At 44.0% G+C, this 72,089-nt stretch overlaps 1 protein-coding gene across 2 annotated transcripts; it reads left to right on the plus strand.

Moving 5' to 3' along the window:
* Positions 1-738: 738 nt before the first annotated feature.
* GABRG2 (gamma-aminobutyric acid type A receptor subunit gamma2) lies at positions 739-57,558 on the plus strand. Of its 2 annotated transcripts, XM_075900191.2 has the most exons (10): positions 739-1,483; positions 22,204-22,352; positions 24,300-24,367; positions 25,691-25,911; positions 29,003-29,085; positions 29,680-29,817; positions 52,219-52,371; positions 53,055-53,260; positions 54,611-54,634; positions 55,839-57,558. In XM_075900191.2, the coding sequence occupies exons 1-10, from the start codon at positions 1,251-1,253 to the stop codon at positions 56,112-56,114; spliced, it is 1,551 nt and encodes a 516-aa protein (XP_075756306.2). In that variant the 5' UTR covers positions 739-1,250; the 3' UTR covers positions 56,115-57,558. The 2 variants fall into 2 exon arrangements, with proteins under 2 accessions (XP_075756306.2, XP_006111255.4); XM_006111193.5 differs by lacking the exon at positions 54,611-54,634 and having other exon boundaries at positions 740-1,483.
* The last annotated feature ends 14,531 nt before the right edge of the window (positions 57,559-72,089 follow it).

A 72,089-nucleotide genomic window follows, 5' to 3' on the forward strand; every position in this document is an offset into this window, starting at 1 on the left:
GGGCTTGGCATAGTTAACTGTTGACTTGCCTCTACCATAGTCCTGAGTCCCTGGACTTAGTGACTCTGGCATGGAGTGACCAGAGGCTTGAGCCCCAAACTCATGGTACAGCTGGTTCCCCAGGACAGATTGAACAGAGGTGTAGTGAACTGGAGTGACCCAGATGGGAAGGAGCCCCTCCCAGAGCCCCCAGTGGGCTACATTGTATATCCAATAAGAACATCTATACTTGTGCTCTATTTAGACAGTGGAATTTGGGGCCAAAACTTGGTAGGATCTGGCAGGATCCAAGTGCTACATATAGATTTTTGTGGAATCCTTGCACTTATATGTGTTGTGGTCTCAATTTGTTTTTCATGGCAAAAAGCATCTAGATTTATTATCTCTTAGGGCAGTAAAATTTGGGTTGTGAGGGACTCAAATTATCAGGATCTAGCAAATCCAGCTTTTATGCATAAACATTGTTCTCCACCGTATCTATTGAGCTTTGTTTTTAGGACATTTCCTGAATCGATCTAATCTGATTTTATTGGAGGAAGGAAGATCAAATTGCTATGAATTCTCCCTAATCCTATCACACACTAAACCACCTCATTCATAGCAACTCTACGAATGCATCCTTCCCCATTTTCTGAGTTACTTAGCAACAACCAACCCTCCCCCTTTCACTTCCCTCCCTCCATCCTATCTATTTTTTACCCTCTGGAATCACGATTTTCAGGCTGTTAAAAGCAATGAGGATGCTCAGCATTGGAGGGGAAGCTTTTTCTTGCCAGATCCTTCTTGCTTCCAGAATGAAAACCCGGGTTGCCTGCATGTTTGTAATCAAAGGTTAAAAAGCACTTCGGCTAACACCACGCATGTGTTAATCTGTGCTGCAGCAGTGTGCATCATTTCCACTTTGACCTCAGAGTTAATCTGCATTCAGGCAGAAGCTCCATTGCTTGCTTTCTCCCCACCCCCACCCCCTTTCATCTCTTCCTTTCCCTTTCTCCTATGCTGATGGATTGTGTTGCCTGTGTACCGGTGTCTGTGTGAGTATGTGCTTGTGTATGAGTGTGTTTCTCCCTACTTTGTCTGCTTTTGTTTTGTGTGTTTTCCCTCCCTCCGCCCCTTTTTTTCTTCCAATTATATTATTTCTCTAGATTTGGAAGCTGCTGCCTAAGCTGACTTTTTTATTGTAGCTGCAAAGGGCTTGTGCAGACCTAATTTATGTTCCCTCTGAATATTAATTTCTGCAGCAGGGTGTAATGTGCCATCCCATTGATGGGACCTGGTGGAGGGAAACCACCAGCAAAGTAAACATAAAAAAAGAAAGGGATATATCCATCTGCAACCAGGAGAAAAAGGGACAGGGGGAGGGAAGAAAAAGAGAGATGAGTTTTCCATATCCAACAAGCCTGGGAAGCACTGCACTCTCGAATCCTGCATTTTCTCTGAAAATGATGGTGTGGGCACTTGTGCTTTTCTCCCTCATCCAGTGGTAAGATGTTTTTCTGCTTGTTTGCTGTGGTGGGGGAAAGGGAGGAATTGGAGGGGATGAAGATACTGTTTGCAAATGCACAGAGCTGTTGTGAGAATGCTGATGGTTTAGATGGTAGCACTGACTCCATCTATCTCCTTTGCGGCCGGGATCTTGTTATGTTTTATTGGCTTCCAACAAGAAGATTGGGCAGGCTAAGTGAAGGGTCAAGACTGATTTTTTTTTGTGTCAAATTTGATGCCATGTTGACAAAGCCTTTCCTCTTTGGTTTAAGGTTTGTTACAGTGAATGAAGTTAAAATAGCCGTGTATTCTGTGAGGAATGTCATTGTATTCACCCTTTCTTCCTCCCAAGCAGCCACATCATGGCTGTGCATGGGCTTGTATTTACAAAACCCTGTATTTACATTTTTTCTGTACCAAGGTAACAAAACCAGTGCAAAGAATCAGGACCAAGGACAGAGATCCACATTATTATGTAAACCTCTCTGGCTTGAGGAAGCCAGGGCAGATCTGATTTTCAGTTATTGATGATATTTGGAGCCGAGGCAGTCAGCTTTGGGATGTAATATCAGGGTATATGTTATCCATATAGTCACACATCTCAGGGAAATGTTTACACTAGCATAATAACTGGTGTATTCTTCACACATAGATACTGACATGGATGGTACAGAAGATCTATGCTTGCTGTGGGTGTGTGTTAGTAATAGATAGAAAGAAAAGGAAACAAATCTGATAGTAATAGAGGAAAAATAGGGAGTGTATGTGTGGGGGTGATATAAATATCGCTGCACTGCAAAGCATTATGCTGAACCTGGCATTCCTGTAAAAATTGTGGTTAGGTGACAAAAATATCATAACATTTGCAGACTACATGGCCATTCATGGCCTGATAGAATATTCCCCACAGTTGCACAAGGACTCTTTTCTTTCATGTATTAATGTATCATATAATATTGAAAAAAACAGATGGGCTCCTGTTTCACGTGTACTTTCTCTTTTCACTCCCCTGTGTACTGCCAAATTGAAAGAAGACTATTGTGATTTAAATAGAAAAAGATTAAGCAGTTGTGGGGTTTTTTTTCTTTCCTAGGCACAAAAGCCATTGGTTTGCTCTGTGTAGGAAAAAAAAATATGTTTGCTGTAAGACTAAGTAAGCTTCATACAACCCCAGCTGTGGGCAAGGGATAGCTTAGTGGTTTGAGCATTGGCCTGCTAAACCTGGAGTTGTGAGTTCAATCCTTAATGGGGTCATTTAGGAATCTGGGGCAAATCTATCAGGGATGGTACTTGGTCCTTCCATGAGGGTAGGCAGCTGGACTAGATGACCTCTTAACATCCCTTCCAGTTCTATAAGAGAGGTATTTTTTATTATTATAGGTGTAAAGTAAAATAATTAGAAATAGAGTAGAGGTGATGTAAAAAGTATGATGAGCCAATGAGAGAAAGCACTTTTATTTCTTTTTAAGAAGGATGTGTAATGTCTCTGTGATTTCTTTAGGATTTTTTACTATTACCATAAACAAAGTAATGGAAAATGAACCTTTACAGAATTTAAAATTTAAAAGAAATAACCTGAATAAATATTGAGGCCTTCCTTCTAGGTGACCATGTCTCTGTCTCCCTTATGTGTCTTTCTTCTTCCTTACTGGAAAATGTGCACAGTTTACATACATACAGAGCTCTAGATTATCTAGTTATCTTTTTTAAAGTAAAATAAAACCAGATAGTTAGCTTTAACTCCCTTTTCCCATTTCATTGCTCTTGTTAAGGGATTTTCTGCACACATGTTATGGAAGGAGACTTTCCTAATGAACTTTCAAAAATCTAAATAAAACTCCCTGAGACATGAATCTGGGATTTAAAATTACATCTGAAGACCCACCAAAAAGTGATGTGCTTTGCTAATAACAAATTGATTTTCAAGATAGTCCCTCTTTCACCTCATTGACTTCACATTTTAGAGAGGTAATAACAGACTTCTTAACTTTGATATTTTTCAAATATTAGTATTTGAAAAATAAAGCTAATAATCACTTCATTATAATCTATCAGCATAAAGAGTAACTTTTATTCTAAATATAATTTGTCGCTGTTCACTTCAGTTTTTAAGACAAAATTGATATTAATGCATTAGCCTTCATAGCATGTGAAAACATAGTCCAGAGTACCAGTTATTCTTAAGATGTGTGTAGGAGTCTAAGTATTTTTGAGAGTCTAGTGACACTAATACTTATTGGATGTAATTTTTCTCTGTCATTGTTTTATGCTCAGTTCAACAAAAACATTTAATTGAAATTCTGAATGTAAAGCACATGACAGGCTTATTTACTTAAATGGGACTTAAAAGTTAAATAAGTGGAAATATTAGCAGTATCTGGCCCAAAATACTTAAGTATACACAAAATATAGCTAAAAACATTATCTCACTGGCTGTGAATGCAAATAGCTGCATAAAACAGCTTGTGTTAAATTTCACTTGTTGCACTTTGTTTAAAAACTTTAAGACAGACTTCTAGAATAATAAAGTAAGTTAAAGTTATGCAGTGACATTCCAGCTCCATTAACTTTAATGGCACCAGGAATACATTCATTGTCTCAAAACAAACTTGTTATAACAGGGGCTACTCTACCACCACAGTTTCACAACATGTATTAGTTTTGGAGGTTTCTGCACTGCCCCAAAGCAAATTTTTATGTCTGTGCACTCTAAAATACCACGAGGAGTAACGGTAGTTCGAACTAGGAAGCCTAGTTCAAACTACCTAGTTCGTGCCGCGTGTAGCCGCGCGGCACAGGGTTCGAACGAGTGGGGATTTAAAAATGGCGGCTCCCCGCTTATGCAAATGAAGCCCGGGAAATTCAAATCCCGGGCTTCATTTGCAAGTGCGGTATGCCTACATTACCCTCCTAGTTCGAACTAGCGGGGTAGTGTAGACATACCCTAAGAGTGGTTACAGTGCCATGCTGCCATATACAATGGCCAAATCAGACTGTCTCTACACCAAAGAATAAATAGACACAAATCAGACATCAAGAAGGACAACGTACAGAAACCAGTAGGAGAGTACATCCATTTCCTTAGACATTCAATGAGACTTGAAAGTTTCCATATTTTGGCAAAAACAGACGTCAACATGAAACTGCAGAGCTGGAATTCATATGCCACGTGAACACTATCATAGTGGATCTGAATAGAGACTGGGAGTGGCTAGCACACTACAAAAAGTAATGTCCCCCCTTTTGCACCTTCTCATCAACAATTGGGAGTGGGCCACATTTACCCTGATTGAATTGACCACATTAGCACTGATTCTCCACATATTACTGTAACTCACCCATCTTAGCATGTGTCAGGGTTGTTCCCCACTCTGGCACTTCAAGTGCAGAAGGTGAGGGCTCATTAGAGAGCTTCAAAACCTTGCCTCTACAGGCACTAGTTATAAAAACTTTCCCCCACAATCATTAGCCACAGATTTTTGGGGAATCACTGCCACCATCAAGTGCTTTTTATCCCAAAAAAACAGGGGTGAACACTTGAAATCGACCCCAGGGGTATCCCAAGCTCTTTGGCTCCACGAGAGCGTGAAAAAAGAAAAGAGAAAAACAAGCTGCTGTCTCTGGCAGCTGACCCTTTAGTCAGAGGCAGGCAGATACACACAGACAGATCTTCCAGGACACAAGAATCACCTTAAAAAGTGATTTTTCATTAAAAAACAAAAGATAAACTTGATAAAACATACTTGCTAGATATTACAGAGTAACTAAGAAGAACAAATTAAAACACAGAAAAATCTCTAAGACCAATATTTATATGGTAAAGGAGGAAGGGAGGCACAGAACCCACAGAGCAGTTCAAACCAAACTACAAAATAAAGAAAAATACCCTGAACACAACTAGATTCACTTTTCCCTTTGCTTACTTCTAATTTTCTCTTTGTTCAGTCCACTCCCATGCTCCCATATGCCTTGGAAAAATGCTAAACTTGCCTGGATTTAAATCTTTCTGTGTCTCTCAACTCCTGGTCTTTCTCTCCCACAAGAAAAAAGCAGGCAAGGAACATATATTCAGTTCAAATTTCAGCCCTCTATCTGATTGGTTCTCCCGGCCTCTTGGTCAACACCTTGCTAGCTACCTGAACTTAACCTCCTAGTCACCAGGTGCTGGCCAGCACTCCTCCCGTCCATTACACGCTTCCCCCCCCCCCCCCAAAATCATAGACGTTGCTGGCCCACACTGACTGTGATTTCTTCCTGGAGATCTAGGATAAAACATAGTTAATAAAGTACATGAGCACTCTACATTTACTACCAAATACAAGAGAATCCGTGGAGTACAATGACTGATATACAGGGAGAGGCCTAAGTAGCTGAGTCTGGAAATGCCTCTCTGGAAAGTGCATCAGCCACTTTGTTAAAAGTTTCTTGTTAGTCTCCTTGACGGTGGGAAGCCATCTTAGTGGTCAGTCTGCAGAAGAAAGCCTCATCCCCACACATATGGTTGTAGCTTCTCTAGAGTGTACACAATAGTACAGAACACCTTCTCTGTAATGGACCAGTGGCTTTCTCTCTTTAAAAGTTTTTGCTGAGAGAGACAACAGGGTGAAGTTGTTGATCTGGCTTGTCTGCATCAAAACTGCATCCACAGCATCTGTGGTGATAATGAAAGGTTTGTCATAATCTGGGGCCCTTAGTACAGTCAGACATCAGGACAGCCTTAAGATGGTTAAAAGCTTCTTGGCACTTGTCAGTCCACTTGACTGAGTTGGGTTGTTTTTTTCTGGTCAGATCAGTTAGTTAGTGGAGCAGCGACTTGACTGTAGTGTGGTAAAAATTGACCGTAATTCACGACCAAGCTTAAGATGGATTGGACCTGTTACTTTGACTTAAGGATAAGCCAGCTTTCGATAGCCTCTACTTTAGCTTGACCCACACAGTGTCCAAGGTAAGTCTCCCTCTTTAGCCCAGTTTCACATTTTTTCGGCTTTAACTTGAGCCTTGCCTCCCTTATGCTTTGGAAGACAGCTTGGAGGTGGTCCAGGTGTTCTGCCCATGAATCAGGGAATACACATCGTCCATATAGGCCACTGTAAAATTCCCCAAATCCGGCCAGTAAATTGTCCACAAGGCTTTGGAAGGTTTCATGTACGTTGCACACCTCAAAAGGAAGACTATTAAACTCATAGGCTACGTCTACACTGGCATGAATTTCCGAAAATGCTTTTAACGGAAAAGTTTTCCGTTAAAAGCATTTTCGGAAAAGCATGTCTAGATTGGCAGGATGCTTTTCCGCAAAAGCATTTTTTGCGGAAAAGCGTCCGTGGCCAATCTAGACACGGTTTTCCGCAAAAAAGCCCCTGTCGCCATTTTCGCGATTGGGGCTTTTTTGCAGAAAACACTACTGTACTGTTTACACTGGCCCTTTTGGGCAAAAGTCTTTCGGAAAAAGATTTTTGCCCAAATGGGAGCAGTATAGTTTTTCCGGAAAAGCACTGACGATTTTACATGAGATCGTCAGTGCTTTTCCGGAAATTCAAGCAGACAGTGTAGACAGCTGGCAAGTTTTTCCGCAAAATCATCTGATTTTGCGGAAAAACTTGCCAGTCTAGACATAGGATATGTCTACACTAGCCCCCTTCTTCGAACTAGGGTGGCTAATGTAGGCATTCAAACTTGCAAATGAAGCCTGGGATTTAAATATCCCAACCTTCATTTGCATGTTCCCGGGTGGGCGCCATTTTTAAATCCCCTTAGTTTGAACTGACTGCCCACTGCTACACGCAGCAGTCAGAAGTTAATCCAAACTAAGTCTGCCATCACTGTTCATGGCTGAGGCTCATGGACAGGCTTACTTCTTCTACTCCACCCTTGCCTTTCTCGTCATCGTAGGTTCCCACAGGCCACTCCACAGTTTCCTTCTCCTGGGTAGTAAAATGCAGAACCTTGAATTCTCAGGAATAAAAGAGCTTCAGAGAATTAATGAGATATACCTTGGGCTTAAGGTCAGGGTCAGGAAATGCTATGAGGCAATTAACCACTCCGAGGCATTCTTGAACTGTGAAAGATCCATCCTAGGATGCTTCCATCTTATGGGCCCAGAGCACCTTCAATACCATGACTTGTCTCTGGAATGCTTATCATACCAGGCCTTCTGCTCTCACTGAGTATCTCACTGAGTATCTCAACAGTTCTTTTATGCAAGAGTTAGAGAGTCTCTAATGGTATTTTGTAGGTTGTGTACAAAATCCAAAATGCTGGTTCCTGGAGGGGGTGGGCTCTCCCACTGCTGCTTTATTAACTGCAGGGGACCCTTGACTTCACAGTCATACATTAGTTCAAAGGGTGAGAATCCCATACTAGAATGTGAGACTTTCTATAGGCATACACTAATGGGACCTCTATAATGGGGAGGGGCTGGAGAGGTGCCTTGACCTGATCTTCGGGCTTCCTCACCTGCTGGCACACCTTACAAGTCTGAACGTAGCCAGCCACCTCCTTGCCCATTCCCTCCCATTAGAATGCCCTTCTCAACAGGTCTTTGGTATCGTTCACCCCAGCATATTAACTAGGGTGATTATGGGCAAAGATCAAGACCTTTTTCTACTATTTAGTTGAAAGTACCAACTGTCTCGGAGGATGCCAGTGCTCCTTGTACCCACCAGAAAGAGACTCTCCTTATAAAAGTACCCTTTCTAAACTGGACGCTGTGTCTACACTGTACCCCTTTTCCGGAAAAGGGATGCAGATTAGACAAGTCAGAATTGCAAATGCAGCGGGGATTTAAATTTTCCCTGCTGCATTTGCATGAACATGGCTGCTGCTTTTTTCCGGCTTGGGGCTTTGCTGGAAAAAAGCGCCAGTCTAGACAGGGATCTTTCGGAAAATAAAGCCTTTTCTGAAAGGTCCCTTATTCCTCTTAAAATCAGGTATATCTGCTGCCTCTCTTATATCCTTAGGGTTCCCATCTTGGATGTATCTCTGGAACACTTATGGGAAGGTCTTCTAGGAGCTGTTCCATTTGCATCAAGCTCTTCCATAGTCTTAACCTTTGCTCCTGATACCCATACATCTGGGTACCTTCTAATCTATGTCTACACTGCATTCCTCTTTTGAAAGAGGAATGCAACTGCAGCCCAGTGAACTTGCAAATGGCACTCAGATTTGAATGTCCTGTGCTTCATTTGCATAATTGCAGCCAGCCACTTTTTCGGAATATCCTATTTTGAGATAAAAAATGCTGTTTAGATGAAGTTATTTCGAGACAAAAAAATCCTTCTTTTGAAATAATCCTTAAACCTCACTTTATAAGGGGACAGCCACCCCCTGCTTGGTGATGGATGGCCCTGGGACCCTGGGGACAAAGGCAGGATAAGGGAGGCCCAGAGTGTAGGGAGGTTGGGGGGCAGTCGCTCAGTGGATAAGGTACCTGCTTCTGGAGTCAGAGGTGGAGGGTTTGAGACCCACCCTCTGGGGACTGCAATCCCTGGCAGCCTTCAGACAAAGGAAGGATAAAGGAGGCATAGAATGTAGGGAGGTGGGGGAGCTCCTACAGTGGCTAAGGTACCTGCACACAGAACCAGAGGTTGAGGGTTCAAGACCAGCTACCCCCAGCATGGTGATGGACAGACCTGGTACTTTTGGTGACAAAGGAAGAAGAGGGGGCACAGAATGCAGGCAGGACTCTTCCAGTGGCAGAGTGGATAAGGTACTCAGAGATCAAGGATTCAAGCTACAATTATTATGCAAGATGAAGCAAGGGAAATACGGGAAGCTTACCTCGGACTACTGTTGATATTGCCCTGTAATGTAGACATGCTAAAGTAAGCTATTTCAGAGCATTTCTTCTGGACTAGTTTATGTCTAAATAAACCTGCAGTATAGACGTGCCCTACAGATTAAACTAAACGTCCGAGCTTCCCAAGATTGAGCTACAACAAACTCAGAGCCACTAATGTGATACATGCTGCCCTCTGTCAAGTATATTCGCCAAACTAGACAATAGCTACACCCAAGGCTAAAGGGACATGATCTCACACATAAACCTGTAGGGGAACATTTTAACCTCCAAGACCATTCAATAATAGATTTTTAAAGTAGCCAGTCTTCTACAAAAGAATGTTTTCACCAAATTACAGAGGGAGACCGATTAACTGGAATTCATTTACAAGTGCAACACTCAATTTAGGGTTAAATAAAGCAATATTAGCTGTTTAATGAACTACAAAGGCTCCCATCTCTGACATTATTTTTTCCACATTAAATGCTATGAATAAGACACATGTAGCCTAATATAATTAGCTGAATTATCACTGGTCTTGCAATTGACAGGTAACATCTTTTGCTGTTGTATATTTACCCTGGATGCCTTAATTTCCACTTCAACTCATCTGATGAAGTGGGTTTTACCTATGTAAGTTCATGAATGTATAATTTTATTTATTTATTTATTTATTTATTTATTTATTTTGCTGTAAGGTACCACAGCACTGCTCATTGTTTTCAGCTCCTCTGCAGTTTGGGCACAGAGGAAGCTATGTAAAATACACCATCTAGTGTGTTAGAGATGCACTCCTTCAGTAGTAGTTGTGTTTTGGTTCATATTCCTACCATTTTATGTGACAAGTACGAAGGTGATGATAGTTCTGAGTTCTTAGTGTACTGTGCTCTGTATTAAAGCAAGAAGAGTTTGTCTTTAACAGTTCAATTAATCCATGCGTAAACTGTATTTAACACACTGTCTATAGTCTTCTGCATTCTGAGTTTCTCTGCCTTCCTGCATTACAAGCCACTGTCTCACAAATTAGAGCATGATCATAGTTGCGGTGGAGTTGGTACATTGGAAGTCATTGGTCCCTTGAGTTTTACCATCACGTACAAGTATGGTAAAACCAGATCATGGATAGATCATTTGTGCTTGTTTTTTAAGAAAGCATAAGAAAAGAGCATCTGGGCACCCAAGACTATCTTTTCTTAAAAAATGTACCAAATAAACAAACTTTTATATTTCCTAAGAGTAACTCAAGTTGATATCAATGGGGCAAGCATATTAATGTGAGACATTAATGTGCCTCGCAAAACCCAAACTTAGCTTATGTTTTACAGGGGAAGGGGGAGGGTCTCTGTTGAGTGCATCTTTAATGTATATTTTCAAAGACATGGCAAAGACGAGCAGCACTTTCATCTTTGTATATCAAAATTAAAAGTAAGTTATGTAGTTGCGTAAATAATAAATAGTAAGCAGTAACTAGTATATGCTTTTATAATGTTGATATATCTATGCAAACATAGCCATTTAGGTGTTTTGTTGCCCTCCCCCGTAGATAGATAGATAGATAGATAGATAGATAGATAGATAGATAGATAGATAGATAGATAGATAGATAGATAGATAGATAGATAGATAGATAGATAGATAGATAGATAGATAGATAGATAGACATGGACCTAGTTAGGTATGGCCAAATGAAAGTACATGCCTAACTGTGAAAATTTTGCCTTTATCCAAAAAAAGTAAATATTACTTTTAAATAAGGCATTATAATCTATTTTATAGAGGTACAATATAAAATGAAGTCTATTCCTGCCCATGGAAGAGACAAGGAAAACCGACAAGAAAAATTAAGACCTTGTCAAACAAATGCTGGAGGGGGCGATGTAATTTTTATGCTTGCCTTAGTGAAATTGCTAATCATAGGTGAAGTGATTTTTTTTAATTGGCCATTATCTTGGCCTTTAGAGCAAATCCTTTAATTGAAATCCTAGCAAATCACTGAGCCATTTATTGTCATAACCTTCTATGAACTCTATAGTCCTGTAAACGTATGTACAGAAACACATTTTAAATGGCATCATATAACCTCTCTGAAAAATGTGCAATTTTTTTTAGTAGGCAATCAGAACATTAATATTATTCCTAAATAATGAGTCAATTTTTCCTATTTTAATTGTAAATCGCATATTCTGGTCATATATGGGTTTGTCACTGCATCAGGCTAGTGTCAGAAATAAATGGATGTCTGTGCCGCTCAGCAGACTACTAAATTGCATTCCAAATTCCAGTTCCTCTAATATAATTTGCCTTCTAAACTCTTGCAAACAATCATACAGCACATAATCTAAAGGAAACCTTATCAAGAAGTAAGTATTTTATAATAAACACTGTTGTATTTGTAGCGGCCCAAAGCACTATGCTGCACACAGATCTGACAAAGATGCATAAAAGTGTATTAATTAAAAATAAGTATAACCTCTTTTGTCGCAGAGGGGTAGTTGTGTTAATCTGTAACTCAAAAACCAGTGAGGAATCCAGTAGTGCCTTGGCGACTAACAAACATATATAATGTCATGAGTTTCGCTGCGGAAAACCCACTTCATCAGATGATAAGCTGGAGTAGAAATAACAGAAACCAAGTTATTTATAACATTAAAAAAAGGACCAGTCAATTGTGCTACTAAAGCTAATTACGTGGGCTGGAAGTGTCCCATACTTAGCTTTTGCTAAGTAAAACGTCAGTTTTAAAAGCAGGGGAGACTGGTTATAATGCAACAGCTAGTTACTGTCTTTTTGCAAACCAAGGGAAACAGTGTCAAAGTTGCAGATTAATGCAATCCTCTGTAATTGGCTCGTAAAACTCCTTTGAAGAAGAATGACTACTTTTAAATCCATGATTGCATTTCCAGGCAGGTTAAATGGTCCCCCTACAGGTTACAACGTCTGTGTGTCCATTTATATTTTCATTGTCGTTGTTGTTATTTAGCATAGTCTCCATGATGTGCTTGGTGCTTTCCAAATCAGTATAGCCTTCTCTAGGGCGCTCACAGCCTAACCTTAGTGTGGTATGTCCTGTGGTTGTTGGTAAGAATCATATTGAGGTTAGGTGCTTGTCTATAGGAGACTATAACCTCAAGATGATTCTTACCAACAACCACAGGACATACCACACTAATACCAACCCTGGTACCTTCCCTTGCAACAAATCCCGTTGCCAGCTTTGTCCACATATTCATTCTGCTGATACCATTATTGGACCTAACCAAGTGAGTTATAAGATCAAGAACACATATTCCTGCGCATCCAGAAATATAATTTATGCTATCATGTGCCGAAAGTGTCCGTCTGCTATGTACATAGGACAAACGTCTCAGACACTTTGCCAAAGGATCAATGCCCACAAAACAGATATTAGACAGGATCACAAAGAAAAAAACAGTTTCTTGCCATTTCAACCAGAAAGGACATTGTCTCAACGACTTAATTACCTGCATCCTGCTTCAAAAGCCTTTTAAGACTGCACTTGAAAGAGAATCCTCTGAACTGTTATTCATGCTAAAATTCAACACTTTACACCTGAATCTGAACAAAGGATCTAGTTATCTTACCCATTACAAAGATAGCTTCCCCAATTATCACCTCTAATATCATTATCTCACAGACATTTACCCCCCTCCCCGCATCCTCCTGCTGTTCTGCAATGTGATTTGTCCTTTTCATATGTGTTCATTTTTTTAATTGTATCCTTTGGTATATATGGTTGTGACAATTTTCTTCCACTATTTGATCTGAGGAAGTGGGTCTGGCCCACGAAAGCTCATCATCTAATAAACCATCTTGTTAGTCTTTAAAGTGCTACATAGTCCTGTATTTTGTTTCAGCCTAACAACTAACAGACAAAAATCAGAGGAAGCGAGAATAACAAGAGACACAGCAACTTGAAAGCAGGAATAATGAGTTTTCAAGAGGGACTTAAATAAGAAGAAAGGGAGGTGAGTTTTAGGACAGAGTTCTGTAAAGCTTTGTAGGTGATGACAATAAGCCTACATTTGATATAATAGCAAACAGGAGCATGAATATAGTCAAATGGGAAGGTAACAGATCTATAGGCAAGGAATATGGGATTAGCAACAGCATTTTGTATGTACTGATGTGAGGTAATGTTTGTGAGCCTGGAGAGCAGAGCATTACAGCAATCAATGAGGATTATAATGACGCTCTGAAGGAGAGAGCTGGCTTTTTTTTTGGGGGGGGGGGGTCTAGGCAAAAGGACTGGGTGACATTGAGGAAGAAGCAGTGTAACCCACTCACCTTGTAGTGGCACTTAGCTCACCTACAGGAAGGGAGATAAGTGGAAGCGATCTGGACAGTCTCTGAGTCTGCTTGCTTTCAGCTCAAGTGGTAAAGGTGCCTATGCTAAGCACCAGATATCCCAGGTTCAAATCTACTCTGTGACAGTTACAGTAGCAAGAGTTGGAACTAACCTGGAAGCGTCAGGTCTTAACCTGAGCGAGGGGACTCAAAAATAAAATAGACCCTTGTGTTTCTGGGTGATGGAGAGACTAGTGAAGTTTAACAGTGATGGAAACAGAGACTGCTTTGTTTAAAAAATATTCCAGACACGAACAGGCCAGGAATACATGGCTAGCATAGTCATTCTCTATAAGTAGCAGGTTTGTTTTTTATTCCCACTAACATTGTGTTCACATTGTGAACCAGAATCAGGTTTGAGCACCCTTTTTTAAAAAAACTTTACTGAGAGAGAAGGAACAGCAAGCACTATTTTTTTTTTTTTTTGGAGGGGCCTTGGTTGCAAGAAGGGTGTCAGAAGCAAAATGTTTTGCAGTTCTTTAAGGAAAAACTAGTCTAAGGCTGACCAGGTATGTGACAATACTCAACATTTTACTTTGTGCTGAACAAAGCTATGGTTACTGCCCCAAAAAGCTTACAAGTAACATTTTATTAATCTCAGGATGACGCTCCACCGTCAAAAAATGGTGACTCTCTGAAATTGCCTTCACTCATTTCAGCCATTCTCACTCTCATTTGGGTAAGTTGCTATCAACACATCACAGCCGTTCAGCTGCCCAGTTACAGGCTGACACTTAGTCATGCGAAGCAAGGGTACTGGGTGGGAAACCTGGCTCTGTCCTTCCACAGCCTTTCAAACTGCATTCAGAATAAGGTGCTATGTTGCAACAACGCCAGTAGGAGACTTGGGCCTTGATGTTAGGGCTACACTGCAGGCTTCTTGTGGAATAAGTTTTTTAAAGAACAGCTGGCGCATCCACAGTGCAAAAATGCATCAGAAAATTGATGCACTTTTGCACAAGAGCGCATCCAGTTTCGAGTCTTTCAATAAGCTGTTTTTGTGACAAAAAAAAAAAGCCTTGCGTCTCCTCCATCACGCGCTTGTGCAAAATGGATTCATTCCTTGTAGAACTAGGTCTAGATACACTAAAAAACACATTTGTTCTGTTGATTGCCTATAAATTTTCTTGCGCAAAAGCTCGCTTGAGGTGTGGCCGCTCAAAACGGCTATTTTTGAGCGAAACACTGCATTTATATGAGTAACCATAGCTGCAGTTATGTAAACTTTTCTGATGGTGCCCAGTATGTCTAAAGGCCTTTATATGTTTATAGGAACACAAAAGTTACTACCTACTATGTATTCAAAATGTAGTGAAATCTTCTGTCTTTGTTCATTTGAACTTTTGTGAATGCGTTAGCATCATGATGAGTTAGTTGTGCACCAAACTTTCCAGTCTGAGCCCACCTCAAGGGCTCCTTTCCTGAAAAGTATTTCACTAAAGATAGTCCCATGAGCTGAAACGAGAAAGAAATGAGACAAATAAACAAATAACGCCCCTTTGAACATCTTTTCTTAAAGTGATCTCTGAATCATTCCTCATTTGGAGCTTTCTTGAACTTTTAGTTCAGTCCTCAGTATGATCTCTATCCCAAGAGGCTCTGTAATAGAATTGTTATTCTTATTTACAATTACTCTTGTGCGCTGAAGAGATAGTTGAAGCAAAATGCAGGACAATGTAGCACTTTAAAGACTAACAAGATGGTTTATTAGATGATGAGCTTTCGTGGGCCAGACCCACTTCCTCAGATCAAATAGTGGAAGAAAGTAGTCACAACCATATATACCAAAGGATACAATTAAAAAAAATGAACAAATATGAAAAGGACAAATCACATTGTAGAACAGGAGGGGGATGCGGGGAGGGGGGGGAAGGAAGGAAGGTAAGTGTCTGTGAATTGATGATATTAGAGGTAGGGAGAGTGGGATGTTTGTGAGTTAATGGTATTAGAGGTGATAATTGGGGAAACTGTCTTGGTAATGGGTGAGATAGTTCAAATGTTTGTTAAGTCCTTGTTGGAAAGTGTCGAATTTTAACATGAATGACAGTTCAGAGGATTCCCTTTCAAGTGCAGATGTAAAAGGTCTTTGTAGCAGAATGCAGGTGGTTAAGTTATTGAGAGAGTGTCCTTTCTGGTTAAAATGGCAAGAAACTGTTTTCTCTTTGTGATCTTGTCTGATATCTGTTTTGTGGGCATTAATCCTTTGGCGAAGTGTCTGAGATGTTTGTCCAATGTACATAGCAGACGGACACTTTCGGCACATGATAGCATAAATTATATTTCTGGATGCGCAGGAATATGTGTTCTTGATCTTATAACTCACTTGGTTAGGTCCAATAATGGTATCAGCAGAATGAATATGTGGACAAAGCTGGCAACGGGGTTTGTTGCAAGGGAAGGTACCAGGATTGGTATTAGTGTGGTATGTCCTGTGGTGGTTGGTAAGAATCATCTTGAGGTTAGGTGGTTGTCTATAGGAGACTATGGGTCTGTCTCCCAGAGCCTCTTTGAGTATGGTATCCTGTTCCAATATAGGCTGTAGTTTATTGATAATGTGTTGTACAGGTTTAAGTTGGGGGTTGTAGGTGATGACAAGTGGTGTTCTATTGTTGGTTTTCTTGGGTCTGTCTTGAAGTAGATGGTTTCTAGGTATTTGTCTGGCTCTTTCAATTTGCTTTTTTATTTCTCTGGGTGGGTAGTTGAGATTTATAAACGCTTGGTAGAGATCCTGAAGCTTCTGGTCTCTGTCAGTGGGAGTAGAGAAGATGCGGTTGTATCGAAGGGCTTGGCTATAGACAATGGATCGTGTGGTGTGTTCTGGATGGGAGCTGGATGCATGTAGGTAACTGTATGAGTCGGTGGGTTTTCTGTAGAGAGTGGTGTCTAATTTTCCATTGTTGATTTGTACGGTGGTGTCCAGGAAGTGGATCTCTCGTGTAGAATGGTCCAGGCTGAGGTTGATGGTGGGGTGTAGGTTGTTGAAATCTCTGTGGAATATCTCCAGTGTTTCTTGGCCATGCGTCCAGATCATAAAGATGTCATCGATGTACCGTAGGTAGAGGAGGGTGAAAGGGGACGGGAGTTGAGGAAACGTTGTTCTAGGTCAGCCATAAAGATGTTAGCATACTGTGGGGCCATGCGTGTACCCATGGCTGTGCCACTGATCTGGAGGTATAAGTTGTTCTCAAACTGGAAATAATTGTGGGTGAGAACAAAGTTACATAGGTCTGCTCTCAGGTTGGCAGTAGTGTCCTCTGGGATAGTGTTTCTAATTGCTTGTAACCCATCTTCATGTGGGATGTTGGTATATAGAGCTTCTACATCCATGGTGACAAGGATGGTATTATTGGGGAGGTTATCGATGTTTTGTAGTTTCCTTAGGAAGTCAGTAGTGTCTCGGAGATAGCTGGGGGTATTGGTTACGAAGGGTTTGAGAAGAGTGTCTACATAGCTGGATAGACCAGTAGTGAGCGTGCCAATACCAGAGATGATGGGACGTCCGGGGTGCCCAGGTTTATGGATCTTGGGAAGTAGATAGAACAATCCTGGTCGGGGGTCAGAAGGTGATTCTGTGAGGATTTGTTCCCGAGTAGCTGTGGGGAGGCTTTTAAGGAGACAGTGTAGTTTCTTTTGGTAGTCCAAGGTGGAAGAGATAGTTGTCACCTTTAAAAGTGGTTCCCTCTTAGTACCTGGACAGCTTCACTGTCTGGTGTAAAAATAGTAGTGTAGGCTCCTCCTTCCCCAGTTCACTTTCCCACGGAGGCGTGTTGGGCCTGTAGCACCTGTCCTCCTTTCCCTGCACCCAACCCACCCCAGGAACACCTAAATGAAGCAATGAAAGAAGATGATGTGAACCTGCCGCCCTTGACTCTTATGTGGTCTTTTTGCAGGGCTGCAGAAAGTTTTGTGTCTGGCTTATATTCATCATGTTACCTGGTGAACTCAACTATCATGAGAGAATCCAAGAAATATAAATCCACAGTTCATATTTTCTAAAGTAGTGCTTTTCAGAGTAGCTGGACACTCTTTTTCACCCTATGGCAAACTGCTTTTGTTAACCTGCCAATTATTCGATCTTCAAAGACTTTTCATTAAGGTGTGAAAGGCAGACTGGGTTTGTATAGTTGGCCATAGGCATCCCCGCAAACGTATGCTTTGCCGAACCTTGCAAAACAGCTGATTGGAGGGGTCATTAGGTAGCTGGGAGGGTGTTTGTGGGGGAGGAGGAGCAGGGAGGAGTCTCTGGGAGGAGCAGAGTGGGAAGAGGTGGCGTATGGGCAGTGGAGCACCCAGGAATAAGAAAAAAACTCAGTACTTACTTATTTGGTTACATAACTAAGCTATAGTGAAATCAGCAGGATATCGCTTTCCTTTTAACTGTTCTTCCAGTAAACTATCTTTTACAACTGTGTGTGTCTCATCCTCTGTGAGAGCATGTGGTCAAACGGTAAGAGCTAGACCAAATTTGGCATGTGGCTTCCTCCTACCCAGGACGCTTGTATCCTAACACCCTGCTCTGAGCCTCTCACACCTCTGGTGTGTAATACATCATGATTAACCCTTTCCTGCTCACGTTGTAGCCCTAGGACAAGAGGTGGCTGGGTTGCTATTGTTGGCCAGCAGGAACGTGGAAATGTTACCTGCCTTTTGGCACTGTTCGCATTGACAAACTGCTTCCACCTGCATTGGAGTGGTGGTAGGGGTGCTCTCTGAATGAGCACGCTATCACTATGCTAATGTATGACCGAATAGGATCACTTTTTTAATAGAGACTGAATTTGATGTGTACACATAGACACGCTAAATAGTATTATTAAGAAAAACAGTAAGCCTTCATAATGAGGGGGAAAAAGCAGGGAAGCTTTTAATAATACCCAGCCTAGATCTCCACCTCTGAAGCTTGCTAGCATGGCACCTTGTTCTGTCATCTGCCACCAGTGAGCCTATTCTAGCTCCAGCCGCTTTGGTTGCCCAGTTCAGGAAGTTCAAAGCTGCTATCCAATATCCCGTCATTCTTCTCTTGTGCAGACTAAATATCCCCACTTGGCGTAGCCTCGCCTTATAAGTGATGTGCTCCAGGCCCCCAGTCACTTTTCTTGCCATCTTGCTAGACTCTGTTCAAATTGGCCTCATCTTTTCTGTAGTAGAGGGCTCAAAACTGGACAGTATTTACATGTCTTTTGATGTCATTAGCCCCAGGTACTCCGCACCTACAGCAATTCATGAGAGTCTTCGCCCATAAGTGTAACACTCTGAACTTATCATTGATGACCCTCATCAGATTTGTTGTGGACCTATCCTCCAATGTGTCTAGGTCACTCTTGGACCTAATTCCCACCCGCCAGACTAGCTATCTACCCGCCTCTTCCCGCCCCCCTCCCAGCTCTGTGAACATTCAAGCCATCCCACCATCCAGCGGAGTCATGAAGATGTTAAACAAAACTGGCCCTAGAACTGACCCATTAGATATCAGTTGCCACTACACAGCGTCAGTGCACATTGAGCCTGACAGTCTAGCTAGATTTCTTTCCACATTATAGTGCAGTCATCCAAGCTATAGTTCTTAAACTTGCTGGCAAGAATATCGTGGCTGACAATAGCAAAAACTGTCTAAAGTCCAGTTATAGCATGCCCATCCGTTTTCCCCTTATGCGCCAATAAATCTGTTAGGTTATACTGTGCCACGCAGGCTTGTCTCTTTTGCAGCTATTCTAAATAATCTGTTGTTTCATTATTGAGTATTGATCACCTTCGCCCCACACAGTAAACTGTGCTACCCCGTGTAGTAAACTGATACTCGTGTCGGTGACGATGGAGGCATACAAGGATTGAGTACTTCAGCATTTTCCACGTTAGCTTTGGTTGTCTTCTACAATTTTCCCTGATCTTATTACCAACATACTTTAGAAATCATTTTTATTGTCCTTTGCTAGCTGCAAGGCCAGCTGTGCTCTGAACTTCTGCATTTTATCCCTGCATGCTCAAGCAATGATTTCATAATGCTCCCTAGTGATCTGTCCAAGTTGCCACTTGTCTTAAGCTTCCATTTTGTGTGAAAGATCATTGGAGTTTTTCTCTGTTAAACCAAGCAGCTCTCCTGCCATATTTGCTAGTCTGGCTGGACAGTAAGATGATTTGTTCCTGTATCCTGTAAGGTTTCGTTAAAATACTATCAGCTGGCCTTGATTCCTCTGTAAATTCTACTTAATGTTGAATAACCAAGAGCCAGTTGCTAAAATAGTTTTTTTCCTAAAATGATCTGTAGAGATAGAAGTTGGAATCATGCATTATTAAAACAATATAGAAACATAATAAATCAAGTGCAGTTTACCGTGCTAGGATAGAATTTCTGTGAGGCATGCAGTTTAGCGCTCAGAAATCAATATTGATAAGATAGTGGAAATATTGTTATATGCGAATATATTCACGTTAAGGCCAGGTTTTATTTTCAGAAATCATGCAAAAAAGCATCATGGGCGTCCCAGGCTTATTGTTCGTTACCAAATTCACTTAGTTTATAACTAAAAAGACAAAAACACTTTTCCAGTGCTTTGTCTGTAAAAATGTTGCTTGAGACCTCAAACACAAATTTTTGGCTTGTCCAGCTTCATGAGTAGCAACTGTTACTGTAAGCATTAGTTGGTATCAGTTTGATTAATGGTTCTGTGTAGTGTCATGAGCAGACTGCATGCATACATAATTCTGGAGTCTGGAGAGTTTTTTAGTGATCAGCTCTGTGATTTTGGGGGGAGGGGTGGCAAGCACAGCCAATTTTTTTTTGTTGTTATAACACAAGCAAAGCCATTGGAGGTCATTTTTGGCCCTGATTTGCATCAATTCGTGTACCACTCATATGGCTAGCGCATGATTTGCAATTTAATAGAGTTTTTTTTTTAAAGGGTATGCCCAGTATTAAATTTCATCAGTGCATTTTTTTTAGACAAACATTATTATTAACTAATAGGCAAAGTTTACCGACCACCGCAACTTTTTTTAATGTGGATCGTTTCAACTCTGTTTATAGTCATTTAATCAAAAATTTACATTCGAAAACTGTTGGCGTGGCTTAAACAGAGTTTTCCTCATTGGGCTAATCGTCTGCAGCGCTTTGCTCACAACTATCAGTCAGTTTGTTCTGTTTGGTCAGACAGGAACACAGTTACTCTCATTATCACTCTTTCCCAGCTGCCAGATTCACCACCTTGCTTGTGATCTGTTGCACTACTCCAATTATGCAAAATCACTATAACATGGATCAGTTAAATTGTGTTTATGGCAAATTTGTATCACCAGAGACACATGAATCAGACACTTGTAACCCTGTGACTCCACACTGTATTGTCTTTCCTGACCTATATTTTCAGAAGAATTCTTTTAGACCCAATAAGAAAGTTATCCCCTCTAAGGTGGGGGATCCAGACATTTAGCACCAAAGAGGTGGCCTTTCACAGACGGAAGTTTTCGAAGACACTGCTGGCCGTTCCATGACCAGCCAGATGCAGCAGTATGAATGTTGGCCAGCCTCCAAAAACACCATTTCACTATGGGGTGTGATTTCTGGGGGGGGGGGGATGCAGCCAACGGAGCTGCCCCCAAGAATAAGCTCGGTCCGGGTCACGAAGACGCAACACACAACTGTAGCCCGCCATGCCCCTGGAGAAGCAGATCGCAGTTACCCACTGGAAGCATGCTACCAAGGACAGTGGGCAACCAATTCAGCAATGGGAAGTCCACTGGAGGGGAAGGGTCCTCCTTTTTGTGAACCCCCCCAACAAAAGCATCTCAAAATCAAGAGGGAGCTGACTGCTAGAGGAGGACGAATTTAGCAGCAGATCAGCACACAGATGCGTTTAAAGAGCTGTGTGCGAAGAATCACTTGCCCTGGTATTACAACCAGCCATTCAGAAGAAAACGAAGTTTAATTACCAGGTGTCAGCATTGCTTTTTCTACAGGCTCAGCGATAACTTACGTGATTTACTGTGCGGACTAGTTTAGGGATAGATGAAAAACCAGCTAGGTTATTTTATGTTTGCCTTTGGAGACTAAAAAGAACGTGACAAGCAAAGTCTAAAACTATTTATGTTGACCTTTCCAGGTGCACAACAAACTAAGACTCTTCACAGTGCAATGAGGTTACATGGCAATTTGTCTGAATTAATTTACTTACTAATCTTAATTATTAATCGACTACTTCAACGTATTATGTCAAACAAAAAGTGTACATACAACGTGATGCATAAACTAATGGACCGCTAGAGCTTTTTTTTACAATAGGTTGCAGCTGAGATGAAGAAACAGATGTCTCAAGGGCAGAAGAAGCATCGCGGAACAATAAAATACACAGAAAATTATTTCTGTTATACGAAATGAACTTTAGCGTTAGGTAATACCGGACATCCGAGCTTCAGTCTTTCAGTTGTAAAAATGCAGACCATTTTGAAATGTATTGTGAAATGTTGCAGCAGTATTAGAACAGGATTTTTTCCATTTAGCCCGTTTTCAAATGCGATGATGTATGAATGGGATTGCAACACTCAGGCTTTTCAAAACATTCTTGTTTTTCCCCCCCTCACAGTTCGAGCCAAAAGGGGGATGATGACTATGAAGATTATACATCCAACAAAACATGGGTTTTGACGCCCAAAGTCCATGAGAGTGATGTTACCCTTATTTTAAATGGTTTGCTGGAGGGATATGACAACAAATTGAGACCTGACATAGGAGGTGCGTTTCCTAACCTATTTTTAATTGACCTGGGGGTTGGAGGGAGGCTGAAGAAAGAGAATTCTCACATTGAAATATATATCCTGAAAGCATAATCCACAGAAAATGGCGGGGGGGGGGGGAGGAGCTGACTGACTGTCAAGTGTTAGTGCCAACAGCGTTAGAACAGCATATGGAGAATATGTGCAAGCTTGCCCACACAACAAGGCCAGAATAGACCATGTCTGACTTCAAGTTATGGTCAGCTCTTCATCTCCATTCTTCTTTAGCCCTTCTGCTGCTATTCATATGGTGACAGTGTCTGCTGTGGTTCTCAGACTAATAGGACCTGGTTCGGGGAACTGCAGTTTAGCAAACATAGTTCAGCTAACAGCCTCCCATGAGCTAGATTTGAGTCCTTAATAAGGAGGTGAAATCATAAATACATGTAAATTGTGCATAAGCAGGTATAACAATGGTCACCAACCAATACAGTAGCATCGACTGGTAGATCGTGGAGACTCTGAACGATGATTCTAAATAGTTTGGCCCCAAGCTCCAATGGCTACCAAGTGAAGCACTTCAGCTGCTCCTCCTCCCATTGCTGTGACTATTTTGTTCTTTGCCTCGGAGCAGTTTTCCCAGGAGCCTCCTGCTTGCTGTTCAAGGCAGGAGACGGATTGGAAAGTGCTGATATCACACTGACCGCCCCCTCTCCCTGTCCCCAACTTTCTTTTCCATCCCTATTGCCTAGCACCACAGAGCAGAGAAGGGACACAATAAGGTTAGGGCTAGAGAAAGCTTACTGGATGCTTTTGGGGTGGTGCAGGGCTAGGGCAGGGGTGAGCCTCTCTTAACCCCACTGTACCATTACCGAGGCACTATCAACAGTACCGGCTGGAGTCCACATTTTGAACCCCCTCCGCATGTTATGACCTGCCTCTAATATCCGTAGTCCGTGCCCCCACCCAGGCATATCCAAGCACCTTCCCAGAGCCTGCAGCTACAGGTGCCGCTTACAACCCAACTGCCTCCCCCAAGCTCACGTCCAGAGCTCCTCAAGCTCTAAAGCCTACCCCAACCCCAGCTGGTGAAACTGAGTAAGTCTAGGGGAGTGATAATGGAGTGATCGGGGCGGGGCCTCAGAAAGAGTTGGAGGAAGGAGCACAAAGATGGTGCGGGCAAGGATGTTTGGGTTGCATTACACCTAAATTCAAAAAGTGATTTCCTGTTTAAAATGGTTTGCAATGGCCTGTGAACCATATACGGTCCAAGTAGTTCCACAATCTACTCCGCAAATATTTTTCAAAAGTTATTTAATCAGACTCACGAGGCTACCGAGAGGACGTGTGAGTTCATTCCGACTGCTTCTGGGAGTAACACCTATGTGACTGTGGGTGACACTAGCCGTGTTTTTCTGCCAGGGTTGGGAGGAAGGGCCACTCAATGTGTTTTAAATAAATTGGGGGGTGGGGCAGCAGCAGGAACTGAATTTTATGGAAAAGGAAAGCATTCCTGTGCAGTTTGTAAATCTTGCTAGAACTGCTGTCTACAGTTAGTTTAATACAGTCACAGCGGTACAAATAATCCATAGCAGCAAGTGAAGAGGATAAAATGGAGGATAAAAAAAGGGTGCATCTATGGATGTTAGCCTCAGATGAAGTAAAGAGCATCTCACCATTTAAGGTTTAATAGCCATTTTCACAAGCCGAGGCCTTTATCCAAATAGTCAATGAGCTTAGACAAGCAGAGGAATAGTTATTGCAGTGTAGCCGCACCCAAGTTATCACAATTAGAGTGAAAGGGCTCATTTTTCGTAGAATAGTAATGACATTCATTGTGGAAAGGCACAAGGACAAGTAATGGACTAAAAGAAAGAAAGGTAAGCAAGGGGGCAGAGGGCTTAGTGGCTACATGGGTAACACCCAATGATAGCACAGTGATAAACATTAAACTTTTTCTTTCCAGTTAAACCAACAGTGATTCACACTGATATGTACGTAAATAGCATTGGGCCAGTGAATGCTATCAATATGGTAGGTAACCATTTTTAACAGTTTGTTACTCTTTTGCTGATCAGTATGTTGTTTGATGGATGCAATAATTCCGTTAGACAATTATGGTCCATTAGTTTTGATACGCTGTCTAAAACAAATTTTATTACACAAAGCTCATAGGTAACCCATGTGTTATGCACTAAAAGTGTTGGCCCTCATTTAATCATGCAACGACAGTGCAGAATATTTTGCTAATTTGGGTGAGGCGGTGTATTTTTTTTTTTGGTAATATATTTGTAATCTTCCAGCCGGAAACAGCCTGTGTACGCGACACTTGTGTTAGTATGAAGAGTCATTGTTCTCTATAGAAATACAGAAATTTAGTTATGCGACACACTAGACCGAAACACACGTAGCGGGATAGCTCTGAAATTTTATTAACTTTTTAAGCTTTGGAGGGTGGCTACGTCTTCTACCAAAAAGACCCCTATCACTGTGGCATTGAATCATTTGATGTCAAGTATCCAGTAGTTAAGGGTGGCAATAGAATGTAGCACTCCCTGAAAACTGTTCCTCTTTTCCATGAGAGGAAGGAAGCAGTACATGTACAGTTAGTGGAGACTTACAAGCTGCAGGCTGATGGGCTGCTCTAGTTTTCTATTGGGTCTCCAGGGCCGACTCTGTTAGTGCTGACCCTTTGATTTTCGCACGGAGTAAAAAAAATTAAACATAAGTACAACTTTCAATTAGTAACCTAATGCTTTTCAATTCCGCGACCCAGTCCTAATTTATAATTTGACTTCCAGGATGCTGAAGAGGTGGGGGGGGGGGCGCCCTTATTCAGACACCTGGTCATTCTTGCTATATAAAGCAAATGGTCTCCTTATTCCACAAACTCATGAGGACCAGACTCACAGCAACTTGCAAACACAAATCAAATATACTCTACTCACTGAAGAATGGCTGTTGTGCACCCTGAAAGACCTAGATGGAGCAATTCTCCAATGGCTGAAGGAAGGGGCAGAAAAAACCCTCTTCTTTCTACTGACAATACGTCTTGATCTGAAATGACCTGAATCTCCTGACTGAGACTGGCTGGAAGCTAGGAGGGACGCACAGACTTTAGAATACAGCCAGCCGCTATCAGTCAGAACCTGGTTAAATATGGGGGAAAAAAATCACATGCATTCTTATTTTTAAAATAGACTTATCAAAAGTTATTTAACCAGTGCTAGCATCAATCCCTCTTGTATTGACTACAAATATTTTTCCAAGGTTTTTTTTTTTAAATGAATAATTGCTAAACGCCGCTCTAATTCTACCACACACAAGGTTTCATTACTTTTTCTGATTAATGAACAGGAATATACGATCGATATATTTTTCGCCCAAACATGGTATGACAGACGTCTGAAATTCAACAGCACAATAAAAGTGCTCCGGTTGAACAGTAACATGGTTGGTAAGATCTGGATACCAGATACATTTTTCCGAAACTCCAAGAAAGCAGATGCTCATTGGATAACAACGCCAAATAGGATGCTCAGGATCTGGAATGATGGCAGAGTGCTGTACACACTAAGGTATTTACACTGGTGTTTAACTTTGGTTCCTCAAGGGAAAAAGGAAAAGTAGATTTTTTTTTCATACAATTGTAAGGCTAAAAGGAATCACCGCAGAAATTAACTTAAAAAAAAATCAACGGTGTAAACATAATAGGAATGCATAATTAAGACCAAAGCCTGTTTTCTATGAAGGGTTGTTTTAAAATGGTCTGAAAAAAAATTAGACACATTTAGACCATTTTTCACTTTGCCCTTTTCATCAGCAGTGCAGTGTCACAAGTTATGTACCTCATTAGCATCCAGCTATAGTCAGCTATTTATCAAGAACTGGCATTTGAGTAACTAAAAGTACATGCGGCTTAAGTAACTATTCAAAAAAATTATTATAGTATTCCCCTTAGTTGCATTTTCAATGACTCGCTTATCATGTGTTTTGTCACTGTTATAATGTTCTCCTCTGATTATTAAGTTAGAATTAAACAGTATTTACCGCTAATTTACCTCAACAGGTCCTTTCTATATGATGTCTTTGACGTCAATGGAGCTAGATTAAAAAGCCAAGATTGAAAAAAGTTTACTTTCAGAAAAAAAATGTGAAAATAAAATTTAGGCTTTTAAACATGGCAGGAGTAAAAGCAGTGATTTAAGAATTTTAACCAAAGGCTGTTGAATATGTATTGTCACGCTTTTTATTAGGCCATCGCTCTAATTACATGTAGCTCTCTTTGAGGCAACCATAGTTTTTCTTCAATCCTCACTGGTTATGGCTTTAGATATGTTGAAAGCAACATTTGCACTTCAAACGTTTTATTTTGACATTCATGTATCACAGTTTGACGAAAAGAAAATGATTGGGTTTTAAATTAGTTTGAATCAAAATCAGTCTGATAACGCACATCCTAAGTTGCTTTGGTAATGTTAAGTAGCCCTTAATATCGCAGACCATACGCTCCTAAAACTTCAACACTTTTCTCCTCAAATCACGTCCTTTTTCGCTTTAGTGAGCTGACAATAATATGTAGACAGTAGTTCTATTAAATATGCTCATTGCTCAACAGTCAACGTATTCCAAAGGTGCATCAGAAATCTAGCACACAATTTGAGTCATCATGTAGCATGCAAGCATATTGGACGGAGCTGGAATATGGTACAATATGGCAAGGCTACGTTTGCCAGCTGTATGCTGGAATTATGCCTGGTGGCAGGCACGTGCTGCTGATCCCTTGCTTTTCATGCCTACTAAATTCCCTAGCAACTCATCAGTGATTTTTTTTCTAATCACACTAGAGAGATATCTGCATTTGTATGACTGGTCTAAGCCATCCCGGGCCGTCAAGGCAGAATTACTAACTGAAGCATATTAAAACATGTCCAGAACAAGAAACAACTTCAAACAGGCGCTGAATTTACGGGCTAGGAACTGTTATAGTCAAACAGGTTTAAACATGGCCATTTAAAAAAATGGCCATCAGTGCAGCATTAGCTGATCATAAGCAGATTACATTGCCTCCTTGGTGTCTTGAAGGCAGCTCAACAAAGGAATGAAAGCCGAAAGTTAAGGCAGGAATCTGATCAAAAAACTACTACCCTGTTCCCATTTCAATCACAGGCAACTGTCTCGTAGACTACACAGACACCAGTATGTGAGCCTCGTTGCCTGCTGTGAGGAAAAGGTGTTTTTCTCTTACAGTTGGTCTCACAGGCGCCTTTCTCCTCTCCAGCAAAGCATGCAAGAGAAGAATGTTGGACTCAGGTTGAAATATAGCTCTTGGACAAATAGCCGTCTCTCCTCTAGTGATGAATACTTGCCGCCAATGCATGCCGCACTTGCCCTAGACTGGAAACATATGTACAGAGTAGCACTGCTAAAGTGGTTAAATGTGAAAAACCTAGAGCTTTTTAACTGACCAACTCAACTCTAATAGGGTATGTCTACACTACCCCGCTAGTTCGAACTAGCGGGGTAATGTATGCATACCGCACTTGCTAATGAAGCCCGGGATTTGAATTTCCCGGGCTTCATTAGCATAAGCGGGGAGCCGCCATTTTTAAATCCCCGCTGCTTCGAACCCCGTGTAGCGCGGCTACACGGGGCTCGAACTAGGTAGTTCGGACTAGGGTCCTATTCCGAACTACCGTTACTCCTCGTGAAACGAGGAGTACCGGTAGTTCGGAATAGGCACCCTAGTCCGAACTACCTAGTTCGAGCCCCGTGTAGCCGCGCTACACGGGGTTCGAAGCAGCGGGGATTTAAAAATGGCGGCTCCCCGCTTATGCTAATGAAGCCCGGGAAATTCAAATCCCGGGCTTCATTAGCAAGTGCGGTATGCATACATTACCCTCCTAGTTCGAACTAGGAGGGTAGTGTAGACATACCCATAGAGAATTTTTCTTGTAAAATTGTAAAAGACAAATGAGGGCTTTTTTTGGCTAGTACCCATTTGAAATTGCGTCCATAAATCATTCAGGGATTGCAACTCAGGTAACGCTGCCATTTCACAATCACTTAAAATATTATTGAAAACACACTTTCACGTTTTCTGTGTTGTCAATGACTCTGAATAGTGGATGTTATTGGGAAGAAAAAGACACTGACTTCATGGTGACAGATGATTCAGGGTGAGCTGACACCTGAAATTTTACTTTTGGAACATAAAATATGAACTGTGTTGAAAGCTAAATAGTATTGTCGCCGCTCTCTACAAACACCCACAGAGTGCTGCGCTATAGTTTTTGCTTAAATAGAAAAATGTGGCTATTTCTTATGAAGTATATTTTAAAATAAAAAAAATGTGAAGTTGTATTTGGAATTGTCTTGAAGATGGCTATCCCAAACAAAAAAATTATTTACCAGTGGAAACCCAGTTCGGTGGACGTAGGAGGCACCAGATCTTAGCGGCAGAGCTTAGCACCCACTCTTGGCACCAGAGCTCATCAGTTTTCCTTTCTTGGACAGTTCAAAACATGGAGTAACAGTACTAGGAATACTTGGAATAAGCAACTTAAGATAGCATGTTATCGGGGTTACTTTTGGTAATCTACTTGCTTTGCGTGCCAGGAGGTGTGCTCTATATTCTGATGCTAAATTGCTGTCACTATTTATTTTAAGGTTGACAATAGATGCTGAATGTCAGTTGCAGTTACACAACTTTCCAATGGATGAACATTCCTGTCCACTGGAATTTTCAAGCTGTAAGTAAGGTGCTAAATTACTTATCCCCACCTTTATATATATTGACATACTAACGGAAAGATTATTAGTTCTAGCTAGCCAGCAGACTCTGTCATCTGCCGTTTAATTTGCACTACAAAGGCCCTGACACTTATTTCATAAATGTGCATACATTACATATGTTCACAGCTAAAACAGAAGAAATAATGTTACTTGCGACTGCATAAGCTATTTGCACAAATTAATTAGGCTTTCCAGGAATGTTAGCTTTCTTTAATAAAGTGGTGCAGTGTCACTCTTGGTCACACGTCCTAGTGTGTCACTCCATCCACTACTTTTGAAGCATGGTTTGCTTGATGCGTTTGAAATCAGGTGTGAAGTAGGCGATTTCACAGTGACAGATGTTTCAGGGTTGATTGGCACCTGAAATTTCAGTTTTGGAACATAAAAGTATGAAATATGTTGAACGATAAGTAGCATTGTCGCCGCGCTCTACGAACGCACACAGAGTGCTGTTCTATAGCTTTTGGTTAAATAGAAATGTGGCTATGTCTTAAAAAGTACATTTTAAAGCTTAAAAAAATTGTGACGTTGTATTTGGAATTGTTTTGAAGATGGCTATCCCAGGGAAGAAATCATTTACCAGTGGAAACGCAGTTCAGTGGAGGTAGGAGACACCAGATCTTGGCGGCTCTATCAATTTTCTTTTATTGGACTGCGAAATACTACAGAAGTAGTGAAGACAACCTCAGGTAAAACTTGTTTTTAATTTTAAATGTTTTTTTATGTTAAAAAATGGTATAGGATTATCTGGAGCTCACCTCTGGCAGTTAGCACACCATAGTGATTTTAATTTCTTATGGCACTAATTCGTCATGTATCCTGCAGAATGGAAAAATAAAATTCTTTCTCTTGCTGAAGCTTATCTTGCACACTTCAGCAGGTTCTTGGCACAGGAAGGCAGCAAGAGCATCTGTAGGGTGGATCGGGAAATGATAGGATGTAAATAATGACTTGACCCTCTAAAGACACTTAGCAGAATGGAAGAGCTGATGTGCAGAGGATAATGATCCTGACTAAATAACCACAATGGCCAGGCATAGAATAGTCACGTAAAGTTACAATTCCCTTCTGCAGCAATAGAGCTGCACGCTACTGCTTACTCGGTGCTAGCTCTAAATTGTCAAAAGCCACCGTGAACTAGACGCTCTACAACTCAGCTAGGTCTACGCCATATTTCCATCTGTGTTACCCGCCCTTACTACATTAACTAGATTATAAAATGATCACGTAAGACGATCACATAGTACTTAAATTAGGAAATAAGCATGCTAGCATTGGTGGAAACTGGTGACAGTTATTAAGGTCCAGAAAGTGTTAGCTGGTCTTTCTGCAATTAGCTGTTTTTACCTTGTGCGCTAATGGCGATATAGTTGGTATTTGGCCAGAACAGGGAAAACAGGGCAAACGTAACATGGCGCTCAGATCCATTGGTCCACTGTTTCCTGCATTTGTGTCTCAAGGGCATGTGATATTTTTGCTTGTACTGTGTGCTTATAAAAAGAAATGTGTGACTATAGAAAGAAATTATGCATCCACATAAAATAAAAAACTTCATTCCCTTCATAACTGTTTTCATTTTACTTAAATAAAGCTCAGTAAAAGCCTAGTTTAGGCAACACTTGTTTCAGGACAGCGAAGGCTTTCTAAAGCAACTTAGTCCTGGTGAGTGTCTTTTAAATATCTGCTGGGCCTATACCAAAAAAATTGGAGCGAGATGTCAGAGAACTCGTCTCCTGTGGTGTTTATTATATGTTCTCGACGTTTTCTCCGCTTTTTTTATTTTCCTGAAAACTGAGTTCAGCCGGGATCCTACTCAGTGAAGTTGCAGATCAGCAAGCATATAAACAAAATTACCACAGGGAAACCTACATTGCTATGGCTCCTACTCCATGACCATGAAAAGCCAACGGCAGTATTGGATAGTAAGTGCCTTATCAGGAAATTACAGTTACTACTAAAGATTAAATGCTACCCAATCTGAATAATTAAATCAAGTCTTTCCTCTTAAAGTCATACTTTCAGGTCTGCAATGCAAGCATCGTCCATGACTCCAACCGTGGTCCAAAATGCAATGTCTTTAGTTCTTTACGTTTTTATTGCTTTACATATATATTTCATTTCATTCCTCTACAAAATCTGAAAGTCTGCTTGCACCGAAGGGTGGTTAGCTAGTTTGCTTAGCTCGAATTGCGTAGCCTAAGTTCAGGCTATGTGGCGCTGTAACGATGTGCACTGGCTATATTGGAGGCGCCAATAGAGAGGGCCAGAGGACAGTGGATATTGTGGAGGGGAGAGAGCCTAGCCAATGGTTGAGTGACAGTAGGAATCGACATGCCCTAAGGTCTAGAATGGAAGACCCCCCCAAAAAAACAATGGACATTTGAAACCTCCCCAATCTGGTTTTTTTATTTCATTTTAGTACGTTACCTACTCTGTGCCTGTCCGCCAGACCGACCTCAGCCTCCTGATTACCAGCACTGCATGCTGGCCTGACTCCCTCAGTAGGAGCAGCCAAAACAAGCAGAAAGGCTATCTAAAATTAGGTGCAATATCAGCTTACTGCCAAATTTAGCTGAACGTGTGAGCTCTATGCGGAAGGACAAACAGCCAGATGTATATGGAGATGATGCGCTAGTTTTACCCCAGCACAGTAACTGGTTTAGTTCAGCGCTGGGCTCCTTAACTGGTAGGATGTTGTGGTTAAGAGCTCTGACGCAGAGAGCACATATATTGGCGTTCACTGCCCAGTTATGCTTTGCAGGGAGCGCTTGAAGTGGCCTTCCAGTCTTGATTGCTCTCATAGAAACTGCTTTCGCTGTATTTCCCAGACACTTTTAACCATAGCGCCTAAAAAAAATGTTTTTAAATTTGCTGAGCCTTTGAGACAGGACACAGCAGTTAATTAAGTGTTGGGGACTACGTCTCCACTTCAATACAATCCCAATGTTAGTTTAATTAACATGGGCTTCAATGCTGCCAAGTGCTAAGGAATAAGGATGGACATGATTTAAAAAAAGAACAACCTAAAAATGTGCTTCTCAGACTAAAACTCAACAAAGAAGGCTCTTTTTTGTTGAAGAAGTGTCTCTTATTACGGGCTTTCAACATTGCTGGTTAGACTTTAGCAAGGACAAAGGTGCATACAGTGCAAAATATTTGGTTTTATTTGCTCTTGAGATGAAGGATTTGGTTTTTGCCCTTTTTTTAATAATTGAAATAAATTGTTTCAGGAGGCCAAGAAAGTTTCTCTCACCTACTGGGATACAGAGCACCATACGACCGTCGCCACTGCTTGATAGCTTTAGTTCACATATAAGTGTATTTGCACTATTAAGAGTACATTCTATACGTGCCCAAGGACAAGGTTGATCAAATATGCAAAGGCACATTCTGTTATCTATGACAGCCTGGGTTTGTGTAGTGTTGCTCAAGACAATTTAAGAACATAATGCTTTGTAGCTATGCCCTATATACACCATACAATTTTCTGTAGTTATATGTTATGAGTTTTGACATGGAGTATATGACAGCTTTTCGATAGAGATTATAGCAAAAATTGTGTTAGCCTATGGTGTGCATTTCACTCCTCAAAGAGCTGCTGACACAGAGTAATGAACAACCCATGTGTCACATAAGATGTTTAAGACCTAATCGGCCTGCCTAAATGGCAGCATGCACATACAGCTACCAACAGTGCAATGCACACAACCCATATGTTAGCCACACACAAACTAACTATGAAATACACAATTGGCAAAGATCACATTTTGCAATCTGAGCCCATAATATTGCATTTTACAAAAGAAAAAAGAATTGCCTAGCTAGCATCTCCCTTAAATGCAGTGTCATCGTGGAGTTGTGCACTGGGAAACAAAACAAAACAAAAATCAAGCTATGACCAAGCAAATGGGCTCTATCCTCTTATGACAGCCAAGCGTTGTTTCGTGGAAATAAGTATTATTAACGCGCAAGGTGCTACTTTGCTGTTGCTGTGGTCTATGAATCTTCCAATGAGATTAATGGCTCATTAGACACTTAGTAGCCCGGTTACAGTAAGAAACAGAGCTGATGCAGTTGCTGTACCTATACCTGTAACATTTGGAACCTTTCTGGAAGATAACTCATTTGTCAAATGATGTCCCTCTACAGCAGGCTCTTTAGCATCAGCGTCTTAAGTGAAAATAATTATATTCTGCGTGCAGCTATTCCCCTGTGGCTTGTTTGCAGCCCCTTTGAAGACTGTTGCGATACATGACCAGAATACCTGCCACCTGTAGCTCTATTCCAGAGGTAACTGTTTTGGGGGCAGGCGGATCAAGTAAGTTATCTGTGCTGTGGATTAGCTCAAAGGAGCAGAATGCTTGTGAGATGCCACCTTTTGTTTTCTAAAAAAAAATAAATAATGGAGATCACCTATCTCCTAGAACTGGAAGGTCATTGAGTCCAGTCCCCTGCTGTCACAGTAGGACCAAGTACCACCCCTGATGAATTTTTGCCCCAAATCGCCTCCACAAGGATTAAACTCACAACCCTGGGTTTAGCAGGCCAATGCTCAAACCACTGAGCTATCCCTCCCCCCTGTGATATAGTCTTTTGCAAAAGTGATTTCACTCCAATTATTTAGCATAAAATACTTTACATGTCAAGAGGCCATTACCACAAAGCTGCATGACATAGTCATTTTGACGATTTGGATGTGAGGTTTCATGCAGCGCCTAAATCTCAGTTTATGCTCAAAGGAAAAAAAAGTCAACCTGAATTGATGTTTTTCACTTAGGTAGTCAATGGACCTCACTCGCTCTCTGCCAAGCAGAAGACTTTCCTTGTATGTAGTGGCACTTTTATGGGACAGAGGCATGCCTGATAGTTTGCTATGTGCAACTGCCAAAAAATTGCAATTAGCAGGTAGTGAACACAAGGCCCTTAAGTCTATTATAGCTTATAATGGAAGATGACATTGGCACACATAGCCACTCCACAATCAGAAAAGTACAAAGGGGACTTACACAGCTTGATCCTAACCTGCATTAGGATAGCTTGCTACTTGTGCTCCGTGCTTCAGAGCTAACCTTTTCAGGTTTCTTTGCCTGCAGGTGCCTCTCCTCTATATATATTATGTGGTGGTCTTCCCCCTTGATGGCCTGCGAAAGTACAGCTTTATGATGCGTCCAGCTGGCCCATGCATGGTTGAGCAAAATCCAAACTGAATAAGACTGGTCGTGGCACAAGAACTCCTTACGGTTCTTAAATGCGGCCTCGCAGTCGGTGTTCCACTTCAACCTTGGGGGGGGGGGCTATCTTTGGTGAGGGGGTGCTGTGAACTGAGGCACGGAGCAGGGATAGTAACCTGCCAATCCCAAGAACTGCCTAATTTTCCACTTGGAGGAGGGAACTGGATCATTTTGTATGGCGTCGACCTTTCTAACTAGTGGGCGAATAAGGTCCCCATCCCAGATGATACCCCAAGTATGTCTTCTGCCAACTGATTTTTAACCTTCCTTTGGAGTTGACTGGAAGGCCAGCATCCTGAAGAGTTTGCAAGAGGGGCAGCCACCTGTAATAGCTGTTCTTCCTGACTGTAAATGACCACCGTTTCGGGCTCTACCTTGGCATATTCCATATGAGGGGAGAGCAGGCAGTCCATTTTCTGCTGGAAAGTTGGGTGCTCCATGGTGGCCAAAAGGCATGCTAACAAAGTGAAAGAGTCTCGATGAGGTCGTAAAAGCAGTTTTCTCTCGGGACTCCTGGTTCAGGCAGGGCAGAATACATGCTGTTCAGTTCAGGCAATGGTTTGTGTCCTTAGTTTAGGAGGGGTGAAGACACGTCACCCCTACCTCTCCTCCCGACAGGCACAGCACATTGAGCCAGCACATGAGTGGCAGAGGGGGGGTGCAGGCTTGCCTACTGCACTGGGGCCAAGGTTCTTCTAGTAGCAGCTCGGGCAGCTGCTGAGTCAGTGGGAACTCCAATCAGTAACACGCTGACATGAGGCCTGTAAGGCTATGTCTAGACTGCAAGCCTCTTTCGAAAGAGAGCATCTAGACTGCACGCGGAATTTCGAAAAAGCAAGCCGCTTTTTCGAAAGAAAGCACCCCGTGAGTCTGGATGCTCTCTTTCTAAAAAGCCTGTTTGCTTTCAAGAACACCTTCTTTCGAAAGAGCACTTTCAAAAGAAGGCGTTCTTCCTCGTGGAATTAGGTTTACCACCGTCGAAAGAAAAGCCACATTCTTTTGATTTAATTTCGAAAGAACGCGGCTGCAGTTTAGACGCAGGTGAAGTTTTTTCGGAAAAAGGCTACTTTTCCCGAAAAAACCCCTGAGTCTGGACACAGCCTAACAGTCCTCACAATTCCCTGGGCCGTTTGCCTTCACCCGCTCAGCACCTACCTGGGTATCTAGCATGTCACTCAAGGAGTCACAGCTGGTCATGTCCAGCTGGGGTCCCAGCAGTCTAGGCCAGTCATCAGCCGTTTGCAGGTCCAGTGATCCCAGCCAGTGCTTTGGTAATGGCTGGTGGAGGTGTTTAGGCTGGTCCTCTGGGGCAGGCTGGTGCAGACATTCAGGCTGGGCCTTGGGTCAACCCTCTGCATGCACTCAGGCCAGTCCTCTGGTTCTATCCAGAGTATGTGCTCAGTCCGGCCTCCAGGTCAGGTGAGGCTGGTGGTGCAGGATCCCAGGAAGGGAGCCCTGAGCAGGCCTCTGATTCCTCCAGATACTGAACCCAAAATGTGTCTTCATCAGTGGAAGGGCACCGTCCCCACTGCACAATCGTTAAGATGCTCTAAAGTGTATTGCTGGTCCAGCCCAATGAACAGCAGCCAGAGATTCAAGGATAGTTAGGTTGAGGATGGTTTAAAGCTGCCTATGCGCATAATTGCACCTGATCAGTATCAACTGTACCATGTCCAGTGCTGAAGAATTGGGCTAGTGAATACGTGTTAAATGTTATTTTGTCACATGACATTACAGAGCTGTAATTATGGCACAGGCTTCAAGGCAAAACATTTCGGCTACGTTTACATTGGCGTGATCTTCCATTAAAGTAGTTGCGCAAGAGAGCGTTTATATTGGCGGGACGCTCTTGCACATAAACAGGCCCTGAACCATTTTGGAGAAGGCAAAAGGGCACTAGCCCTTCTTGGGGCGGGGGGAGGGAGGACTGGAGCTCCTTTGATACACGTGCTTAAAGGGATGTCCCTGGACAGATGTTTCCCTCCTGATGCGTGCTTTAGTACCTCTTGCAGGGACTGACAGCTATAGCAGTTCTAGTTGTAGTTGCCCTCTGCCTTTTTGGACACCACAACTTGTGCCTTAGTGCCATTTGCTGTTTTTTGGACCTCAGCTCTTTTGCTGTGCCATTGTGCCAGGGTGTCCTTGTCCCTTCTCTGGCCCCTTCCGGCCTACACTCATCATCCAGGACCTCAAGGTGCAGGTCGCCCCACTGTGGAGAGACCATTGTGGAGACTGGATACCAGTACCAACTGGCGGGACCTGCTGGTCCTGGGGAAATGGGATGACCAGCAATGGCTCCGGAACTTTCGGATGTGAAAGCAGACGTTCCTGGAGCTATGTGCCTGGAGTGCCTCTGTGTTCCAGAGAAGCATCACCTGGCTGCGGGCACCCATCCCTGTGGAAGCTGGCCACACTGCCATTGCCATATGGAAGGTGGCCACCCCAGAGAGCTACCAATTGGTGGCACACCAATTCGGGGTGGGCAGATCCACTGTCAGTGTTGTCGTCATGCAGGTAAGTCTGGGGGGAGGGAGGGTGGTGCACTTCATGCGGGGGTGACGAGGAATGCCCCATCACCTAGGGGTTTGGGCCATCCCTCCCTTGAACAGGCCTGCTGGTGTGTGTGTATGGGAGGGAAGGGCCCATGGGACGAGGGGGTCCTGGTATGTGTGAGGACAGAGGGCATCATGGGGGGGGAACCTCCCGCAAGGCAGTATGCACTCACCCTGCCTTATGTGATGCATTCCTCTGTGTTTCTGTGCACCCTTCTGCAGGTGATCCATGTCATCAACGACGACCTGCTCCAGTGAGTCATCTGCCTGCGCGACATGGAGGCTATGGTGACTGGCTTCACTGCCCTGTGGTTCCCCAACTGCGGGGGAGTCCTGGATGCAACCCACATCCCCGTCCGTGCCCCAGAGTATCGAGCAGCCCATTTCACAAACAGGAAGGGGTACATCTCCATTGTACTCCAGGCCCTCTTGAACCACTGTGGCTGCGTCAGACATTTATGCAGGCTGGTCCAGCAGGGAACACGATGCCAGCATTTGCTGAAACGCCAGCCTGTTTGGCAGGCTGGAGCCGGGCACTTTCTTCCCCCAGTGGGAATTTACTGTTGGGGATATGCCCATGCCCACATGTATTGTGGGGGACATGGCCTACCCCCTATTGATGTGGCGTTACACAGAGCCAACAGTGCATGATCGGGCACGCTTCAACATCTGCCTCAACCAAGTGACGTGTGCCTTCGGCCGTCTGAAAGCCCAGTTTCACTGTTTACTCACCTGTCATGAGCTGGGTGAGCGGATCATTCCGGAGGGGTGGCTGAGTGCACCACAACATTGTGCAGTGGCATGGCAGGTGAGGGCCAGGCCTTTGAACAGCCCCACACAGCTGCCATCCGCCAGGTGCCATGATGGGATGCGCATACAGGAGGCCCTGATGGAGATGTTCTCCCAGGCCCCACAGTAGGGTCGTCTCTGTCTCCCTTTACATCTCCTGCCCATCCCCCCCCTTGCCCTCCCAATAAATGACACCTTTTTTTAAAAAACCAACATCTTGAATTTTTGTTATTTAACAATGGGGATGTAGGGTGGGAGGAGGGGGGCTCTGAACTGGGAGAAGGAGGAGGAGGGATGGCGGGTGCTGGAACTGGGCGGGGAGGGCTGAACTAGGAGGAGGAGGAAGGAGCTACTCCTGGGAGAGGTGGCCCCTGCGACTGCCTCTGTGGGGGCCGACCACTACATGTGGTTCAGGCCGCATTGGGGCAGGCAGCACGGGGAGGTGGGCAGGATGCGGCGCACATATGGCAGACGTGGTCGGGGCATCACGTGGATGTGTCATGGACAGACCCAGGGAAGACTGGGGGAGCATACCATCCTTGCAGCAAAACTGAGGTGGCCCTATGGCCGGCCTGAAGGCTTCCCCTCTCCCCCTCTCGCTAACCCTCAAACACATAGCCCAGGGACATGTGTGGCAGCAGGAAGGCTTTACCTTGGGGGCAGAGGGGGAGGGGCAGCCAAGGCATAGGGAGCAGATGAGGGGCTCAGTGGGGGGGGGGGGCATGCTCACAGGGCTGTGTAGGTGCACTTTTCCCAGGAGCAGCTGGCTGGGCCGCACAGCCCAGGCCTGGAACAGTGTGCTGTTCTGTGTGCTGCACCTTTTAGGCGGTGTGAGATCTGGCCTGAGCCCCTAGGGCCCTGGCTGATTCCAGTCAGCATCCACCCTACACCCCCACCCGCTGGTCTGGATGTGTGCGAGGAGCACGTGTCCTGGAGCTGCCTGCTATGACCACATGCTGCTCAGTCACCAGGCTGAATGTGGTTGCACGTGCTGCATACTGGTATGGTGCACAGCATGCAGCTCACGCTGCCTGAGTGACCCTCCCTCCCCCTCCTCTCCCAGCGCCTTACCCCTCCCCCCCCCCACTCTTGTGAGTGCAAAGTGCAACACTCACCAGTGGATCCTTCCCCAGCCTCCAATGATGCACAGGAGACATCCGGACTGCCTGACAGGAATTCCATTTGCAGGGTGACACTGCGCCCCCTGGTCCTTCTCCTCCTCTGCTGACCTACTGGGCAGCTCTTTCTCATCCCCTGCCTCGCCGGGACTGGTGATTAGGGAGGGGCGGGGTGGGAGCCTGCTTGTGTCAACTGGCACCGGCAGTCCCTGGGGTGCTGCCAGAAAAAGACAGCCCGAAACCGCAATAATACAGTAATTCTCAAGTCATCTAGCAGCTTAAATGTTTTTGTCTGACTACTCCTAAGGCATTAAAAAGTAGATGTATGACTGGAAGGGACCTCAGAAGGTCATCTACTCCCGTCAGGGAAGTGCAGCACTGCTTATTCATGTGAGCATGCCTACAATAGGAAACAAGAGCAGTGACGCTCCATAGCAAACATTTCCTAAAGAATGTCAAATTTTTCCATAAAATTATGAATAATGAACCATATGTGTTAAAATTTACAGAGGCTCATTTTTACATGGCTCTTTTTTTCTGTCGCCTAATCTATAGAACTAGAATGTGTGTCTGTCCAACCATCTGTGAGGTCATTAATTCAAGAACTCTGCCTAAAAGATAAGAGCTAGCCTCATCATACTTGGTATGCTGCTTTCGCTTATTCCATATTTTGGCTTTTGCTATTATTGTATCCTATTATTGTAACGGCTAACAATCTACATCAGGGCCCAAGAATACGCACCAGCCTGTCAGGTAGCACTTGTTCAGTACGAACATTCCCTTTTTCCACTGACATCACTTATGTCTTCGCATAGCTATAGATGCTTGTCTCCTGTTCCTCAGTAGTGTAAAATAATTGCTTTCAGCTGTTGTGAAAGCTGTTTGACAGGAAGTTTCTGTAAAACACAGTGTTTCATTTGCTAGTATTGGCGTCCATAACTTTCCTTATATGACGCTCATATAAATTGAAAAGAAGGTGAATAGAGCCTCATGGGATGTGGCAGCTAAAAAGCCTCTAGGCAGCAAGCTCGCCTCGCGATGTGACCCTCAGGGATCCAGGAAGAATAATTAAAGTCAATTTAATTCAAATCTGCTTAGTCCTGGCAGGTGCCTTAAGCAAGTGCGCAACATTTCATGACCACAGTGAGAAAAGACATGACTTACATTAATACTAGTCGGTCCATGACTAAAAGGCGCTCAGTCTATACTCTAGGCTGAAATTGTTGTAATCACCATGGCTCTGCTCCTATGGCAAATGAAGTCACTAATAGTCACATTGTTATCAGTAGTAAAGGAGCTAACGCCATGGTATAATAATCATGTGCCTCATGCTAATATAATTACACTTATGAAATAGAACACGGCATCCAGGGAATTGAGCCCTATTCTTTTTTGACCCAATGCAGCAAAGCTTGCGCTGCAGTCATCATGCTGGTTGCGATAAGTAAATATTATTCTTTCAGTAAAAACACCGTTCAGTGGCTCCTTTCAACTAAAGCACCCACAATAGTTGCAGCTATGCATACTACAATTCCATAATTTTGTTGTCTGAAATGAAATGCTGTGTGCTGAGAAGGACCCCCCCGCCACTCCCCCGGCTAACAAGACGTATGTTATAGCCAATGCACAGCCATATTGTACATCTTTTACTGTTGTGCGTTTGCCTGGCCATTATTGTTAGTGCATAAAAGCAGTAAGACTTTTTAAATTTATTATCTTTTTACGGAGGAAAGTCAGAGTTTGTTGACTAAAGGATTTTATTGATTGGGAAATGTCTGTATGCGTATGGTTCTATGTATTTTGATAGGTCTTCGATTTATGTTTGCAGTCATTACGATACTGAGAACTTTATATATTTCAGTGGCTGCCTCTGGAGAAAAATGGTAAAGATTTCAGTGATGACATCCTTGGTGAAAGTTCAATGACAGCAATTTAGCCATGTTAGTCTTTGATCAGGCTTGCTGTGTCACTCAAAAAATGACTTGTCCTGCCGGTCAGAAAGAACCTTGAGACTAAAAGAGTGCCTTAGTGAACGCAGGCTTTTTGAGATCAAGTTTGCCTTTCAATGAATTTAGGTGGACTTTAAGAAGGAGCTTACTCTAGTCTAATGGCAGTCAGAGTTTGACGATGCGGCCAGATTTTAAAACCAGTTCAGTTGCTGCTTATAGAGTCCTAATTAGCAAAGAACAACTATTATGGATGACTGCAAGATCTGCTTTGGTAATAAACATGTTTATGTTGGTTAGTCTTTAAGGGCACACTTTCACTAGATAAGCTCATGTAGTTGAATTAGACTCATAGTGTAAATCAGTGTATTCGTTGAGGGGAAGAATTGACTGGACTCTGAAGTAGACCATCCATATTAGGAAACCTATTTACTCATTGAGTAAATGTTTTCTTTAAAAAGGGCACTTCAGAGGGTTCTTTGAAGCTAATTGGGTCCAAGTCCAGAGGAGCCAGTCCAGAGACAGGCACGTTAAGGGGCCAGCCAGAGAATAAGCCTGTAGGTGGTAGGGCAGGAAGTGATTCCCCTCTCCCCCCCCCCCCCCACTGGCCCATAGTTCTGGCACATGCTGGGTCCATATTTCTTTGCCAGCAAAGGCCAGGAACCTATGTGGGGAGGCGGGAATGGGTCAAGGCTGCTTTCTGCTGTGTCGTGCCCATGCACAGTTCTGACACATGTAGCTTCCCAGGAAAACTGCTGGGGGAGGAGTGGGGAACATAGCTTCCTGGGAAAAGGTCCCTTCTCTTTCCACCACATTGTTATGAGGGATACCTGCCGTCACTGACTCAGGCATAGTGAGTGGGCGCAGATGCTGACTGAATGCTACACTGCTTTGTGGTTCAATGATACTGGTGGCTTTGCTTATAAAGCAGAGGAAGACAGAAGGCTGGCCTCACCAAAAAAACTTGTCAGAGGGATCAAGGCAGTCTCATGTGAGAGCTTCATGGAGTTGTGCAGAGAAGACGCCTGGTCCATCTGCAGACAAAGTAACGCTATGATCTTGCATCCACCGCCTCATTGTGTGCAGGCATTGAGTAAACTGACCAACACACCCTTAACCCACTTATACTAAAAAAGTTTGTGAGCTTAATGGACATGGCCTCCCTGGGATCGGTGATGTTCTGGGAGAGCTCCTGAGAGGAGGGGCATAGTTCCATAATGATCTGGGGGCTCGCTGACTCGCTAGTGTCCTCCTCTTCCCCCTCTGCCACCGTGCTTTCATGTCTACTGCTTCCAGTAAGTACTCCAGTTGGCCGAACTCCATTGACTACGCTGAGGAAGCTGGTGTCCCTCCACTCCCCGAATGGCATCTAACTGCTCATACTAGAAGCAATTAGCATGCAGTTTTACTAATACTGCACCAAACCATCCACGTGCCTCCTTCACCGCATGGTAGCTACAGGTCTTTGATTTTTTTTTAAACCCAGCGCTGTTGTGTGTGTGTGTCTGGAAGAGACTTTATCCACCAGACCGCTTGCACTCTTGCCATAAATGCCAACATTCCTGCTTGCTGCTGCGGACCTGGGAGAGAATGCAATCATCTCCCCATGCCTGAATGAGGTCGAAGATCGTCTAGACATACCATTGTGTCCATGGTAACACTATGGGTGTAGATGTATACAAAGACATTGAATTTTTGATCGGCTTAATCAAGAAGGCATCGCCATATGTGCAGATTACTCTGAATGCACTTCCAGTGGCGACCAAACAGGAAACTTTTGCAACTTTTCCCATTGCTTTTTGAGCTCACCAGGAAGAGCTCACCAGGAAGAGCGCAAAAGCAATAGTACTAAAATTGACATTAGCCATCTTTACGTTGTTGAAACAGACATTTTAGTAGACGCATCACTTAGACAAGCAAACACATGTGGCCAAATTTCATGTAAAGTACAAGTGTGGACTAAAGTGCCACAGGACCACCCATTTTTAAAGTTACAGACTAATGCAGCTAATCACTTGAGAGGTTTGATCATATAAACACCAACACCATGACGCAGTGCAGTGACAGAGGCCACAGCGCCAGGAGACGATTGGGAACTCTCACCACTAGAAGCACCCAGGGGTTCAATAGCCACAGACAAAGTAGTACTTACTCTTGGCCAGAAAGATGGCCAAACCCTGGGGGGGGGGGATCTCGAAGGCAGGAAGATGGGAGTATGATGGGTTAGAGGAAGCAGGAGAAGTAAGCTGTCATCCCTTTAGACTGACATGATCCCCGTCTGAGGCAGCGCGCGTCACGATTAGGCCCTCCTTAGTGAGGAAGGTGATTCCACCGCGTGCTAGTCCTCATTGGTGCTCCTTGAGCAGAGGCCATAAAAGAAGAGGGGACAGAGGGAGGCATCATTTGCTGCAGGGAATGCCAGGAGGAAGTGCAAGGACAGCAGTCGCCCAGTACAGTGAAGCAGCTGAGGACTCAGAAGAAGCGCTGAGCTCTGACATCCAAGTCCAGAGGCTCGAAGAGGGTAGTCTCCCCTTCAGCAGGTTTAATGGGACGGGTTGAGGCTGAGGCCCACTTGCAGTGCTGTCCCATGGTGAGCTCCCACTCCCTCCAAACCGAGGACGCTGGCATTTAGAGGCGGACGAAGCAGCTGTAAAGGTCAGGAGAAGGATGACAGAGGATGGCAACGTCTGGAGAAAACAAAACAAAACAAAACCTCTACCCAGGATACGCGCTGCGCGAGTGCCATCACTGAGCCTGTCACCCTCTCTTCCATGGGCTCTGTCTTGTCGTGGCAACAAGAGTAACCGACATAGTCGTCTAGCTGTGGGCCCAAGTGGCATTGCTGGCGGCACATATGGAGGAATGGTGACCAGAGTACAGACCATCAGGGCCACCAGCACCTGGTACTTTTGGATGTGTCCCATTTCCAAGGTCAAAAATCACTGGGCCTCCTCCACAGTGTAGTTTACCTCTTCTGGGACACTTAATGGAGGGGAGGGGCACCAGAAATGACTCTTCTCCCCCATACCTTGCCAGCGGCAATAGAATTTGCACTACCTGGGGGGAAGGAGCAGGGGGAGATGTGGCAGAGCATACTCCACTGTTTAGGACAGTGGAGACAAAGACCATCCTTATGCGCCAGGTCCTTCAGTGTCTTGAGTAGGCCATGAATGCCACGCACCACCAAAACTTTCTGCACTGCCTTCTAGGGGCTTGGAAGCTACTTACAAACTACAGCTCCAGGTGTGTGAGACACTGCCACGTGAAGAATTTTGCCTTACGATTGACGGGGGGTGCCGGGTTGCTCTTCCTGACCTTCTCTATTTAGTTTTATCCATGATTGTTTCTCTGTCGTGCTTTTTTTGTATTCCACGTCTTCTGTTCTCAATTCCTTCCTGCTTCTAATGCTGTTAGCGTAATATAATTGTCAATCTTTAAAAAGAAAAAACCCCAAAATGCAACATGGTAGCATTAGAGGAAATGCATGAAGCTAGCTTGATGTTGATGGTCTGCCTGCTAATATGAAATAACTATGGGTTTGGCCGCTGGTGTATGTGTCCTGCTTAATAACCATATATGACTTCCAGGTTGTTCTTGCGCAAATAAATCGCTATGAATGCACTTGCAAGCATCTCAGCTTTATGTGACTTCAGTATTTTTCATAATGGTGTTTGAATTGAAAAGACTGACTAAATAGATTGCAGTGCAACAACAAAAAACAAACAAACCATGTGAGTTAGCCTTGCACAACATCGCTATGTGTTAATAATATAAAATCAACATCGTCCAATACTGAACAACGATATTAAAAAAAAAAACCCTGAGCCCGAACTGTTTTTTTAAAGAGACCAAGAGAAAACTGACCACTGTTTCCATAGCTGCATTGGGTCTAGCGTTTACATTGAATTGTGTTTCACAATAATGCTAAACTAGAACGACAAAGTTAAAAGGAAATTGGAACATTCCCTATATAATACCCTTTAGGTAAAGACTATACATGCAGTTAAGTACATTAGTAACTATCTAGTTCAACACATGATGTTATTTTGAGTTGGTAAAAGTTTTAGGCTACTTCTCATTCTCAGTTATTTAGATATGGAAATATGAGCATGAACCATTAAATATAGCAGTCTCGTCTGAATGGGAAACACTAGCTTATGAAATTCAGCTTACTCACTAAACATGAACTGGCCCATTTTCTGCAGGTACGATGAGTTGTTCATTTTAAATTCCAAAAAGTTGTTCATTTTAAATTCCATTTAAATTCCTTGTGGTCTTTTAAATAAGACCACAAAGGGTATGTCTACACTACAAAGTTAGCTCGAACTAACATCCGTTAGTTCGAACTAACTTTCATAGGAGCTACACTAGCACTCCGTTAGTTCGAATTTAATTCGAACTAACGGAGCGCTTAGTTCGAACTAGGTAATCCTCATTCCACGAGGATTAAGCCTAGTTCGAATTTACTAGTTCGAATTAAGGGGTGTGTAGACCCTTAATTTGAACTAGTGGGAGGCTAGCCCTCCCCAGGTTTCCCTAGTGGCCACTCTGGCCAACACCAGGGAAACTCGTATGCCCCCCTCCCAGCCCCGGAGCCCTTAAAGGGGCACGGGCTGGCTACGGTGCCCGTGCCAGGTGCAAGCCTGTCAGCACCCAGCCAGCAGACCCTGCACCTGGCACAGATCGAGCCACCCACCCGATGCCCCCCAGCACTCTCCCTCTTCCCGGGACCAGGCTGGCGGCTCCCGGGAGCTTGCCCGGGACCGCTAGAGGCGAGCACCCGCCTGGGCTAGTGCAGACATCGTGGACCTCATCCACGATCTCCGCACTAGGCACAGGAAAGTGGCCAGCTAGGGCAGGAGAGCTGCCAGCCTGGCCACCCAGCAGCAGGTGTGCATGAAAATCAAGGGGGTCCACTGAGACCCCCGACCCTGAGCCCTGAGCTTACAATGGCCGTCCTGGGTCAGACCAAAGGTCCATCTAGCCCAGTAACCTGTCTGCCGACAGCGGCCAACCCTAGGGACCCTGGAGGGGATGGACCGAAGACAGTGACCAAGCCATTTGTCTCGTGCCATCCCTCTCCAGCCTTCCACAAATCTTGGGCAGGGACACCACTCCTACCCCCTGGCTAATACCACTCCATGGACCCAGCCTCCATGACTTGATCTCACTTCCCTTTAAACTCTGTTCTAGTTGTAGCCTTCACAGCCTCCTGCAGCAAGGAGTTCCACAGGTTGACTCTTTGCTTTGTGAAGAAGAACTTTCTCTTACTAGTTTGAAGCCTGCTACCCATTCCTTTCCTTTGGTGTCCTCTAGTCCTTTTTTATGGGAACTAATGAAGAACTTTTCTGTATGCACCCTCTCCACCCAACTCCTGCTTTTAGAGACCTTTATCCTGTCCCCCCTCCGTCTCCTCTTTTCTAAGCTGAAAAGTCCCAGTTTCTTTAGCCTCTCTTCATCTGGGACCTGTTCCCAACCCCTGATCATTTTAGTTGCCCTCCCCTCTCCCAGACTCTCTCTTCCCCTCTCCCACCTCCTTTTCCCAGTCTCCCCCAGTTTTTTCAATAAAGACAGATTCCATTTTTGAACACAATTGTCCTTTATTTTGTACATCAATAAGAAGGGGGGCTAAGGAAGGGTAAGTGGAAGGAGGTGAGGGAGGAATGGGGTACGAGCCCCCGATGGGGAGGACTGGGCTGGCTCTGTGGGTTTCTGGGGGTGGAAGTTGTCCTGCAGCCCCCCAATTGCCCCCTTTCCGCAGATGGTAGCCTGCGGCAAGTGCAGCCGGTCTGATGGCCGAGTGCTGTGATGTGCCCAGTGTGGGTACTCCGGGTACTCCAAGCCAGGACTGCTTTTGCAAGCAGGGCACCGCTGAGAACTGTCTGTCCGGGGTGGGGGTCGGGACCTTTTAAGCGCAGCCCTCGTCTAGCCTGAGACAGCATCTCCACGTTCTAAGTCCTCCTCTGATGCCCTGCCGGCACTGTTTCCGTCCATCCTTAAGCCCGGTTCAGGGTCCACTTAATGTGGTCATGCTAGTTCGAATTAGCAAAACGCTAATTCGAACTAGTTTTTAGTTCTAGATGCGTTAGTTCGAATTAGCTTAGTTCGAATTAACTAATTCGAACTAAGTTAGTTCGAATTAGCGCTGTAGTGTAGACATACCCCAAGTCTTTATTTTGCTAATAAGCCACTTAGCTAAAAAAAGACAATTAGTCCTTACTTGAGTTGCCATTGCCACTGAACAGAGTGGAAAACTATTACGAAAATATCTAGCTCATATTGCTAAAGAGCTGCAGGATAAGGATAATGAAGTATTTGCTTCTTGTATGACACCCCGCCCACGTTGGGGCAATCTGTAAATATAAGCCAATGAAGGAATATTTGTATTTCCTCATAATATCACGTAAAAAACAAATTCTTTGCTTCATGAAGTGCTGTAAACAGTTGGGGGCACCCTATTTAGCACATTTCTGTAAACAGAAGTCAGTTTTTCCAGCTTACTTAGGCCACGTTTGCACTAAATATTATTTTGAACTTATTAGCGTTTTAACACATGCCAATTAATATGTCCACGCTACAGGGAAGCCTTGAAATTAGTCGATGGCATGCTCTATTACTGACGTGAATACTGAGTTAATCTGTACACAGACAAATCACCCGCTCCTTTTAGTTTAAGCAATGGCAAGTGTTTTGAGCTATAAACAGTAAAGGCGGGTTTTTCCATTAAAAAGAGAGGACACACAAACGCTTGCTGCCCTTTAAATGAAAGCAGTTGGAAGGGCTCATTTCTCCCCAGCTCCCAGGCCATACACCAAGCGCTGCAAGGTCTATTGGTATTGAACTAGCTTGCAGCTCTTGACCCCCACCCGCCACACATGCGTTGCTTTGTGGCCGCGAGGAAGCTATAGGCTCAGAGTGGGCCGGGACAGGAGCTGTTTTGTGGGCTAGATGAAAGAACTAGGTGGGCCAGATTCAGTCCGCTGCTCGTTTCGTGCTCAGAATTGAATTATGACATAGAATCCTAGTCTAGTTAGGAGTTTATTTCAAAATAAAGCAAAATTTTTAAGCGAGAGTTGTTATTAGCAAGACTATTATTTCAAACTAAAGGTCTGCAGAATTTGAAAGGCGTGCTCCTACTTTTCATCAGGCCACTACCGACCTCGTAGGGCCAACATTACGGTAGTGCGCTTGGTCCAGTGTTGCTTTTTTTAAAAATACTTTCGCCTCAGAGAGAAAATATTTTCTGAGAGAGAAAGCTCAAGTACCGTCCCCTTTGGCTCAAAATGAAGAGTTATATTGGTTTTCTTTTGTACAAGTTTTATTAAATGCCATGTTCATTTTATATGGTTTCCTGAAGCACAGATGCAAAGCTTGCCATAGCCAGTCGCTGGGGGAACTGATGGTGCTAGAACTGAGGATGCTGTTAGTGTGCTGCAGACTATTTCAGGAAGAGGGTAGGCGAACGCAGCCTGTAGTTCGCATGACTCTGTGCGAAACTAATATACATAATCAATTTTGTATCTGGTGAGAACATTATTTCAGATTTGCTCAGGTAACATCGACCATTCAGACGTGTGTGTGTGTGTGTGTGTGTGTGTGTGTGTGTGTGTGTGTGTGTGTGTGTGTGTTTTAGAACCTGCTGCGCTCTAACATTTCAATGTGCTGTGTATGGACCGCACAGAGTCTGGAACAGAATGTGGGTTCCACCTGCTCTAATAATGCATCTAAATAATAATAATAGACATAAAAACAAATAATCATTGTAGAAATTAAAAGCTAAGATTAGCTCTGGGACATCTTGGTTCACAATTGTGAAAAGTTGCTCGCGAAAAACAGGCTAACACACACAAAAAGTCTTAGTCATCTGAGTATATGCTCATGAAGACGTATGAGAATGCTAATAACTTTCTTCTTACCAAGTGAAAGATTCATTAACATTTCTTGCGATGGAATTTAATACTAGAATCTCTGCTGGTTATGCAGGTAAAAACCTGGGCGGGGGGAAATGCTGAATTGTCTTTGACCTATTTTATGCTTATGTATGCAGTGTGGGTAAATTAGTGGCACTTTTTTACTGAATGGTGCCACTGGAGTGTAAGGACGTCAGTGTGCTGGACAAACATCGTGGTGAAAGACGATCAACATGCTGCTGTCCTTAGCGCAGGCAGCCTATACTTTAAAACCATGAATAGTTTGCATCACAAACTTGCTTGAAGGTCTTTTCCAAAAGGCTTTCTGGGAATCTGAGCACCCAATTTTTGTCGAGCTGGCAATTTTTGTCGAGCTGTATTTTTAGTCTAGCTGCAATAATGGCTAGCTGTGGCTTTTAGCTATCGATACTGTTACTAAAAATATGCCAAACTAGAGCAAGTTGTATAGCTATCAATGTGTGGCAGTATTTTTAGGTTTTGCGGCGTTCAAATGTTAGTGACAATGCACGATAGAATAACAGGTCCATTTTTGTAAATTTTGTAAACACTAAATAACTGAAGAATTCCAAAGGACTTTTCCATCTGTATAATAAACTCCTAGAGAACACGTATTCCTAGGAGATAGGATAAGTAAAAGAATTTCTTTTTTTACTTTTAATAGCAAACCGCTTGAAATAACGATACGTCCGAGCTTAAAATATTTCTAGCGTTAGTGATTATTGTTGCAGTTTTCTAGCTAGCGTGTAATGAGGAGACGGTACTATGATGTAAGTGGCAGTAAAGCATATTACAAAATAGCCTAACCAATGCCTCTGTTACGCCACCATGATGAGCTCTAGCAACGCCAGACTGCATCAATTACCAAAACAAAGACAAACACACACACACAAAACCTTTTTATCATGGACTCTAGTTGTAATTGATCATTGCGAGTAAGTTGTGCAGTTATTTATTTCTGTCACAATCGTTCAGCCATATTTTTAAAAAACTGTTACCAGAGGCAGACAAACGTTGGACAGCATATGAGGAAGACTAATTAATGGGTTTTCTTAGTAGCAGTATGGTGCCCTAGAGCCACATAAAAGAATACGCTATTCTCTCGTTTAACGATACTTTAAAAAATTAGCAGGTTCTTTAACTGGCTGAACAAATCCAAGTATACGTTTAATGCCAAAATTCTCAGATTTACTTATTAGCATATGGTAGTTTAAAAGATTTTTTTTAAGTGGGCATATATTGATGATAAATGTTGGTGTTAGCAATCTCCCAAATGATTATCATTTGACTTTACATAAATCAACAAAATCAAGCCACTAAATCAACAAAAATGTAAGTGGCCTGTTACATTTTGCATATTATGGTACCAAATCGTTCTTGTCACGAAAACGTCCCATTGCAAATTCGAGTTGCATAGTTTCTCATTAAGAAAACAAATATTTAATTTACAAAATTTGTTTTGTTTTGTAAAGGATCCTGTGATGTAATGTCATTACTTTACTAGTTGCTGTGCTTGGGTTGCGGATGACCCCCTCCTGGGCACTGTCTGTAAGCACAGCTGGGGGGGGGGGGGAAGGGGATTGGCGAGTCATGTCTTTGCTGTGCTATATCCTGGAGTAGCAATAACCATTCTTTTCTACTGGCTGGAGGCGTGTGCTCTTGCTGCTATGGGGATTAATTGCTCACACTTTTATACAATTGGGTAATGGGAAGCTCGTCTGGCGAGTTCTATTTTGAATCACTTGGTAGAAATGAAAGTGCTCAGTGATGATTTTCTTCTGTGACAATGTAACTGGATCTGTGGCAATGGGAGACGATGAGGGAAAGTGAAAAACTTCTACTCTAGGAAAGTTTTTCATAGGTAACAGTAAATCTTGCCAGAAAGCTAAAACATAAAAACTGGCAAGCTCAGCAATCTCATGCATAGGTAGTAAATTGGCTGATGATGCTAAAAAGGAGGGGTGGGGGAATGGGCCAGATAGGTTGCAAGTTAAGAGATAGGGTCTGTAGAGAAAGTGGACGAGTACTCCGAATGAAATTTGATCTGTTTCAAGAGTGATCACTTGCAGCGTATCCACTAAAGCTGGGGACCGATTTTGAGGCTGAGTCACTGTACGTAAGAGTAACAAGTTAGCCAAGACCAGTAACGGCATATTGCAGTCCAGTGATTTCAATTCCCTTTTTTCAGTAGTGGTGAGGACAAATCTGCTCTCTCTCTCGCTCTCCTCATCTTCCCCAAAATAAGATCAGCAAATTGGTCTCAGAGGAAATGTGTGTTAGAGTTACATTTTATTAAAAGAACTGTGGCTGTATTCAATAGCTTGACGCCAGTTTTTTCTATACCAATTCTGTAGTAGAGGTGGAAGTGGACCCAGATTGTCCTAATGTCACTGTAGTGTTGTCGGTCATGGATACGCCTTCGTTACAAACAGTGCTAAATACATTTTTGAAGTACTCACAAGGCGTTAAATACTTTTAAACATGAGACACGTACTCCTGCTGACCACGTTCATGGATCAGTAGCTTCGCATTTTAGCCTTCAACGTGCAACTACTTCTTCCTCAAGGGTCATTTTTTTTCCTCCAAACGTCCCAGAGCTTGAATTATTCAGGGGTATGAGACACCAGAATGCCTTTTGAGTCTTGTTTACGAGCACATGCTTCCCGAAAATGCTTCCAGCTGAATAAAACTACCTCAAGATTCTTCAGAACTTGAATGCCCGTTTGAACTGCTACAGTCAATAAATACATACCTAACGTATATTAGCGGTGTTACTAATAAAGCAGAACCCAATTTCAGAAAATTGCCAAATAATGGATTGTGACTTTTCTAGCTCATTTATAGCGTTAACTTTCTGATAATAGAATTAAGCTGCGATAAAGCCGTACGATTTAGCCAATTTTTTTTATTAGTTTGTCATAGGCTAATGATACACAGGTAGTTTATTCTTTCCTTGTACTATAATGACGGATACAGCAAATGTGCCCTGAGCGGTACGGCATGGCCACACTTAAGTGTGCAAAAGCAAAGTGCCTGATAACGCACTCTCCTTAGCACAAGAACGTTTTGGTCATTGTCCTTCCTATAGTGCTACAAAAATTGCCTTAATCTACTGCTTTTTTGTCATATACTCTGTAAGCATCAACATTTTTGCGCCAGTGGCCTCTCAGGAAAACCCACATACAACTTTTGACTCCATAGCCTTTTTCATACATAGCAATTCCTATGTTTTGGCGCCTTGATAGCAGGGTTTATAGTTCTGCATTTTCGCACAGTAAATAAATTTATGAGCGCAAGTCTCGGTAAGTCAATTCTGCTGGATGACGAATTATTTCGTTCTCTACCATAGACACGAATGTGATTCAGTATCCAGTAGCAAATCATGTCACCTAAGTAAAATTGTCTTGTGTTATAACACCAACAAAAAAAATCAAAACTCATTTTCTCAGCCTATTAAAAATGTTGAAGCATTAGGGGTTTTTTAAATGAAAATAGTTTTCATAATAGTTTAATTATTATTTTGCAGGGGACTATGTAGTTATGTCAGTTTACTTTGACCTAAGCCGAAGAATGGGTTATTTCACTATCCAGACCTATATCCCCTGCACACTTATTGTTGTGCTGTCCTGGGTCTCCTTCTGGATTAACAAGGATGCTGTTCCTGCCAGAACATCTCTTGGTGAGTTCCTGGGCTATAGTGCGCGATATCTTTCATTGCATTCCCGTATACGGGTTTCGCTGCATGCAAATTTAGAATTCTGTTCTCTGCGGCATATATGAAAGAATTCTATTTGATATTTAGATGCCAATTAGAATATATCGTCAAGCAATAGCTGTGTAACTTAGGCCCCCATTTAGTGTGCTGTGTGTACACACCGCTTGCACACGTCAATACTGTGGCTGCCTGCATACGCGTGACTGTCTAGACTTTTTTAAACTTTCTAACAGCTAGTTGAAAACTTAACCGTAGTTTTCTGATAGCCCCCTTTTTTTTTTTTTTTTTTTTTTTTTTTGTCATAGACTGGTCAAAGAACATTTTTTCTAGCTGGGTTTTCACACAAAACATCCAACGCATTGACATACCGATAGTCTTTGAAATATAATGGTAATTATAGGTCAGAGAGATGACAGATGGTAAAGATTTGTAAATAGCTGCATTCCACTGAGATGTTTCTTAAGTCGCTCTCTGTCCTGTCCCCAATTTCAGCATATCCAATTTTAAAGGATAACGACGTTCTGGATTTTTGCCCCCGACCCCTGCAGTCAAGTCTGGCTAGCTCCCCTAGTCTAGTCAAACCATGGCATGTACTAGAAGTGCATTGAATAGTAATATGCCTTTGTTCAATGTTATTTCCTCATCAGGTATTACAACTGTCCTGACAATGACCACACTCAGTACAATTGCTCGTAAATCGCTCCCCAAAGTCTCTTATGTGACAGCAATGGACCTTTTTGTGTCAGTTTGTTTCATTTTTGTTTTTTCTGCTCTGGTGGAGTATGGCACCCTGCATTATTTTGTCAGCAACAGAAAGCCAAGCAAGGATAAAGACAAAAAGAAGAAAAACCCAGTATGTATGATTTTATAATTGATATTGAAGATGTCATTGCATAAATTTTAATTATGCTTTTATTTTTTTTTACACAGCATTAATAGCCTATTTTCTTTATGCTACTAGATGCTCTATCTAGAAGCATGGGTGATGAAGACAGGAATGCAAACGCACTCAAGGATCTTAAAGTTGTCTGGGACTCTAGAGAGTAATTTTTATTAGTGGAAGGCTCCACCCGAAGTTAAAACTATCGCCAAAAAGCATGCGTTCACAAGCTATAGCTAACCATTACCTACTCCTGATACAGTGCTTGTCTGGTTAGAGACAGAGCTGGTTAGCTGTACAAACCAGAGTTACACATTCAGCTATTCCACTATTTAGTGATTATTATCCTCTATGAGATTAATACAATTTTTTTCTCTGGTCGCGTCAATCATGGACGACCCAGTGTTTGAGGCACGACAAAGCTAGTACCAAGAATACAGAGTAGTTTATGTTACAAAGTACAAAATGTATTTCTTGCAAAGCCCTGTGTATTTTTCCGTTCTGTCTTGTCTTGTTTTAGTTTACTTACTGTACTGTGTTTTTTTTAAATTCTTTAACCTCAGAAGGTAAGCTGCGTACATGTAAGTGTCACTTGTAAATAGTAAACGTTCCTTATACTAGCCCCAGTGAATGTCATTAGCAATATGTGTGTTGTCCGTGCATTACTGTTAGACTATATGCTTTTTAATGCGGTCCACAATGATCATTTAGCTGCTAAAGAACTCTATTCTGCTAGGGCAACAAAATTTTTTGTAGGCATGTGACGTAAGGCATATGAGACCTTTAAGGTGCATACATACAGAGCGCCAGCAGGCTCGTTTCAACGGAACAATTTGCGCTCCTACTGCCTTCACGCACCTAGCCTCTAGCGGAGAGCCACTTTTCAGTAGCAACGATTAAAAGGACTCATTGGCTTAATGATCTGCTGTGTTACCAAAAAAAAAAGCATTCTGGAGAATTAGCCAATTTCTGATTAAGCACATTAAGAAATGTAACTCATACAGCGCCCAGACTCTTCGGTCAAATCATTTGAAACTGATGGCTTAACGAATAGTGAATAGATGGAAGTAGGCTTCCCTATTACTTTGACGAACATTGGCGATCTTTTTGCATAGGAGCTACGTTGGCAGTTAGCGTCTAATTTTAAAACGATCTGCGGGACAGCTTTTAAGGCAAACCATGTTCCTGTTTATAATTTACCATTTTTCAAAATTAGTTTCTTTAAGAAGTATTTTTAATTTATATTTTTTTGTCTCTTTTTGTTTCTTTCCCCTGTCTTTAATTTAAATATTCTGATTCTCTTTTCTGTCTACAATACAAAAGCTTCTTCGGATGTTTTCCTTCAAGGTATAACGTTTTACGAATGAAAATATACTGCATGCTAATGCTGAATTCAACTGTTAGTTCTTAATGACACATTAAATAATTATATATTAGATATTCATCATTCTACGCAGAGCACTTTCTTAAATAAGTAGAATGGCTACAGATTTTTTTAAAAAAATTTGTAGAGTTGATTCAGCCTTCTGACCCTTTACTTCTGAATTTGAAATTGAAGATATACCGAGGTTTTCGAATAGCATGAATTAAGGAAACCTAATATGATTTAAAACATCTCTTTATTCATGACTCATGGGAGCCATTGCTACAGGCGTTAGACGATAGCTTCGCCTGTCACTACCCTTTTAGAACTCAACGTTTAACTATTTAAATATTTTGATGTACGCTAAATAGCTATGCTGTAAAAAGCAAAGTAGTCCCAAAAGTGGGCCTGAAAAATACTAATATCTATTGTCTAATATTCAGAGTTTTGAAAGTACAGTCAAAGACCATTATGTAGTGTTGTAATGCAATAGCAAGATAAATGCGGCATTTAATAGTAATTAGAAAGTTGACAATTGAAAACGGTCTGAAATAAAGACATTAGACTTGAAATAGTCCGTGAAACTTCAATTTTTGAGTGGCATAACAACTTGGGGCAGTTGTGAGCAGAACTGTAATCAGCACACTTTATAGTCAGCAGCTTTTCCTAAATATCGTCCACTGGGCACAGAGCTGGAAAAATGCGTCTAAATTATGAGCAAGTGTAGCTTTCACTAAGAGAGCAAATTGCTTGAGACGGTTAGATAGACTATCCAAATCTCTTGTTTCAGAAGAATCAGATACTATTCCCTTTAAGTACATTGCAAATACATTCCAAGCTCTAAGCCTGGTGCTGAATGAAAATTTCCACTAATAGCATGTTTCGTAATCAGCAACATTTTATTTATACAACTACTTTATAAATACTAATTCACCGTATCACTATGTTACATTTCTTATGCTTCCTTTACTAGCTAAACAGTGCTATTTTGCAATAAGACTACTTATAGATTTTTTTTAATGTAGTCATTCGTTCAATAATTGAAAAAATAATGTAGAACGTTCCTATTTACCCATAAATTTTACCATCCCTATGTAGTTGAAAGTACCTTTGGTCTAAATATCATTTAATTATAAAGACTAGAGGGTTTTTTTTTGCTGACCCTTAATTTGTCCTTCCTCATGGTAGGCACCCACAATTGATATCCGACCGCGATCAGCCACTATTCAAATGAACAATGCTACACACCTTCAAGAAAGAGATGAAGAATATGGCTATGAATGTCTCGATGGAAAGGACTGTGCCAGTTTTTTCTGCTGCTTTGAGGATTGCCGAACAGGAGCATGGCGGCATGGACGGATACACATTCGCATTGCAAAAATGGACTCCTATGCCCGCATCTTCTTTCCAACGGCCTTTTGCTTGTTTAACCTGGTGTATTGGGTTTCCTATCTTTATCTTTAAAAGCAGAACGAAAATAGATATGACTTCTTTAAGAGACAGTTGCATTTAGACAAGCATTTATAACACACTCTCTAGTGCCAGTAATCATAGCATATTATTAGCTAAAGCTGCCCTATAAGTATTGTGATTTAAAGCCGCCCTTCGTACGTGATTTGAAATTAAAAAAAAGTGGAAGCACACACCTGTGATAGCTGTAATAGAAAAACGCGGAAGGTTATGGATTTAATTAGTGGACCTTTTCAGGAGTAAAATACTGTACACTTTGTTAGCCTCTTAGTGTGCTGAGCCGAGATTGGTGTTCTCGGTAAGCTTTTTTTTTTTTTTTTTTTGAAAAACAATAACCATCAAGTAACTTATCATTGGCCTATGTAACTTTCCCTCGCTAATAGAAATAGATATTTTGCTATACCTTCACTTAAAAAAAATGTGCACTGTCATAAATATTTGAATTGCTGCTACTATTTAAATTGTCTAGCGCATGCTTTTTCTTTTGACCAAAGAGAGTCTTTCTTGTTCTTTATTTTGTGTCTGTGGATGTGGTATTAGAATGGCCATGTGCATATGTTTTTGTTTTTAGCAGCAGTGTTCCCTTCCCTCATGCATGGAATATTGAATCAGACAATGTTAGACATTGGAGCTGCTTAAAGCACTAAGGAAAAAACATCACAGAGAAAGAACAGAATGCATGGGCTATGATTGACTGTGCTCTGGTTTAGCTTCTATTGGCCTATGTTAGCAGTTTTCTGTCTCATTTTCCGATTTTTATACATTTAAAAAAATCTCTTTTTTTTGAACTTCTATTATATTGCGAACCATAAGTATTCGTCTCAAACCCGGTGTTTTGGCGACATATGTTTTGCAGCATGTGTGTTTGTATAGCATCTAGCACTTTAGGCTCTGGGCCCATTAGTAGAGCCCCCTTCCCACACACATACATATACTAACCAAATAGCACGAATACAAAATAAAACACTCCGCAATACATAGCTAATTGCCACACTGTCATTTTTCAGCATTAATGTGCAGACTTCTTTTATACCTTGCTGGCCTGTACTGAACATAAAAAAATTAGTGATGGTCTCACCATTTACTATTAACGTTGATCCAATAAATAATTTATGTGTAACCCGCACCCTGTTGACGGTAAACGCCACTGGCCTTCAGACGCTGTAAGATGCTCAATTATGCAAGCGGATTAACATGTAAATAAACTGACTTTTTTTTTTTTAAATAGCGCAGATATAAAATTTCAGCTCTAGGGCAGTTTGTAGGTTGCAAGCTCCATGTGTGTTATTAATCAATTACTTAAGACACAACTGCACAGTGTTTGTAAAATTTTGACGCTTAGAAATGTAAACAAAGCTATAATTCATCAAGCATTTAAATCCTTTTAATAAAGGAACTACACAGTAGAGGACTTTTTTAATAAAACTGATACATTACATGCTTGAGTCATTTGTTGTTATTGCTGTTAAAATTAGATGAGCACATACAAAAATTTGTCTAGATTGTGATCTAATCAACCCAATAGTACAAACTGTTATACGATTACCTAAGGTATTTGACTTCCTAAGACTTTAAAGTGGATCACGCTTCCATGCATGCTTAAACAAAAAAAAAATCAATGCTACAGACGTATTCATCCAAGTAAGACTGTTAGTTTGATTCTACAAATGAATGTTGGCGAGGGCGATGAAAGGTGAGTTTTGAGCCGGATGGGTTTCGGGTACAAAAATTTAGGCACTCCCCACTGTGCCAGGTCCTCAATGCAATACATTTCTGAGTTTCAGCCTTTAAACTATTGAGCTGGATAATTACCATAGTTCAGTACAGTTTCTTTCTGGGGTGGCGATGGCATTACCTCAGCCTAAGACAGAGACAAAGCAAAATATTTAACAGTAGGACAGGTTAGGCACTGCCTACAAAACCCACTTTGGGACCAGCCCCTGTGCATAAACAACAAAGCAATAGTAATGCTCAACATAGTACATTTTAATCACTTGTTATTTTGGCGAAAACCAAATTTATCATCAATTTTAGCCCCAATCAGCTGAACATATGGTTAATGAAAAATTCACCACTTTATTCTTGGACAAGTGCTAGTTACGCTATTTCTTTGCTTCAGAGGTAACTTCACAGGTTGTCCACAGGCTTTAGGATTGGAGTAACGCAGTCCTGCAAATGCGTACAAAATCCAAGCAAGACTTGATCTCCTAACTGAATGAACATGTTTCCAACGAGATCCAGCTTTTCACTCGTCTCTTTGGCTTCAGAGATACACTCTCAAGTTACCAAGTGCTCTGTCAGGAACTGTTCATTGCGCCAAAAGATATATGACAACACTTGTACGTCACAATACACTGTGATCTTTCTTGCTAGTATTTCATCTTTATATCCTCGTTAGGGACAAGAAATAAGGGTTTCACTTGTAGCAAAGGGAAAGTTAGCAAAGATTGCTAGCAAATAAACCGTCTATTAAGGATAGTTAAGCTTTAAAATAGGCTTCCATTGTGAAATTTCTGATATTGGCGGATCTAAAGCCCAGGTTGGCAACAAACATGTGGAGAATGGTTTTGCTTGGGCCTGACTCAATATATGGACATAGAGGTTTTTTTAAAAATTTGTTTCCATCTTTAAGATTGTATTGTCCCAGTGGAATTAGTGCCCCAGAGTATTACTGGGGCCGATGGGTGGTGTAGCTAAGTGTCTTCCTGGGCGACATTAGGCCACATAGTCACACTTTGACTTTCAAATAGACACTAATAGTAAATCGAAGAGCCACCCAACTGTCTTTTCCTGAAGTGCATGCAAGGTTCGTAGAAGTCTTTAAATCTTTTTTTTATACAGTACCGCTTTTAAAAAAAGGAGTCCAGTACCTACAGTTTTTTTAGCAACACACATTGTTGGTATCTAGAATTATTTTGTTTTCCTCCAACCCATGGGCTGGCCCATGCAGTTGCTGTGCTCCCTGGCATTGTGTTTGGAAAATCGAGTGCATGCAGTCTATCATGTGTATGCACCCACCGACTTTAGAAATACTGCAACAGGCAATACTGCAATCGTCAGCGTTGCCCTAGGCAGGCACAGGACCATTAATAACACTGTAGTTTTTTTCTACTTCCCAAATGAGTCCCAACTCACTAGTAGAGTTGGGTGCGCTGGTATTGCAAGCTTCCCCAGGGAAGTATCATATACTTCGCAACAATCAGTTCAGGTCTAATTTTTGGTTTTCATACACCTCAGAAGAGACCTTCCCGTCACAAAGGTCTATGAAAGTTTTGCAGCCATTGCTCATAGTCCCAGCTGTGCATGGTTGTCTCACATCACCAGAACTAGTGTACTACTCTGTCAGTAAGACTGACCGTTGGCTTAAAAATCCATTTCCTCAACACACGGGGTCTGTCCGGAGCAGCATAGGGATTCCACATCCACCTTCATCGCTGCTCCTCATCCTGGAATACCAAGAACCACATTAGTTGCAGCAAGGTAGCGGGCATAAAAATTTGATCCCACGCCACACATTTGCTGCTAAGGCAATGCCGGTAATCATGGCCAAATAGCTGAGAGTCCTAGGGCGATCCAGAGTGAAACCACAGGCTCTCGTTGACTCCAACCTTTATTAAAAATCTTTGCAAAATCTGCTGGGCTGAGTAAAACACAACAGTGCGGCGGCAGCTAAATCCCAGCTGATTACTTTAACAACAACAACAACAACAAAAATCCCTATATCTTCCAGTTGACCACGACTTAAAACAATCCTTTTATGAGAACACTTGCACGTGATATATTTGTTATGCCTTAATCACAACCAATCTGGTCTACTGACTGCTGCTTGCCAGCTCAGTTCTTCCCTTTTGTTCTGACTGCTTGGTGGGCAGTAGTCGCAACTTTCATTCCGTCAAGTTCAGAAATAATGAAGTTTGAAAAGCTAAACACAATGATGTGTCTTTTTCTTAAAGTGGTTGCTAGTGGGGCGGGCACCGCTTAGTGTCCTACCACAAATCCTCTATTTCTTGATCTTATGCCTTCTGCTGCAACTCACATCTTTAGAATCTGCTTGCGTCCTAAACGTCTCTGCGCAACTGACAACTGACAGAGGATTAACTGAATATTTGTGACTGGGAATAGTGATGTGTATTTATACTGGGACAAATCGTGTAATATTCCTTTTCCGTGAGCTGTGTTGTCTTGCATGCCTGTCTTACGGACTTTTTGTTGCGGGCAGTATTTATAAATATGATGATGGTCACCATAACGCATTCACATTTGTGTATATGGCTGCAGTTTATTTGTGCTTGATGCTAAGCTGAATATGAGTTTGTTGCGACTAAGCAGAGCTTGCCTAAGCATGTGTCCCAAAATAGCTCATCTGTGTCCTGGATATTTTTCATTATCTGATTTATTCACATGAAGATGTCTTCTGACTAAAAAACAAATCAGCACGTTTACTTGCAACTTGCTGTTTGTAGGCCTCTTTTAACAATCCCTAGAATGATAGAGTCCTCGGCCAGAACTGTCGCGCCTGGGCTCCAGTGGTCTGTAAATGAAGAAATTTTATTCACTATGTCAAACTGTTCATGACGATGATAAGGAGATTGCTGACCTGGGATGATGAAATGAATGGTGCTTAGCATAAGCCAGACCCTCATTTTCCACAGTGGGCTAAAATTCTGGATGGTCGAATTTTTGGATTCTTCATTGTAGACATCTGGGGCTAGAAGCAAAGCATGTGAGGTCAAATGTACCCTTGTAGCTGAGAAGGGCTGTTTAGGCTGGACAGTAGGGAAAACTTCCTAACTGTCAGGATAGTGAAATCTCCATCGTTATCGATATTTAAGAGCAGGTTAGTTAGACATCTATCAGGGATGGTCTAGACAGTGCTTTGTCCTTCCATGAGCATATGGTTGGGATGAGTCGAAACTGCTTCATGCGAAATGACCCTTGTAAGGTATCATTGGAAAGTTTGTAATCTATTGAATATCGGTGTGATTCTATTTGTATGCATATAACCCTCTGTATAAGAACTGAAGAATAGTGACAGCAGATTTCTTACCAAAGTGTTCATGTTAGAAAACAAACAAACAAACTCTGTTTCCAGCTCACCAGGAAGAAAAATGAAAAAGCCAGACACTAACAGCGCATTTTCAAAGAAACAACTAAGAGGGAAAGAGCTGTCTTCTTGCAAGACATACTACAAATATATGTGCCCATGTCTCCTGATGCTGGATTCCATCTTGAGTTTGTCATTTTTCATTTAGGTTTGTGGCTCACTGCCATAGTGAAATTCTAGAAAAGAAAAAAAAAGTGAACAAAGATTGGCTGATTTTAGAGACTGCCCCATTCCAAGAGGATTCATGAAAGGAACTGTTGTAACGGTTGTTCTCTGAGATGAATTGCTTCCATCCATTCCATGTGGCATGTGTGTGCAGCCTGCATGCATGCTCAGAAATTCCCCCCACCTCCAGCAGTACCCAACGGGCTGGCAGGGGAGCTCCCTGGAGTGGTGCCACTATGCCCCTCATGGCCCTCTACCTCCCCTCAGTTCCTTCTTACCAAATCACCCTGAAGAAGGGGTGGTGGGCGGGATTTGGAATGGACACGAACAACACATCTCAAAGAACAATAGTTACAAAAGGTAACTTCCTTCTTTCTTTTTCAAGGGATTGCGTATGTCCATTCCATGTAGGTAACTCCAAAGCAGAAACCCTAGGAGGCGGGGTTGGAGTTCTAACCTTCCACTGAGTGGACAGTCCTACCCAAGGAAGCATCTTCCCTTGCCTGATGTGTCAATGCAAAAGTGTTTACAGAGGACCTGCAGATATCCAGGATTGGGACCCGAGGCACAAAAGGTGCAGAGGTGGACTCAACTGAGTGCTAGTAGAGTGGGCTGGAACTGAAGGCAGCCCCTAGCACTCCCTACTACAGGCTGTGATCCAAGAAGAGATCCTTCGAGCAGAAACCGTCTGGCCTTTCAGACTTTCCGTGATAGCTACAAAGAGCAGAGACGGCCTGCAGAAAGGCTTAGTTCGCACTAAAAGGCTAAAGCCCTCCTGACATCCAAAGTGTGTAAGGCCTGTGCCTAACCCAATGCATGTGTTTTAGGGTAGAAAACAGGTAGGAAAATGTCCTGTGACACATGAAACTTGGACACCACCTTTGGCAGGAAGGCAGGGTGGGGGCAAAAACCTGACTTTGTCCTGGAAGAAAACCATATATGAGGGGTCTGAAGTAAGAGCTGTCAACTCAGACACACGTCTGGCTGACATGATTGGCCATCAGCAGGGATACCTTATAGGACAAGTACCATAGCGAGCACGTTGCCAAGGGCTCAAAGGGAGGTCCCATAAATTTAGCTAAGCCCAGGTTGAGATCCCACTGGGGGACAGGTTGCTGGATGTGCAAGTAAAGCCTGTCCAGGCCCTTTAGAAATCTGTTCACAATTGGATCCACAAAAAGGGTCTTATCCCTGGCACCTGGGTGGAAAGCGGAGATAGCTGCTAGGTGGATCTCAATTGAGGAGAAAGATAACCCCTGTAACCTAAGACCCAAAAGGTAGTCCAGGACCAGGGCATCTATAGGCAAAACCCTCCTCTGAGTAGCCCAGATATAGAACCGCTTCCACTTGGCTAAATAAGTAGCCCTGGTGGAGGGTTTCCTACTATCCAACAGCTCCTCCGGCACAAAAGCCAAGCACTCTGCTGCCATCAGCCATGGAGCTTCCATGCTGTGAGGGGCAGGGAGAGCAGGTCTGAGTGTTGAAGTCTGCCACTGTCCTGCAGTCTGGGGCCAGTGGGCGAGCTATTGGCCTCTTGCATGCTAGGCTCAGGAGGATAAAAAAAATCAATGCTGCTTTGGCCATGCAGGGGGGTGATGAGAATCAGGGATGCCCAGAATTCCCTCAACCGCAGGAGCACCCTGTGGACTAAGGAGAATGCTGTGAATGTGTAGAGAAGACCCTCTAGTCAGCACAGTTCCCTGAGAGCCCCGCCCCAGCCCTATGAGGGAGCTGAACATTGGGCACTTCTTGTTCTGTCATGTGGTGAAAGCCCCCCCCCCCCTTGTGGAAGATCAAGAGGACCACGTTCCCCCTGAGGGACCACTCGTGGCAGGAGAAGGATCTGCTCAGTCACTCCGCCAGATTATTCTGGGAGCCTGGACGGGAGGCCCCTGGATGACAGTCTGCCCCGATTCAGCAATACCGTAGTTGAGGGGCTTTTTGACACAGGTGATGAGAACCTTGCCTTGCCTGTTGATCTATGTGACCACCGGCATATTGTCGCACAGGACGAGTACTGACTTGCCCCTGAGTTGAGGAAAGAAGCCGCACAAGCAAGGCAGACCACCCATAGTTCCCTGACACTGATTTGTAGGGAAAGATTGTCTCTGATCCACATGGCTTGTGTCTGTATGACTCCGAGGTGCGCCCCCCCAACCTGTGTCCAGTGCGTCCTTTGCTAGCCGTAGGGTCGGTAGATGCCTGATGAATGGTACTCTGGATCTCCTTCTCTGCCACCAGTTGGGTCCACCAGTCCAGGGAGTGAAGGACGTCATCACCACTCTGTCCCACTGGTGAAAGGATGGATTGTGAGGCCACACCAGCCATAGCTGCAGTGGGCACATGAGGAGCCTGGCATGTTGGGTGACATGTATGTATGCGGCCATTAGACCTAGAAGCCACATGCAAGTTCTGGCCATGGTTATTGGGAACACTTGTATATACTGAATGGCTGCCCTGATCACCAGGAAGTGGGATCTGGGGAGGGAGGCCCTTGCCCATGTGGAGTCCAAACTCTATCACTGGCGTGGACACCAAGGTTGACTTGGACACATTTAGGAGCAGGCCCAACTCCTGAAAGAGGTATCAGACCAAGGTGATGTGGTTCCGCACTTGGTTTGTGGAGCACCCTCACAAGAACCAGTCATCCAGATAGGGAAACACCTGGACTTCTTTTTTCCTCAGTGCAGCAGCTCTGATGGCCATACACTTTGTCATGATCCAAGGGGCTGTAGAAATCCCAAAGGCGAGGGCCATAAACTGATAGTGATCCCCGCCCACCGTAAGTGGAGGAACCGACAGTGGTGGGGTGCGATGGAAATGTGAAAATAGGCATCTTTCAGAGCATGGGCAGTCTCTGGCGCTAGGGAGGGAATGATGGATGCCAGCGTCAGCAGCTTGAATTTGGTTTTGATGACATCCCAGAGGTCCAGGATGAAGAGGAACCCATCCTTGGCTTTGAGGACCAGGAAATACTGGAAATAGAAGCTCTTGCCCAAGACCACAGGGGGAACCAGCTCTGCAGCCCCCCAGGGTGAGGAGCAGAAGGGACTCTTCCTGAAGAAGAAACTCGTGAGAGGGGTCCCTGAATAGGGACAGGGTAGGGGAATGGGGAGGAGGAGCAGAATGGAAGGGGTGACATAGCACCCTTCCACTGTTTCTAGGACCCAGCAGTCTGAGGTGATAAACTTCCAGGTCCAGAGGAAAGGGAATAGGCGATCCTGAAAATAGAGGGAGGAGTCTGGTAAGCTATGCTCAAAAACCCCTGACTGGGCACTGAGGACTTGCTAGGCAGGCCTTGGTCCTAGTACTGGGCCAGTTGGGGATGGTGCCTGCTGTTCCTCCCATTACTGTGCCCACTGTGGCAACGGGAGCAGTCGGGGTGTGCGCACTGATGGGAAGGCCCGAGAAGGATCACCATTGGGTAGCCATCGTGTGAATGCCCGATGCCTTTAATGTGGCCCGGGTGTCCTTGCGACCATGCAGATGTTGGTCTGTCTACTCGGAGAACAGAGACGGGCACTCGAACGGGAGGTCCTGGATCATAACACCAACCCCGTGGCCATAGCATGTGCAGCTGCGTCAGCTGCATCAAGGGCAGCCTGGAGCACGGCCCCAGAAATTGCCCTGCCTTCTTCCAAGACAGCCCTAAACTTTGGGTCAAAAATCTCTGGGGATCAGTTCAGCAAACTTGTCCATGGAGGCCCAGGTGTTGCAGGCATAGTTATGCGAAATTGGAGGCCTCCAGACACATAGGCCTTCCTTCCTAACAGGTCCATCTTTTTGGCATCCCTGTTCTTAGGAGAGGCACCCGGCTGACCCTAGCTCCCTCTGGTTCACTGCTTGGACAACCAGTGTGAACCAGAGGTGGATGAGAGAAAAGGTAGTCGCTCCCCAACTGGGAAATACCACCACTGGACCTTCTTGTCCATTGGTGGAATCAAGGCAAGTGTTTGCCAAAGGGACTTACAGATTTTAGCCTCCGGTTTGTTGATGAGGAAGGCCAGTCTGGTAAGTGTGTCAGGATGGTGGTGTTGGAGTCCACTGACAACCTCTCAGCCTGGAGCCCCAGGCTTTGAGCCAGTCAGTGGAGGAGGTCCTGGTGTGCCCTCAAGTCCATGGAGGGCATGGAGGGAAGAGTGTCACCCAGGGCTTCATCCAGAGAGGAAGATGAGGACCCCTTTGGGCCTGTCTCCACAGGGGCCATAGCCTGCAAAGGGGCTTGAGAGGTCACCAAGGGTGGCTGGACCATGGTCCCCTCAGTCTCCAAAGGATGTGGGGAGATCTGGCCTGGCGGGAGCGACTGCCCTGACATAGGGGACCCAGTCATGGGGTCACTGAAGGAGATGCCCTGGACCCAGAGAAGAACGACTCTGGCCTGGTAGGGCCAACACCCTGGGACTACTGGTAGGACCATGGGGTCCAAAATGGCCACTGGGAAGGAGTTGGTGCCAGTGGGGGCCATGATTGCTGCATCCCCGGTACCAGGACCAGCTGTGTCCATTGGTCCTGTTGCTGATGGGTAGAGGTGCCATGATTGGTGATGGGATGCCAAGACTGGGATCTGGATTCCCTGGATGACCATGTGGACAGTGGAGTACTCCGAGACTGACCAAGGTGCAGCAGAAGCAGACATAGCTGGTGAACCTGCTGTCGGTGTGTGTCAGGCTATGGATTCCAGCTTTCCTCATTGCCAACAAGGGGGAGGAGGAGGAGGCATGGCTGGACCCGAGCACTTGGTGCTGCTTGAGGCCTTTGGCACAGTGCTGGGTCTCGTGCCAAGCCACGGGCCAGGGATGAGGTTGCCATTGGTGCCGGGCCTGCAGGTGGTGCCATTGGTGGGGCAACACCGGACTGATGTTTCCTTGGTTCTGGTACCAGGGCACTGGGAGCCCTAGCCTCCGATCAATGGTGATCGTGGTTGCGATCCTTGACTGAGGCCGGTGCCAAAGTAGGAGAGGGGAACAATTCAGTATAATGGGCACCACTCCAGGGGGCTCCTCTGCTGGCATGACGGGTATTGCTGGGGGAAAAACTGCCGACGACGCATGGACGCTGCGTGCACACACCTGCATGGAACAGACATGAGCAATCACTTGAAGAAGAAACAAAAGATCTGTAAACAGAGGGGTGAGAAAGGATATATGGCTACATCTACCCTACACATTCATTTTGAAATAAGCAATTTTGGAAGATATCTTCTGCACACCAAGGGTACGTCTAAACTACATGCCTCTGTCGGCAGAGGCATGTAGATTTGTTTGTTCAGCAAAGGCAAATGAAGCCGCGATTTAAATGATCGCGGCTTCATTTCCATTTACATGGCTGCCGCGCTGAGCCGACAAACAGCTGATTAGCTGTTTGTTGGCTCGCACGCTAGTCTGGACGTTCCCCCTGTCGACATCAAAGCCCTTTGTCGGCAGCCCCGGTAACCCTCATCCCTCGAGGAATAACGGGGCTGCCGACAAAGGGCTTTGATGTCGACACGGGGAACGTCCAGACTAGCGCGCGAGCCGACAAACAGCTGATCAGCTGTTTGTCGGCTCAGTGCGGCAGCCATGTAAATGTAAATGAAGCCGCGATCATTTAAATCGCAGCTTCATTTGCCTTTGCTGATCTGTCTAATCTACATGCCTCTGCCGACAGAGGCATGTAGTCTAGACACAGCCCAAAAGTGCACCAAAATAGCACTTAGTTATTTTGAAATAGAACATCCACACTGATTGGATGCTAACCTGCATTTAAGGCCACCTGAAACAACGTTAGGCAGGGCATCAGGTCAGCAGTTACTTCATGTGGCTGCTTCTTGAAGCTGTCTGAGGCTTGCTTAAAGGGGCCCCCCTGTACAGCAGTATCTCAGACTTTTTTCCTTTGCCTACCTCATTGAGGGACAGCAAAGCCTTTTCTCTTGCCTGCTGCAGTTGCCCTTGCAGACAACTTAGCTTGCCAGCTATGGAGCTGGAGCTGCCTCTGAGCAGCCTATGGCTATTGCAGCTTGTGCTGCACCTCATGCAGCAGTTTCTGCAGGCTGCCTCCCAGGCCCTGCAGAAACCCAACCTGCAGCTCCTCTGGAAGACTCTCTTTGAATCAATACAGGTACAGCCCATGCAACTGGATCCCGCCCTCCCTCCCCTGGACACTATGCACCACCACTTCTGGAGTCTGGACACCAGTGCAGACTGGTGAGACCGGATCGTCATGGAGCGGTGGGGAGACCAGCAGTGGCTCCAGAATTTCAGAATGAGGAAGGACACGTTTCTGGAGCTCTGTGAGTGGCTCACTCCTGCCAACAGGCAATGGGACACTCACATGAGACCTGCCACCCCCCCTCCAGAAGTGATGACCTTCATCACCCTTACCCTCTGAAAGTTTGCCATGCTGGATAGCTCGCCATGCTGGATAGCTGGATAGCCATGATGGATAGCATCAGGTACAAGTTTGGTGTGGGGAGATCGGCTGTCAGAGCCTTTCTCCTGCAGGTATCGCATTCTCAGGCTATTGTTTCAAGGGATGTGTGAGGACTGCTGGAATGGGATTCCCTTGGGAAAGCACAGTGGTGGGTGGGTGGTGGTGCAAGCCCCCTATCTGGGAGATTTTTTTCAGTCCTGCCCTCACAAAGTCCTACGAAGGGATTGGGGGAGGTGTGTGTGTGGGGTTGCACCTGGTGTGGGAGCAGGAGGAATAGTGGGATGGGCTGGGGGACCTCCCAGGAGCCCTGGCACCCCTGTGAATCAATGTTTCTTTGTCTTCTTCTGAAGGTGGTGTGGGCCATCAACACCATCCTGCTGTGTAGGGTCATCCACCTCAGCAATGTGGACCCCATCATCACCAGCTCCCCCAGTTGCGGGGGAGCTATTGACAGCACCCACATCCTCATCTGGGCCCCAAACCACCAGGAATCTCTCTTCATCCGTGGGGAAGGAGGCATTGGGGGAGAAGTGGGAGGAGCAAGAGTGGGAATGGGAATGGGAGTAGGAATGGGAGCAGGAGTGGGAAGAGGTGCTATAGCAAGAGCAGGAGTGGGAACAGGAGCAGGCATCATGCTGGAAATGAGGGACTGCACAGGACACATGGTACTGTCCTGCTCCAGCAGCTCCCACTAGGTGTCCCACCACAGTTGGATGTCTTCCTGGAGCCTGCAGTCTATGGTCTGCTCCACAGATTGGAGTGCCATGAGGTGCCCCATCTGGAAGTCATCCAATGGGTCTGTGGGGACCCTCTGGTTTGGAAGGCTATCCTGGGTGATGTTGATCACCCCCCCCCCCCCCACTCTCTTGCAGCTGTGGAGAATAAAGTGAGCTGGTCAGTCATCCCAGGTGACACTGTGCCTGAAGTCTTGCCCTCATCTGTGAGCTGAGAGTAACAGATTTTGGCTCAGTTGAAGGCGATGTGCTTGGAGTAAGGCCATGTGCGCTCTGGCTAGGGGCCCAGATGTCCCTGAGTGGGGGAGGGAGCCTCATCATCCCCATGTCCCAGACACAAGCAGGCATGGGAAGGTGCCTGCCAGACCGAGATCCTGTGGGCAGAAGGGGGCTCCTTTGGGTGTCTTGGCTTCCCTCTGTGCCATGCACACAACACGCCTGACAGTGGTGGCATCCCACAAGGAGAGGACTTGTACCCCTACCTGCTTGAGGAGAGGGGGACAGGTTGGTGTGTGTGTGTGTGTGTGTGTGTGTGTGTGTGTGTGCAGCAGACACTCCTGCACATCACCACGCTGTCCCCAGGAGTGGATGCTGCCCTGAGAATATGGGCATGCCTGTGTGTGGGACTGCTGAGTGTGTGTGTCTCAATGTCCCCAGCCTCCTAGAGGTGGATTGTGGAGGGAGGGTGTCCCTCCCCCCAGAGAGTATGGCAGGCCTCTCTAGATACCCTGTGGCCAATAGCACAAGGGGGCTCGGCCAAAAGAGTTGTCAGGAGCGCCCAGCTACCCCTCGCTGCCACCACCTCCCTGTGTGAAGGGAACGTGATGGCACTCTCACATGATGTTCTTTCCCTGGCCTTGGACAATGCCTGGGACATATCCACAGACTGGGGCACCAGCTCCAGGGTGAGGAGACTGATGGTTCTGGCTTCTTCTCCTCCTCCAACTCTTCTGCCTTGTCTCTGTCCCCTGCGGGGATGACGATGGGGATCCTGAATTCTGAGTCCACAACTGGTGTGTGTGTGTGTGTGTGTGTGTGTGTGTGTGTGTGTGTGTGTGTGTGAAGAGACTGCCCCACCCCCCAGGATGTGGTCCAGGTCCTTAAAGTAAGGGCAGGTGTGGGGTCCTGGCCTGGAGTGGGAGCTGCCCTCTCTGACCCTGTCATATACCTGGTGGAGTTCTTTAACTTTCATCCACACCTACTCCCTGGGTGCGGACATGTCCTTTGTTGGTCAGGGTCTCGGCCATCCAGCCATAGACGTCCACGTTCCTGCATATGGTGAGGAGATCCTGGAGGTTTGCCTCCTATCCCCAGAGCCAATGAGGTCCAGGATCTCCATACCAGACCAGGAAGGTGCATGCCTCTTTTGGCCCCGGGCAGGCTCCTGGGAGCTGTCTGACTGCTCCCTGTGAGCAGTGGAGGGCTGGTTGTGATTAGTGCACAGGCTCATCTTGGGCAAATTCTGAGGCAGTGACAGCTGTAGGGTGGCTAAGGCCTTTCTCCTGCAGCTGCAGCTTTAAGGGCTCCAGGGGGAAGAGCTGGAATATAGAGTTTGGCTGAGTGTGGACAGAGTGACCAGCGCCCTTGGGAAGGGCTGGAGACCCCTTCTTTTAAAATAACTTCAGATGCCCTGTCTACACAGCTCCTATTTTGAAATAACTATTTTGGAAGATGTTTTATTCCTCATAGAATGAAATTTACAGATTTCAGAGTAAGCCGTCCATTATTTTGATATTATTTTGAAATAACTCTATTGCTGTGTAGATGCTCACATAGTTATTTTGGGAGAATGACTGTTATTCTGAAATAACTTTGCTGCGTAGACACACCTTTTCTGACTTGAGAAGGATTTTATCTAACATAAGAAGCAGAGTGAGGAATTATGATTTGTATAAAATTATTTTGTTTTAGGCTTAGGTGGAGTGTTTTGTTATATCTTAGGGTATGTCTACACTACAAAGTTAATTCGGACTAACAGATGTTAGTTCGAATTAACTTTGATAGGCGCTACACATGCAAACCGCTAGTTCGAACTTAATTCGAACTAGCGGAGCGCTTAATTCAAACTAGGTAAACCTCATTCTACGAGGACTAACGCCTAGTTCGAATTAACTAGTTTGAATTAAGGGCTGTGTAGCCACTTAATTCGAACTAGTGGGAGGCTAGCCCTTCCCAGCTTGCCCTGGTGGCCACTCTGGCCAACACCAGGGAAACTCTTATGCCCCCCTCCCAGCCCCGAAGCCCTTAAAGGGCCACGGGCTGGCTACACTGTTTGTGCCAGTTGCAAGCCTGCCAGCACCCAGCCAGCAGACCCTGCACCTGCCATAAAATGAGCCAGCTACCCAGTCTTCCCCCTCTTCCCAGGACCAGTTTCACAGGGCTCACAGGACCCTGCCCGGGGCCGTAAGAGGCGGGCGCCCGCTTGGTCAGGTGCGGAGATCATGGACCTCATCGAGGTTTGGGGGGAAGCCTCCAGTGTCCATGATCTCTGCACTAGCCACAGGAACGCAGCCATGTACAGCTGCATGGCTGCCAGAGGCCACCAGCGGAGCCGGGAGCAGGTCCGCTGTAAAATCAAGGACCTGCAGCAGTCCTACTCCCGGGCCTGCCAGCCAGGGGCCGACCCGGAGGCCTGCCCCCACTTTCAGGCCCTGGACCGCATCCTGGGGGCTCACGCCGTCCATGCCCCCCATGTACATTGGAGAAACATCTCAGACACTTTGCCAAAGGATCAATGCCCATAAAACAGATATTAGCCAGGATCACAAAGAAAAAACAGTTTCTTGCCATTTCAACCAGAAAGGACATTGTCTCAACGACTTAATTACCTGCATCCTGCTTCAAAAGCCTTTTAAGACTGCACTTGAAAGAGAATCCTCTGAACTGTTATTCATGCTAAAATTCAACACTTTACACCTGAGTCTGAACAAAGGATCTAGTTATCTTACCCATTACAAAGGCGTTCCCTGTCGACCGATCCGCGTCTTGACTGCCACGCTGTGCTGATGATCAGCTGAGCTGGCACAGCGTGGCTGCCATTTTTATTTTAATGAAGCCGGGGATATTTAAATCCCGGCTTCATTGACAATGTTGGGTAGTCTAATTTACATGCCTCTGGCGACAGAGGCATGTAGTCTAGGCATACCCATAGTTACATCAGTGGTGGGTAGTATCTGATCCACGGAATGGACACGGTTCACCAGGGTTAGGCCTTCAGGCCACCAATGCTTTATTTCCATGCATCTCCACTGGTACAGCAGCTTGGAATTCACCATGTAGCACCAATGGACACTGCTTGAATTGGGACACCACCTCCTACAGCTCACATGGGCTAGGAATGGTAATCCATAGCCAACAGGAGCTTTAAATGGCTATATCTGCAGAGGCACAGGTTAATAAGCACTGGCAGAAGCCATATCCGACTTATTGCTCACCTGAGTTTAATGCAATTTATGTGCATTAAATAAGTATAAAAGAAAGATGCAACTCAGGGTATGTCTACACTACAAAGTTAATTCGAACTAACAGCCGTTAGTTGAATTAACTTTAATAGGGGCT

Source organism: Pelodiscus sinensis, chromosome 16 (assembly GCF_052426305.1).
Source record: "Pelodiscus sinensis isolate ZL-2025 chromosome 16, ASM5242630v1, whole genome shotgun sequence".
Taxonomy (NCBI): Eukaryota; Metazoa; Chordata; order Testudines; family Trionychidae; genus Pelodiscus; species Pelodiscus sinensis.

What these genes read in the sequence shown, in the direction of transcription:
- GABRG2 (XM_075900191.2), top strand. Translation starts at nt 1,251, where the DNA reads ATGTGCCATCCCATTGATGGGACCTGGTGGAGGGAAACCACCAGCAAA. An exon ending in TCCACTGGAATTTTCAAGCT is followed by an intron (nt 29,086 to 29,679) that starts GTAAGTAAGGTG and finishes ATTGTTTTGAAG; the next exon opens with ATGGCTATCCCAGGGAAGAA. An exon ending in TTCGGATGTTTTCCTTCAAG is followed by an intron (nt 54,635 to 55,838) that starts GTATAACGTTTT and finishes TCCTCATGGTAG; the next exon opens with GCACCCACAATTGATATCCG.